Here is a 58,306-nt window from a genome sequence, read left to right on the forward strand (position 1 = left end):
TGCCACATATATAAAATATTCAAAGGGCTAATATCCAAAAGAAATAAAGAGCTACTAAAAATCAATAAAGAAAAGACAATCCTTTAGACAGACCATTAGAAAAAAATAATTGTCCAAGAATACAAAGTTATTTATAGAAATAGCATTAAAAAATGGTTAAGTTAGGGACTTCCCTGGTGGTGCACTGGTTAAGAATCCGCCTGTCAATGCAGGGGACAAGAGTTTGATCCCTGGTCTGGGAAGATCCCACATGTCGCGGAGCAACTAAGCCCATGTGCCACAAGTACTGAGCCTGCCCTCTAGAGCCCTCAAGCCACAACTACTGAGCCCATGTGCCATAACTACTGAAGCCCATGCACCTAGAACCCGTGCTTCACAACAAAGAGCAGCCCTTGCTCGACACAACTAGAGAAAGCCCATGTGCAGAGGAAGACCCAATGCAACCAAAAATAAATAAATGAATGGATAAAAATAAAATAAAACTTCAGAAAAATGGTTAAGTTATATCAAAAAAGATGTGCATCCTCACTGTTAGTCAGGGAAATACAAATAACAGTGAAATATTTTTCACTCATCAGATTAATTAATAAAATTAATAAAACTTAATAAAATTGGAAATATCAAGTATGGATGAGGTTATGAAGAAACTTTCATGCATTGCTGGCAGGAGTATTGATTGGCACCTTCTTTAGGGAAGCAATTTGCCAGTGTCCGTCAATAGTAGAAATGCACATGTCTGTGACCCAACAATTTCACCCCTAGGTATCTATCTTTGAGAAACACAAATGTGTACACAGATACATCTCAGAGGTATTCATTGCATCATTTGTTGATGACAGCAAAAGCTGGAAATAACCAAAGTCCTTACATATGAGGAATGCTTAAATAAATATGGTATATCGACTTAACGGTTAAAAAGGAATGAAAAAGATGTATATCTACTCCATAGGAAGACCTCCATGATGAAGGGCAAAGGTGAGTTTTGGAATAATAATGTAGGAATGATAGGATGTACATCTAACTAATGATCTAGGGGGAGGAGGAATGGGACTGGGCAGTGCACAAGGAAAGATTGTAGATTTTTCTGTAATTCTTGCATTTGTATGTTTTCATGTGCATGTCCATGGCATGTTCATGCTGTTTTTAAAAATAAATGATTAACTTTGGAAAATAGTTCGGCAGTTTCTTAGAAAAGCTAAACATGCATTCACAATATCACCCAGCAATTGGACTCCTGGGCATTTATCCCAGAGAAAGGAAAACATATATCCACACAAAATTCCATACACAATTGCTCATGGCAGTTTTTATCTATAATAGACAAAATCTGGAAATGACCAAAATGCCCCTCATACCTAGGAATACTCCTCAACAAGAAAAGCAACAAAGCAACAATACACAGACAACTTGAATGGATATCAAGGGCATTATGCTGAGTGATAAAAGCCAATCTCAAAGAAAAACTGTTGAGATGGAAAACAGATTTATGGTTAATTACAGTAGTGGTTACCTAAACCTACATGAGTGATAAAATGACATAGATCCATATTCACATACTGCATCAATGTCAGTTTCCTGGTTTTGATATTATACCTTCATTACGTAAGATGTAACCATTGGGGCAAATTAGGTGAAGGGGACCCAGGACCTCTCTGTACTATCTTTGCAACTTCCTGTAAATCTATAGTTATTTCAAAATAAAAATTTTGAAAATAAATGATCAAAAGTACAATATTTAAAAAAATTAAATCCTATGGGGACCCAGAAGAGGTCATTTCTCTATAGCAATGTTTCTTAAAGTTAGTGATCAAAATGCCTTTGAAATCCAAAGAAGACTACAGTTCCTCTGTCCAGAAAAATACATACCCCAAATTTGCATACGCTTTCACAGGTTTTACCAATCCGTCACTCAGTTAAGAACTCCTACTGTAGACACAGGGTTCAGTCCATACGCCAAATCCAGCCCACTGCCTGTTTTTTAAATAAAGTTTTATTGGCACACAGCCACACCCATTCACTTCTGTACCCTCTATGGTGGCTTTGCAGTGACGGCAGCAGAGTGAGCAGTTGCTACAAAGATTCTCTGACCCACAAACCTTAAAAGATTTACTCTCTGGCCCTTTATGGAGAAAGTCTGCTGACCCCTAGGTAGAATTCCACCTCGTGTAAACGGAAAGAAACATTGGAATAAAAACATAATAAGAGCACAGAGAGGGCAATACAATTAACATTCTGAAATCCGCATTCCCTTGTCTGTGTGCCTGGAATGCAACACCATTTTTTTGTAGGCAGGCAAACAGGCAAGAAGTCAGATGAAAAGGTGGCAGTTTGGAAAAAAGAAGAAGAGCTCACATTATGTCAGGGCGCTCGTGGACACGGCCCCCTCTGGATCCCTCCCCATGCCCTGAGGTGGGCTGGGCTGCGACCTCCAGGCTGGACCCAGAGGCCTCGGGGTGTGTTCTGGGGGGTGGTGATCCCCCAAAGCCCCAACACCCTTGAGGAAAAGAAATGGGTTGGCTGTGTAAACTGGGAGAGGCAGCTTGTGAATGGAAGGGCAGGGGACCACTCTATCTGTGTTGGAAGATGTGCTCAGCAGAATCCCCATTACCTAACATCCCAGTCATCAAAGACTATTATTTTAATTTAACCTAAAACAAAAAGAACATATTTCCATTTCTTCAACGACAGATGAAGATCTTTTCTTTTTTTTGTTTGTTTTTTTAGGTGTTGGGGGTAGGAGTTTATTGATTTATTTTATTTATTTTTGCTGTGTTGGGTCTTCGTTTCTGTGCGAGGGCTTTCTCTAGTTGCGGCAAGCAGGGGCCACTCTTCATCGCGGTGTGCGGGCCTCTCACTATCGCGGCCTCTCTTGTTGCGGAGCACAGGCTCCAGACGCGCAGGCTCAGTAGTTGTGGCTCACGGGCCTAGTTGCTCTGTGGCATGTGGGATCTTCCCAGACCAGGGCTCGAACCCGTGTCCCCTGCATTGGCAGGCGGATTCTCAACCACTGCGCCACCAGGGAAGCCCTGAAGATCTTTTCTTTAAGTGTAGGCCTCCTGATAGGAGTTCTACGTGCTCTTTCTTGCATAAACTTAATGCATAGTTTAAGATTTGCAATTTGGGTCTCTTTAAAGTAGAGTCAGAACTCAAAACACTTGGAAACAACCTGAATCCAAAATCCCAGATTCTTACCACAAACTTTTTCTAACTTTTGACTTGCCAACGTTTTTAGGCACTCATTTCACTGAATATCAAGAAGACATTTAATTTACTTTAATCAAATTATAATAAAAATGCATTTTCACCTTCCTATTTCATCAGGTTACATGATGTCATCAAATTAGGTAATTACAATACCAAGTTCAATGAGAAAAAACAGCTTTAGGAACAAATCTAATTGATCCTTCATCAGCCTGTAACTCAACTAGGAGATGCAGATGGGTGGGCACATTAGAATGTGGCCACCTAGCCGAGCTGAGGGGTCATCAGCTGGTTTTGCTACCCAGCACAAGTCGGTGTGCCCAACGCACAGTGAGGCCAAACAAACCGAAACATCAGAGTTTGGAGCAGAGAAAGGTTTTATTGCAGGGCCAAGTAAGGAGAATGAGTGGCCCATGCCCCCCAAGACACCCGCAGCTCCCTGAAGGATTTCAGCAAAGCATTTTTAAAGACAAGGTTGGGGGTGGGGGGCAGTGGCAGGTTTGGTGATCAGCTCGTGCACAATTCTCTGACTGGTTGATGCTGCGGTAACAGGGCAGTGTCATAGGGGTTAGCATTGTCAGTCCTTAGGTGCCAGTAGGTGTGGGGGCTACGTGATCATCAAGTAGTTAATTTCTTCCATGTGGTGGTGGTTTGTAGCATCTGAAAAACTCAGGAAATATGCATGAGATACTATTATCTGGGTACTTCAGAGAGAAGCTACAGCAGAGGATATGGGGGAGGGTGTCTGTCCCAGAAAGGCCCCATAGGGTCCTGCTCAGTTACAGTTTCACAGAGAGGTGGTGTGCCGGTCAGGGTTCCCCAGAGAAAACAGAACCAATGGAAGTTATATACATATACACATACACGAAAGGAAACTTTGGCTTAACACGCTTGTGAAGGTTGAGAAATCCCACGATCTACTGTCAGCAAGCCAGAGACCCAGGAAAGCCAGTGGTGCCATTCAGTCCCAGTCTGAAGGCCTGAGAACCAGGGGAGCCGATGCTGTAACACCCAGTCCCAGTGCAGAAGACAGATGTCCCAGCTCAACAGCAGGCAGGAAGGGAGGATGGCAGGCAGGGGACAACCCTCCCTTCCGCTGCTTCTTTTTTTGCTCAGTCCCTCCGTGGATTGGATGATACCCACCCACGCTGGGGAGAGTCGTCCACTTTACTGAGTCCACCGCTTCCAACACTAATCTCGTCTGGAAACACCCTCACAGACTCACCCAGTTATCATGTTTAATCTGGACACAAAATCGTCACAGAGGGCTAATCCTGTAAACCGGTTTAGTAGAGGCTGGTTTCATGAGCTTCTCCTAAGCCCAATGCTGGTAGTTTAAACAAAACATAGAATTTTCTTTGTTTCTCTCATGCAAGACTCGACGAATAGGACAATGTATATAAAACACTACTACCCGAACTGCACCCAAAGAATAAAACTCTCTTCCCTTTTCCCTTTTGGCAGCTTTTAGTACAAGAGCCACGATTAATAAGGACTCTGAAGCCGTGAGCTGGACTGACCCCCATTAAGTTCTGGAATCAAAGGTGACTTGGCAAAGACTTCTTTTCCAGAAGAGTCTGACTCTACGTTATGTCATCAGACAAATGGGTCTTGGGCTCAAGTTCACGTTCAGATGTCTTTGGCAACAATTTCTTTAAGGCAGGAAGATGTGGAGCGAGAGGTGTGCACATCCGTCACTCTCCAGCTGCTGTCATTTCCAGGTTTGTGTGATATCAATGTGCCTTCACCCTGTGTCTTCCCTGCCTGGAGCCCAACACATCTTGCACCAGGAGAGCTTTTCTTCAAGCATAAATCTCACAAACATACCACCTCTTTCACGACTGGTTCTGGCAAAACTGAGGCATCCATGTTCCGGGTTCCCTTGTCCCTGGGCTGCCTCTCTTCCCTCCCCACACCCACTCTTCCTGGCCCATCCAAGGCCCTTTGACACCAAGCAATCTCCCCTCTGGTGCCTCATCGAAAGAGAGGCACTCTATGACCCAGAATCTTAAGGCTCTCCTGGGGAGCGACCCGTGGGGGCAGAGGGCATTAATCCTGGAAACCAGCCTGGCTGTGTTGTAGAAACTAGTGGTCTCCATCCCAGGGCCATTGGTCCTTCAATCACTTCAGTTCTCGTGTGCCCAGAAACTCGTAAAAAGCAATGACTCCGAACACCAGGTGCTGGCTGGGATTTCCAAGTCATTGGCCCCAGCCCAGAACTCCCTTCCCAGCTCCAGATGTCCTGAGGGTTCCTTGTAGCCAGCATTTCTTTTTGAGATTTTACTGCCAATGACAAAAATGTTTATCATCTTTAGGTTTTGATAAGAAGAAGAATTCTGAAAAGGTCCATATTCATATTTCGCTTGCACAATATATTGGCTTAGAAAATATTTCATATTTTCTAAGCCAACCCTCATCCCCAGGGAAACTTGTGGAATGTTACAGGTGTTTACCCCTGAACAGATGTCCAGTGATGATTTTCATGTCAGGCAGAGCTACAAGGGTCAGAAACCACAGGAGGGGTGAGCCTGCCCAGACGCTGAGCCCTGGAGGTCATAGCCCAGCAGGGGCCCAGTTCAAACACAGCAAACAGGTGCTGTAAGTCAGACCGTGCCTGGAATGTCCCTCATCACTAGAGGGCTAACCATGGACTACTAACCACAGTGCAGTCCAAGTGGGCAGGTCTTCTCTACTTGGCAGTTACGGGCTACTGAACAATGGCGCCAGCGTGACCCCAGGCGTCGGGATGAGATGAACAAAAGGGATGTGGGCTTTGACTTCATGGGCGATGGAGGAAGTGACCCGGTAATGACAGCACAGTGTGGAGAGTGTGCCTGGGGACAGACAGGAAGGAAATGCCTGCGCTCCCAAAGTCAGAGCTGGGCCTGCTTCCTGAATGGGAACAGGTCTCCCTGGGGAGGTGACACTTAGCTACAGTTCTAGGAATCTGCAGACGAAGGAGAAAGTGCGTTCCATGCGGAGATGGCAGCAGGTTTGGGGAAAATACCCTGGGTGGTTGAGGTTCAGTGTGTGCAGCAAGTGGGCAGGCAGCAGAGTGGCCAGGGGTGTTGACCTTGACCTTGTGGGCAGAGAGTCGAGCAGGGAGAGTTGGGGTGGGCAGCAGGAGGCATGTGGAGCCGCCAAGTGCTGGCCCAACAGGGGCTGAGAGAGGGAGGCCGATGAGAGAGAGATTTAGGGAGAAAAGCAAAAGGATGGCTATTAGATATGGGGCCAGAGGCTAAGGAGGCATTTCAGAAGAGGCTAGCAGTGTGACTTATCCCGTAACAATCTAAGAAAACAAACACACTAGAAACTAACTGCACATGCTGGGCAGCCTGGGGACACTTCACAAAGGAGCAAACGGCCAGGAGCTGGTCTAGAGGTCCTGAGACTGTCGGTAGCTCAGAGCACCACACAGTAATTTTTGTCCACAAAACAACCAGAAATTGTAAAAACAGTTTCAAGTATTTTCAAGTACTCTTTCAGAAAGCAAGAAAAAACAGAAAACATTTTAGAAACGCTTCTATCCAAAAATGGTTCAAAGAGAAATAGCATTAAGACTGAGAGTAGAGGGCTTCCCTGGTGGCGCAGTGGTTGAGAGTCCACCTGCCGATGCAGGGGACGCGGGTTCGTGCCCCGGTCTGCGAAGATCCCCCATGCCGCGGAGCGGCTGGGCCCGTGAGCCATGGCCGCTGAGCCCGCACGTCCGGAGCCTGTGCTCTGCAATAGGAGAGGCTGCGGCGGTGAGAGGCCCACGTACCGCAAAAAAAAAAAAAAAAAAAAAAGATTGAGAGTAGGGATAATAATAAATTCTTTCTTCATAATTTTGGCATTTCCTTGATTTTCTGTAATGCATGTATTTTTTAAAAAATATTTGTTAGGGACTTCCCTGGTGGCGCAGTGGTTAAGAATCCTCCTGCCAATGCAGGGGACACAGGTTCGAGCCCTGTTCTGGGAAGATCCCACATGCCGTGGAGCAACTAGGACCATGTGCCACAACTACTGAGCCTGTGCTCTAGAGCCCGCGAGCCACAGCTACTGAGCCCACGAGACACAACTACTGAAGCCTGTGCCCCTAGAGTCTGTGCTCTGCGACAAGAGAAGCCACCGCAATGAGAAGCCTGCACACCGCAACGAAGAGTAAACCCCACTCGCTGCAACTAGAAAAAGCACACGCGCAGCAACAAAGACCCAACACAGCCTAAATAAATAAATAAATAAAGTTAAAAATATATATATTTGTTAGTCAGTATTTGGTGTCTACAAAAGTACATATGTGACAGATGGGTCACTGATAAAAGTTTCCTTCCCGAATCCATTCCTGGTCCAGCCCCCATCACACCAAAGGTAACAACTATTCCAGATTTTGTCTCTCTCATTTCCTTGCTTTTAATGTTTATCACACACACACATGCATACACACACACACACACACTCACATATGTATGCATCCTGTTAGAAAACAAAATTCCCCTGAGTAAATTTTAAAGATCTAATTGGCTTTATTGAACAATTCATGCATCAGGCTGTGTCCCATCCATCGGGTAGAGAGGTGCTCCAAAGGGTGACAGAAAGGGAAAGTTTCTAAAGGCAGGACAAGGAAGTCATAAACAGAAAATAGGATTATTTCAGATTAGGTCAACTTCCTTTGGTGAAAGAGGGGTCTTATTAGGTGAGCTACCTCACCTTCCTTTGGGGGATGGAGAGGGCCCATGGGACAGATCCCCTCACTGGTACTGACCGGAAAATCCCTGATTGACAGGTTAAGGCTTTATTTCTGGGGGAGTTTGAAGCTTCAGTTAAGTTAGGTATTAAGCTCTGGTTTGGTGGCCTGACCTAGCAACAGTGACTCCATTTTGGGTCTGTGGTCTTCTTTTATCAATCTCTACTTTATTTTTTTAAATATATTTTTTAACTGTATTGAAGCATAGTTGATTTCAATCTCTTTCTTTTCATCTCTGTTCTGTATTTCATTACTTTCTGCTTTTATCTTTATCTTCATTTTTCTTACTTTGAGTTTATTCTGTGGTTCTTTTTCTCATTCCCTATTCTGAATAACCACTTAGACTCTGAGCCTCAACCATCATAAATAACTAGGCTATTGGCTGATTCTTGTCTGGGAGGCTGCTCCCACCTGGGAAGCGTTCCCCACGTCCCCACGTCCTGTGCCCCTGTCCCACGTTCCCTGGCTGGGACCCTCACACTCAGAACGTAACTGGGAGACAGTCCCAAAGCTCCATCCCCTCTCACAGGCTCTGTTAAGCCCCTTATCAACATGGGTTGGTACAAAATACACAAAAATATTTTCCCACAGCCGACAATGTGGGTTGCTTTTTTCTTTGAGCCGTGCTGAGCTGGGAGGCCAGGAAAACATCTGTTCCCGGGTCTTCAAAGGAGAACAGCCACTGGTGCTTTCTGGGGACTCCTCCAAAGCCAAGCCCTGCCGTCTAAGTTTCCTATGTGGGAACTGACTGCCCCGGGTGAGACACTGATACATCATTATCTCAGCTCAAACACGTAATGGTTTTCTCTCTTCTAGGGGCAAGAGAACGCTATTCAATGTGAAGTGCAGCGGGGATAGTAATGAATTTAATGAGAGGACAAAGGGAAACTCTACAAAAGAGACTCCCCCGCCCTCCTTTTAAATTTGGCTCCAGAGAGCGCGGCCAAGTTCAACTAGTGAGTGATTCTTTCTAAAGCATCCCAGAGAAGGGGGGATTCGTCAAGTGTCCCTAAGGAAAGGAAGTCCCATTAAACCGATTAAACAGGGTTCTCCAACAGATCAAACTAGCTAAGTCATTGAGATGGGTGAATAGACAGTAGAAGATAAAGAGGGAAGACAGTGTCAGAGAGAAGTGAGGAAGGCCAGAGAGAGAGAGAGGCTTGACTTGTCTTTACTGCTGTGACTTTGTGTCTGCAACTGCAGTAACGCTGAGGCAGTAGAGAGGAGTGCTTAAGAGCTGGGATAGTGTAGAGATGAGAGGTTTCCATTTACCAGCTGCGTGATGGACATTTAAAGACTTTTGCTGCATGTATCAAATTGTCCTTCAGAATGTGTAACAGATTAATCCCACCAACACTGTCCAGGAGAGTGTGCTTTGCCATGTCCGCATCCCCACACACAGTTTCTCTCCTGCTCACTCACTCTTTCTCTCTCACCACCCCCCCACACACACACATGCACCACTGACCCACAGTTTTGTCAAGCTGATCAGCAAAAGATCACACCTCATGGCTGTTTTCCCTGCGTTTCCTTGAGCAGTGAGGTTCAGCATGTTTTCATATTTCTTGGCAATTTTCTTTTTACTGTAACGTGACTATTTTTGTCCTTTGCCCATTTTCCCTTTGGGATCTTCCACTTTTCCTCATTAATAGGCAAGAGCCTTTTATATATTAAGAATATTAACGCTTTGATTGGCATGGAATCCTCAGTTTGTGTCTTGGAGTTGATCATTGGCCTTTTAGTTTCTTATTTGGGATTTTTCACAGATAGAAATGTTTTTAAAATTTCAGTGGACAAATCTATGTGTGGTTTCCTTTATGGTTTCTTGATTGGTATTATATTTAGAAAGTCTTGCCTAAACCAAAATTATATAAATGTTGGCCTATATCATCTTCTAGTATTTTAAATGGTTTTATTTTCCACTTTTAGATAATTCAACCGGAATGTATTTGATGGAAATTGGAGGGCATTGTTGGAATTCCCCACCTTCTAGGGGTGTTCAGGGTTGTCTCCGTGCTTGTGGGGTAACTTTGGTGTGATTAGATTGGAAGGTCTTTGTCTCGATCCGGTAGTTCTGGATATCACCATAACTCTGCCCTGTGGAGGGGGCTCCCTGCTCCACTTCCTCTTCCCACACTGCCAGCTTCGCCCAGATTCCATTCCCGAGCAAAGCACTCCTCTGCTTTCTGTGGAACTGAGACAAAGCCCCAAGCTTAGGGGTAAAACAAAAGGAGATTTCATAACGAATATTCTACATATGCGTATTGCATCAAGGGTTTCTGCTTTCCTTGACTTTTTTTTTTTAACATCTTTATTGGAGTATAATTGCTTTACAATGGGGTGTCAGTTTCTGCTTTATAACAAAGTGAATCAGTTATACATATACATATGTCCCCATATCTCTTCCCTCTTGCTTCTCCCTCCCTCCCACCCTCCCCATCCCACCCCTCTAGGTGGTCACAAAGCACCCGAGCTGATCTCCCTGTGCTATGCGGCTGCTTCCCACTAGCTAACTATATTACATTTGGTAGTGTATATATGTCCATGCCACTCTCTCACTTTGTCCCAGCTTACCCTTCCCCCTCCCTGTATCCTCAAGTTCATTCTCTAGTAGGTCTGCATCTTTACTCCTGTCTTGCCCCTAGGTTCTTCTGACCATTTTCTTTTTCTTTTTCTTTTTTTTTTTTAGATTCCATATATATGTGTTAGCATGTGGTATTTGTTTTTCTCTTTCTGACTTACTTCACTCCATATGACAGTCTCTGGGTCCACCCACCTCACTACAAATAACTCAGTTTCATTCCTTTTTATGGCTGAGTAATATTCCATTGTATATATGTGCCACATCTTCTTTATCCATTCATCTGTTGATGGACACTTAGGTTGCTTCCATGTCTTGGCTATTGTAAATAGAGCTGCAATGAACATTTTGGTACATGACTCTTTTTGAATTATGGTTTTCCCAGGGTATATGCCCAGTAGTGGGATTGCTGGGTCGTATGGTAGTTCTATTTGTAGTTTTTTAAGGAACCTCCATACTGTTCTCCATAGTGGTTGTATCAATTTACATTCCCACCAACCGTGCAAGAGGGTTCCCTTTTCTCCACACCCTCTCCAGCATTTATTGTTTGTAGATTTTTCAATGATGGCCATTCTGACCAGTGTGAGATGATATCTCATTGTAGTTTTGATTTTCATTTCTCTAATGTTAATGATGTTGAGCATTCTTTCATGCGTTTGTTGGCAATCTGTATATCTTCTATGGAGAAATGTCTATTTAGGTCTTCTGCCCATTTTTGGATTGGATTGTTTGTTTTTTGATATTGAGCTGCATGAGTTGCTTGCTCACCGTTGCCACACTTCTCCTCGTTCTAGCAGAATTTCTCAAGCTCATCTCCTAATTCACTAATTTGGTTTTCTGTAGTATTCAGTGTGCTCTTTGTTGCCTCTGTTGGTGTTCCAGATTTTTTTCCTCTAAAAGTAATACAGTAAGTCCCCTACATACAAACAAGTTCCGTTCCGAGAGCACGTTTGAAGTCCAATATGTTCATAAGTCCAACACAGTTAGCCTAGGTACTCAACTAACACAATAGGTTATATAGTTCTATACTGTAATAGGTTTATAATACTTTTCACACAAACAATACATAAAAAACAAATGCAAAAAATAAAGAAAACATTTTTAATCTTACAGTACAGTACCTTGAAAGGTACAGTAGTCCAGTACAACAGCTGGCATCCAGGGGCTGACATCGAGGGAACAGGCAAGAGTTACTGACTGGAGGAGGGAGAGAAGGTGGGAGATGGTAGAGCTGAAGGATCGTCAGCAACAGGAGACGGAGGGCAAGCTGCAATGTCACGCTCGCCTGACTTTGATGGAAGGGACGTTCACATCTTGGAAGGTTCGCAACTTGAAGGTTCATACTTAGGGGACTTACTGTATATCTATTAAAAATTTCTTTTCCTTCTTCATGACTTCATTATCTTCTAGAAACTGGGAGGGGACATGAATTAGAGATTTTCTTGAATTTTCTCCTTTTTGTGGGGGGAACTCTTTTAAAAGGAAACATTCGCTGATAGCTCACTTTTTGTGTTTGTCACTTTGGCTTGAACTCCTAAATCTTTCTAATGTTTGGTTACGTTTTCTCCACTCATTTCTTTTTTGAATATGAAATCTACATTTTTTTCCCCTAGAATTACTAACGAAGGTAGTTTCCTAGAGTGTGTTTCTTGCTATTAAATGGAAATGTCACCACCATAGTCACACAAGCAGAATGTGTGGGTCACTCTTCAAAGTTTGGGGGTACAGACAAGTGGATATTAGAACAGTTTAAATTCGCTGCAAAATGGGTTTGCCCCCCATCTCCAGCCAGACTGCACTTTGATTCTTTGGCTCACAATGAGATGGAAATGTCCTGGCATCAAGAGTCTGATGTTGGAGCTTCCCTGGTGGCGCAGTGGTTGAGAATCCACCTGCCAATGAAGGGGACATGGGTTCGAGCCCTGGTCCGGGAGGATCCCACATGTCACAGAGCAACCAAGCCCGCGCGCCAGAACTACTGAGCCCCTGGGCCTAGAGTCCATGCTCCACAGCAAGAGAAGCCACCGCAGTGAGAAGCCCATGCACCACAACAAAGAGCAGCTCCCACTCGCCGCAACTGGAGAAAGCCCGCATGCAGCAACGAAGACCCAATGCAGCCAAAAGTAAGTAAATAAATAAATTTACTTTTTAAAAAAGTCTGATGTTGGTTAAAGGATTCCACCCATTTTTTCTGATTAAATGTGACACCTAAACAGTATCGCAATATTACTTGAGTTGCCTTCAGCCTTCTGCATGGGGATTGGAAAATTACAAGAGCAGATGGGAGGCCCTGCTCCCAAAATTACATCAATAAAATTACAACAACAGTGGGAGCTGTTGTTCCCACTAGAAGCAGACAAACAAAATAGTGTGCCCACTGCCTAGAGTTGAAATTTGGGAATTGGGGGACCATTCCACTCTAGCAATTGAAAGTTAAGAAGGCAGAATATGTAGCTTCGTAAAGAAATTCACTCACAGCCTCCCAGAGTTTTAATGTCAACAAATCTTACTGGACAAGAACAGTAGACTAAGACACAATTCTCTGTCTAAATAGATTTAGGAAGGGGTGTTACAACCAGGGGGCAGAAAAGAACGTCAAATAAAAGGATTTACATGTATTTTTAATCCTTCCTCAGAAGAGAGAAGGGATATACACTTTTCAGGAACCAAGGTATAAACGTATACATATTCTCTATCTGAGAAAAGAGGAAAACATTTTTTACAGAATTACTTAAACTAAATTAGCCCAGGGGGTGCGGAGGTTACATTGAAGTCTTTCTGCATCCGGTTGTCCTGTGTGACTTCACTTCCTTTGGAAATTACTTAAATCATTTGTTTATTGGTTTAGTTTGTCTCCCCCAACTAGAATTTAAGTTCTGTAAGAGCAAGAGATTTTGTCTTTCTTCTTCTCTAACTGGATCCCCAGTACCTGAACTGTCTGGAACATAATAGATGGTTTGTTAATGACTGCTAAGTGAATTAATGGTGGATGGTTGGATTGATGGATTGATCAATTGATGGAAGCAGTTAAGACACTTCTTGAGGCATAGTATGCCTTGATTTGAGCCTTTATTTATCCAAGACAAAATAAAAGTCTGGGTATATAGGTGAGAGAGGTCCATTTGTGCAGCCTGACAACAATGATTATCGGGTAATGATCCAATTCCTAGGTAAGAGCATTTTTACCTAGGGTCATTAATTCATTCACCGTATTTCTTTGGTGTTGACTTTTTTTGTCATTACCAAGTATGTCATTTTTCTTTAACTTACAATTAATTAGCATCTCTGCATCCTTCTATGCAGTGGCTCTCACACATGCATTGCCAGAAACTATGCTACTTTGACTGAATTAACCAGGATTCCTGCACCAAATGTTAGAATTACCCAGCCTTTCCCCACAGATAGTGGTGGTCCAACACTGCACAACTGTCCTTTAGAGCAAAGCCAGCACAGAACAAGATTTCAAGGGCCACTTGTATGTCTTCCATGAGCCTTTGGGATGGGATGGAAATCCATCTTTCTTGTTAGAGGGCAGCCTTTGGTTTGGGGTCTGGAACTCCAGTGGTCAGATGCAGTGGGTTGTGTCTCCAGCTTTGAACAATCACAACCATGTCAGGAGCAGCGGGTCCACAGGGATCATTCTGGAAAAAGAAAAATCTTCATGACTCTCCCCATTTCAAAGGACAGTGTGTCATCAGTTTTACTTCCCAGATCCCTGGACAATATTTTTCCATGCCCTTGAATTGGGTCATAGGTTTTTCTTTTTTTCTGTGTTTAATTTTTATTGGAGTATAGTTGATTGACAATGTTGTATTAGTTTCAGGTGTACAGCAAAGTGAATCAGTTATACATGTACATATATCCACTCTTCTTTAGATGCTTTTCCCATATAGGTCATTACAGAGGACTGAGTAGAGTTCCCTGTGCTATACAGTAGGTCCTGATTAGTATCTATTTTAGTCATGGGTTTTTCACCTTATTCTCCCTCTCCCCTATTAGCCTTCTGGCTAATTGTTAGTGGATTATCATCAAGTGAGTCCCTAAAATTTTCTGAAAAAAAGAAGAAGAATACATATTGTTTTAAGTGCATATGTCTGATTGTTATCTTCCAATTCAATCATCAAGGCAACAGTTTGGACTTGCTCCTCTGTGGGGTGCCACACCATCCCGTGAAGGCGGGCTTCCCCAGGTCTCCCTGGGCCATGGCCCCTTCACTGTCTTCACCCTCCCTGGTCATGTCCACAGAGCAGGAGGAAGTGGGGAGAGCCCGTGTCTGCAAACATTTCAGAATTTTTCAGGGTGCTGGCCTGGGATTTATAGTGCCCCTTGAAGGTTTGACTCTAATTACTATTAGAGTGTGATAGATAAGGTAGGAAGGAACAGTCTCATAATTTCCATTTTTTCAGGATGAGTTAAGAAATTGTATCATTTTGAAATATTATTATTATTTTTTTAATCTTTGAAGGTGATAATTCCATGACTGTTTCTGCCCAACACACATCTGGCTTGTTGGGCAGCCAGGCCCACAACAGCAGCTACCTGTTGGCATCGTGAGTCATGGTTGGGGCAATGCCCATGAACCTCTGTAGCCCCTCTCCATCTGCCAGCCCTCCATCCTTGCTCGGGTCATCTTTTCCCATGTGGACCAAGCAAGTCTACATGCTCTATTCCTAACCTATCATTCTCAACTTGGAATGAGTCCCTGAAAGATTTGACCTTGGTTTCCAGGTCAGTTTAATTCTGGATGGCCCACATATTTTAATTTAAAATGATCAAAGCATAGACATTATATATTTTAAGCATGTTTTCTTTCCTTCTACATCTGTTTCTGATTTATGATTGTTAACCTTGGCATTAATCTAACCCTGAGTAGTAAATTCATACTAGTTGTGTTGAACAATTAATAGAATGCCTTATCAACTTTATTGGAAACCCATGTGTGCTTTTCCTTGGCTCGTTTCCTATTATTTGCTCCTTTTAAGTATTATCATGGATTGTGACTCTTTTTATAGTCTCAGCTTGTTCCAATAGATTCTAATTACTGTTTTCATGATGTTGAAATTGTCCCTGCTTGGCCATTACGAGCCCTCCATATGTAGGCGTCTTTGTCTTTTTAGCGTGACCTTAGTCATCCCTGACAGTCTTTGCTCTTTGGCAAAAACGTTCCCCCCACTTTTGAATTTTGAATTTTTCTTGTCCCAATAGGCCTAGCCACAGCAACTCTTCCTGGGATCTTAATTTCTTTCAAGCAAGTTGTGTATGGGAGACTAAAATACGGGTGCTGGAGCGCATATGAGATGGTCCCACTGACTCTGTCAGCAGGCAGGGTAGAGGCAGCCTCAACCACGAGTGAAATTACAAGACACTTGGCCACAAGTTCAAAATAAGCTCAAAATGGATTAAAGACCTAAATGTAAGGCCAGAAACTATCAAACTCTTAGAGGAAAACATAGGCAGAACACTCTATGACATAAATCACAGCAAGATCCTTTTTGACCCACCTCCTAGAGGAATGGAAATAAAAACAAAAATAAACAAATGGGACCTAATGAAACTTAAAAGCTTTTGCACAGCAAAGGAAACCATAAACAAGACCAAAAGACAACCCTCAGAATGGGAGAAAATATTTGCAAATGAAGGAACTGACAAAGGATTAATTTCCAAAATTTACAAGCAGCTCGTGCAGCTCAATATCAAAAAAACAAGCAACCCAATCCAAAAATGGGCAGAAGACCTAAACAGACATTTCTCCAAAGAAGATATACAGATTGCCAAAAAACACATGAAAGAATGCTCAACATCATTAACATTAGAGAAATGCAAATCAAAACTACAATGAGATATCATCTCACACCGGTCAGAATGGCCATCATCAAAAAATCTAGAAACAGTAAATGCTGGAGAGGGTGTGGAGAAAAGGGAACCCTCTTGCATGGTTGGTGGGAATGTAAATTGATACAACCACTATGGAGAACAGTATGGAGGTTCCTTAAAAAACTACGAATAGAACTACCATACGACCCAGCAATCCCACTACTGGGCATATACCCTGAGAAAACCATAATTCAAAAAGAGTCATGTACCAAAATGTTCATTGCAGCTCTATTTACACTAGCCAGGACATGGAAACAACCTAAGTGTCCATCATCGGATGAATAGATAAAGAAGATGTGGCACATATATACAATGGAACATTACTCAGCCATAAAAAGAAATGAAATTGAGTTATTTGTAGTGAGGTGGATGGACCTAGAGTCTGTCATACAGAGTGAAGTAAGTCAGAAAGAGAAAAACAAATACCGCATGCTGACACATATATATGGAATCTAAGAAAAAAAAATGTCATGAAGAACCTAGGGGTAAGACAGGAATAAAGACACAGACCTACTAGAGAATGGACTTGAGGATATGGAGTGGGGGAAGGGGAAGGTGTGACAAAGTCAGAGAGTGGCATGGACATATATACACTACCAAACATAAAACAGATAGCTAGTGGGAAGCAGCCGCATAGCACAGGGAGATCAGCTCGGTGCTTTGGGACCGCCTGGAGGGGTGGGATAGGGAGGGTGGGAGGGCGGGAGACGCAAGAAGGAGGAGATATGGGAACATATGTATATGTATAACTGATTCACTTTGTTATAAAGCAGAAACTAACACACCATTGTAAAGCAATTATACGCCAATGAAGATGTAAACAAAACAAAACAAAATAAAAAACCTTTGAAAATATAGAAAAAAAAACACAAAAAAACAAATTCGGACTGAGACTAAGATTAGGCCACGAAAGCTTGCCGTACGCAGGTCAGCTACCAAATGTTTAAAGGGCACTTCTTTTAATGAAGAACTATTCTAGATTTTATTACTAATATTAATGTCTGGGACTATGATAGCAGTGCAGATTAAAAACCAAACATTCTTTGGACAGTTAGAGACATATGGACCTTGGGACTGGACGGTAAATTGCTGAGGGTAGATTATGAGCGCCAGCGTTTGGAGTTGGAGGGGATGTCAGCACATGGAGAAGAAGTCAGAGAGCTGGAGGACGAAGGGCCTGAAATCTAGGCCTGGAAAGGGGAGGAACTTTTTTTTTTTTTTTTTTTTTTTTTGCGCTACGAGGGCCTCTCACTGTTGTGGCCTCTCCCGTTGCGGAGCACAGGCTCCGGAGGCGCAGGCTCAGCGGCCATGGCTCACGGGCCCAGCTGCTCTGCGGCATGTGGGATCTTCCTGGACTGGGGCACGAACCCGTGTCCCCTGCATCGGCAGGCGGACTCTCAACCACTGCACCACCAGGGAAGCCCGGGAGGAACATTTTAATACAGTTAGAGTGTCACTGAGGCATAGATGGACACTGGGAAGGTTTCTCTAAACTAGGGAAACTGAATGACCAAGTGTGATCCTCTAAATAGTCCAGACCCTTCCTCCAGGACTAGATGGAAACAAAACAAGCATCTGACTTGAAGAGGTTAGAAGATGGCCCCATGCATCACCAAGCTCTGTTCTCAAGCTCTTGAAATACCCGCATTCTACCCTCTTGGAACCAGCAGAGAATCCTGACATCACCAGCCAGGGTGCGTGTAAAAAGCAGGCAGTACATCCCTTTTGGAGCACTTAGCAACTGTGATCAGGTCTCCTATTCTCAGGCCACTGGGGGGAAGCACAGTGGACAGGTGTCATGGTTGGGATGAGAGGATGCCTATGAGAGACCTCCTGACCTCTGAGGGGCTGGCCTGCTCAGATGTGTGCCTCATTCCCACATCTTCATTCTAGCTTCCTTCCCTTCTTCTAAAGATCCCCTTTGTCCCTCCATTTTTGATCTAGAAGGCAGCTTTGAGCTTCCAGTTTTATAAATTACAGATGAGCCAGCTCTTTGTTTTCTTACCTCCTTCCCAACCCAGCTTTCATTCCCAAAAGGGCCAAGGGAGGCAGATTTGCAAAACAAAAGGCGATTTGGTCCCTGGGATCTACTATGTCACTCCCCAAGGGGACAGCAGCCTTGGGGACAGTGAGTCCCCTCCCTCCATATTCCTCAAGGGGACGAAGGTGAGAACACGTTCGCTTGCATTTGGGGGGTAAGTATCGTACCTAGTGGGTAGGGAGTTATTTAATTAAGACAGAGCAAGATTTTTAACTGAGATGTTTGGGAAGTGTACCTATTGAGAAACTTCATATGTAGTCATGTACGTTTGGGATGATTTTATATGTAATGTAATAGGAATGTGAAATGTAATAGAGAGAGGGAACAGAATGATTTCATAAGATGAATCAAACCAGATTTGGTTCAGCAAGAACAATACATGTAAGCACACAAAATGCTTAGAAGAGCAGAGATCGATTGTATACTGTTTGGACCTTCTGACAAACACTGGAAAGAGAAGATGTTAAAATGGAGCTTGTGTGGGGCTTCCCTCGTGGCGCAGTGATTGGGAGTCCACCTGCCGATGCAGGGGACACGGGTTCGTGCCCCGGTCTGGGAGGATTCCACATGCCGCGGAGCGGCTGGGCCCGTGAGCCATGGCCGCTGAGCCCGCGCGTCCGGAGCCTGTGCTCCACAATGGGAGAGGCCACAACAGTGAGAGGCCCACGTACCGCCAAAAAAAATAATAATAATAAAATATTGGAGCTTGTGAAGTGTTTGTGGAGGGTGACCGAGCGCAGGGAGTCCTGGAGCCCATTTGCCCCACCTGGGAGGGAAAGCCTGGCCAGAAGGCAGTGTCGGGCTGCTGTCCTGATGGCTCCCTGGCCACCCCAAGGAGAGGCAGGCCAGGCAGAGGGGGTATGGCAAACGAGATGGGTCAGGAAAGCCAACAAAATCCCCGTCATTTAATTTCTAGTGAAGGGGACCAAATTCTAGGAACAGAAATGGTTGAATAACTTCTCTCGCTCAGTGCATCACTGTGCAGTCATTAAAAAGGCTCAGACCCATGTGGCCTGAAGTGGAAGAATATTAACTTGCAGACCAATGTGTGGGGCATGACTCCACGAGCTCTCAGGCCACAAAATTCAAACATGTGAGAAATGTAATCTTGTTTTTCTCAAACTTAGTTTTTAATCTCAATTCCCCACTCTTCCAGGAAGTGTCCTCAAGGGAAGCCTGTCCTCCATGCTGTGGTCCATCCCCTGCAATATGTGTGCATAGGATGGGCGCATCCCAGCAGCCACCTGGGACCTGGGAAGCCCTGCTCAGCAGAGCAATGAGACGGCAGCACTTGGGCTGTCCCCAAGCCACCAACTAGCCCTGGGCAGGCAGCCTCGAACTTCTTGAATATAAGAAAGGAAGAACTTTTATCCAGTTGAAGCCTTTGATAGTTGGGGGATTTCAGTTACAGGCAAAGTTAACCCAGACTAATGTACCCCCTGGGAGCTCCACCAACATCTTGAAGCATCAGACATTGAACCCTCACCTGCAGGGAGGAGGCGGAAGTGGGGTGGGCAATAGGACACACTGCCCTTAGCAACCAGGCACGGGGGGGAGCTGGTGGGACAGCTCGGTTCTTTCTCCAGCGGAAGCTCGTTGGGTCCCCTGCAGGATGCAGATGTGGGGACCAGGTGGCATGGAGGCTGGGACAAACCATAAAATCAGTAGATGGTAGAGGAGGCTTAGGAGTCACATCCAGCTCATTCCAGGGTCGGGTGTCCTCTGTGACATAAGGCTGCTGCTTTATGGCCAGGCAGTGCCCCAGGGAGTGAGGCCGAGAGGGAGCACTTCCTGCCCTGCGGTCACCTGCCCTCTTCAGGTACCGTCCCCACCCCTCCTGTCCCCACTCCACTCGGCTCCTACCTGGCAGGCCACCCCGTCCCCATTGCTCGTTTTCTTCCATCTCAGTGGTTGGCTTTCAAGACCCGCAGAGAGAAATCTCTAAAGGTTGGGTTCCAGGCACTGAAGGAAACGTTGGGGCAGGACTGGGGAGGTGATTTTCGAGACCCTCAAATCCCTCTACCTACTTAAAAGGTCGGCCCTGCTGATCCTGCTCATCTAACAATACGACCAAAATGGCCTCACAAAGGCTTCATTCCTACTGTGAATCCCCATGTGGGCGCTATTCCCAGCCACCCTGCAGCTGCCTTCGGCCTTTCCGAGAGCCCAAGATGACAGAGGCATAGAGCGGGCGCTCAGCACATGCTTGCTGAAGGAACAGGTCTTCACAGCCGCCAGGAAGGAGGGGGCCCCTGGCTGCCACGCCCTTTCCAGGAGCTTCTTCTGTTTTCTGAGGGCTGAGTCACACCTCCCGGGCTCTGCAAGTATTCACAAGCCATCTGTGCCCTCCACCCTCCTCTAATGGGATTCACATTGGCTCGTTGTAGCCACAGCAAGGAAGGCAGGAAGGGAAGAGGCCCAGCATCATCTCTTGACACGTAGGAGCTGCTCCTGGGTCTGCAGACACGCAATCCTTCACTGTTTAGACCACACTGTGATCCAAAACCTTGTGTTGTTCAAGTAAAGCCTGACCCGCTTCTCTTCCAGAAACAGGGCCATCTAATTTGTCCAGACATGTCTTCTGAGCAGAAAGACAGAGGTTTCTCTGTTGTTTTAACGATGAGCCCTCTCTGTCTAAAGCCTTCCTCAGGAATTTTGCCCAAGGATTCTAAAAAAGATTAGAGAGGGCATTTTTAATACACATTTGAAAAACTGATTCAAAGCCTGCAATTTACATATTTGTTACCAGTAAAGAGTATAATTGCAATGGTCAAAAAGATAAGATAGAGTCAGGGCTTTGATTGGGAGAAGCTGAAATGAAGCACTAGGTCCCCTCCATGGGTCCAGATGTGTTTTTGTTTTGGTTATTTATTTATTTATAATTTTTTAATCGAAGTATAGTTGATTTTTAGTTTTTGTGCGGTTTTTTTTGCCAAGGGCACGGTTTCAGATTTCCAAGTAGCCCACGCCCCTTCTCAAGGGAAGGTCAGATGCCATCCAGGACAGAATCCGGAGATCTCATGTCCCTGAGGCCATCCCCTGGCTTAGCCAATCTGGCCGTAAGTGTTTATAAAATGACCACAGGTCTTTGATCGTGCCTCCAATTCACATTAGAATCTCTTTTCCCCCAATGTACTATGAAGGGTGCCCAGTGTGTTGTCTTTGTGGTTTGTCTCACACTTAAAGAAATTTAAGTAAAGATTTTGTGTACTCCAGGAATGAAATCACTTCTTGAACCAGACCTTGAACCAGTTACTACTAACTCACAGTAAACTGAACTCCTCTTTTTGCTATGTTTACTGTGATATTCCATAGTTGGCATGAGTTCACCTTCTAGTATCTCCAACAAGAACTAAAAGCAAGAGTGAAATAGAATAAAGTATTCTTAGAATGTAAGTGGCAGAAACGTCTTCCCTAAAAAAGCTCACAGTCCTCCTGGTCTTTGGATGAGGAGTGTGTTTTATGCCATTATGTGTAAGCAGGACTGGGGTAGAGTTTGCTGGAGGAATCACCATGTTTAAAAACCAAGTGCCCTCCAAGAAATCTACATGTTGAAATACTTTTGCCAACACAGGCACCTACAAATACAGAGACATTTTCTTTCAGAGAGTGAATAAAACAATACTTATTCTAGGAAACGAGTTCCGGAGGGCTTTTTTTTTTTTTTTTTTTCTTTTGCGGTACGCGGGCCTCTGACTGTTGTGGTCTCTCCCGTTGCGGAGCACAGGCTCCGGACGCGCAGGCTCAGTGGCCATGGCTCACGGGCCCAGCCGCTCCGCGGCATGTGGGATCCTCCCGGACCGGGGCACGAACCCGTGTCCCCTGCATCGGCAGGCGGACTCTCAACCACTGTGCCACCAGGGAAGCTCCGGAGGCCTCTTTTATAACAGTATTTAAATTCTATTGGACCTTCCAAATAATTTAGATAATTAAGTACCCAGTAACCACCAACAGCTCTCACTGGAAAGGATAAGTAGATAAAAGACAGCCAGGGCTCTGAGAGACTTAAAACAAAGAAAATAAAACAAAACAAACCACATGTAGTGTTCTTTAGAGCTTATATTGACTTAGGGGCAGGCATGCAGGAGGACAAGCTTAGGGCTTCCGGGCGTTTCTTCAGAGGATGACTCTGTCCTCAGCTCTGGCACGTGGTCCCCAGCGAAGCATCCCTCTCGGGTGCCTGCGAGTTGAATTCTGATGTTTGGATCTGAAGGTAAATCTTGTTTTCTTTGGGCTTTGTTTTCCTGTAGCAATCAAAAATTTTAAATCTAAGTTAAAACACATAATGGGGGACTTTCTTGGTGACGCAGTGGTTAAGAATTTGCCTGCCAGTGCAGGGGACACGGGTTCGAGCCCTGGTCCAGGAAGATTCCACATGCCACGGAGCAACAAAGCCCGAGCGCCACAAGTATTGAGCCCACGTGCCACAACTACCGAAGCCCGTGCGCCTACAGCCCGTGCTCCACAACAAGAGAAGCCACCGCAATGAGAAGCCCGCGTACCGCAACAAAGAGTAGCCCCCGCTCACCGCAACTAGAGAAAGCCTGTGCCCAGCAACAAAGACCTAGTGCAGCCAAAAATAAATAAATTAATTAAAAATTAATTAATTCATTAAAATTAATTAATTAATTCAATACAATACATAGTGGCTTGATTAAGAAACTGTTGCAAAGTTGTACCCAGGAATAAGTCTCAAAAGAAGAGGTGAGAACAAGGACAGCAGGTGACAAAGAAGAGAAGGGTCAGCAGAGACCGCCAGTGACCAGTTCTGGTTCTCTGCCTGTTTTGCTATGGCCTGTGTGCTAAGAACGGTTTCTTACATTTTTAAATAGTTTTCGAAAATCAAAAATATTATTTCTTGACAGTTGGAAATTAGATGAAATCTAAATTTCAACATCCATAAATAAAGTTGTGCTGAAACTCACAAACCCATTCGTTTGTGTACGGTCTGTGGCTGCTTCCGTGCCGAAAGGGCAGAACTTAGCAACAGAGACAATGTCCCCGAAGCCAGAAATATTTACTCCCTGGCCCTTTAACAGAAAGAGTTTGCCAACCCTTCGCATAGAGCACCTGCTGTGTTGCTGCTTCACTCCATCACCTGACAGTCAACATTCCATTTTGAAGCTGGGGACTTTGAGGGTATCTGTCATTATTTCTTTCATCTGTAGAATGGGTATGCTAATGACAGGAGCTGCCTCGCAATGTTTTGAGAGGATGGAGTGAGAAGGCATCTGAAACTCAGTGAAGCTGACGCAACGTGAGCCCTCTGTTAGCTAGAGCTACCACTACTCCCATTCCCTGACCTTGTTTCCTGGAAAGTAGGGAAGAAGGTGTCATTGAAATGATCTCTCCGGCAATAGACTGTGGCCACTATTTATGGAATTAGGATAGCAGAGAAAACAGATAATGAAATAAGTGATGATTATACTTTGTGCAGGGCATTATCAAGAACACAGGGTGAACAGGGAGGTGTTGGGCTCAGAGCAGAAGTCCCTGGCCTCACCTGGCAGGCCAGGAATGGATATGACGATGGAGTGAAGGGATAAACACAACATCTTAAAAGATGACAAAGTGCCTATTAACAAATTATAATGAAACTCTTTTTTTTTTTTTTTTTTGCGGTACACGGGCCTCTCACTGTTGTGGCCTCTCCCATTGTGGAGCACAGGCTCCGGACTCGCAGGCTCAGTGGCCATGGCTCACATGCCCAGCCGCTCTGCGGCATGTGGGATCTTCCCGGACCAGGGCACGAACCCGTGTCCCCTGCATCGGCAGGCGGACTCTCAACCACTGCGCCACCAGGGAAGCCCTATAATGAAATATTTTAAAATCAGGTAGTCAACCTTAGCTATGTATGTCTACAACTTGGGACCAAAAAGAAGCTTATTGCCAGAAATTACAAAATGTGTTTACAGTTAAAATAGAGTGTTTGTCCCTTCTGAGAAATGCAGATTTCCTCGAAGCGAGAAGCACAGAGGGCCTGAACGGGTATCGACTGTCATTAAAAGTTCAGGTTTCTGGGTTCCTCCATTCATTTACCAAGTCAGAAACCTAGAAGGCCCAGGAGTCTGCATTCTTCTGCATACTAAGTTTGAGAGTCACTGAGGAAATCACACCATATGCAAGAAGAATGGAGAGAATCTAAGCTTTATTGAATACCTACTATGTGCCAGGCAATGGATTAGTCGCTATCACCTACTTTATCTGATTGAACTTTCACAGCAACCCTCTCAAGTATTATTGTGGCTATTTTTCAGGTGAGGAAATGAAGGTTATAGGGCTCCATGACGTTCCCAAAGTCACTTGGCCAAGTAGGCGACCACCCCTGGACTTAACCCAGACCTTAATGAGTCCACGGAGTCTATTCTCTACTTCCCAGGAACACCTGTGTCCTTACTGTGGGATCCAGAGAACCGAGCCTGTAACGACCACATCATCAAATGCTTTGTCTTTCTTCCTTTCCTTTTTATGGCTTTAAGGGTAGGACCTGGGACTCCATTGAGCACTTGTCCCCATCATAGGAATGAAAATTTTAAGTCATTCTTCTTTGTGAAGAAAGTCACTAAGGAATCTGAACCAACAATTGCTAAAAAGACAGAAGATTGATTTAAAAATAGCTTCCAACTGTGAGCTGTTAACTCAGGGGGTGACCTGGGGACCTTGGTGCTCCACGTGGCCAGCATCACAGACAAATCATTCTATCTCACAGTTTAGACCAGATGACTGTCTGCCCCAGCGCCCAGGGCTCACCTCCGCAGGTTCTCCGCGTCCTTGATGGTCTCTGGCAAAGCAACCCCCTTGGTCTCCGGAAGAAGCAGCGTCACTCCCCCGGCAAGTAGCCCCAACGCCGCTTCAGATGAGACAGATTTCACATGGAGCCATTAGAGCATGGTCAATACCATTTACATATGATGACAGCTAACTAAAGAGATGCCTAGGTAACACGCGTGTGAGGGTCACTTTTAAAAAGTTGGGAACATCTAGAAAATTAAAGCAATAGGATAACTGGGGAAATAGCAGAGTAAGAAAAGGGAATATTGTCTTTGTTTTACTTCCACATAAGTATATAGTTCTACAGTAACTGATGTTTAAGTATTAGGGGGATTTATTGATTCAGGTACTTCAACAACAATATGGGACTCAATTTTGACTAGTTACTATATATACAAAATACTATATTAATTTAACATAATATAATATAGTATTTGTATATACTAACCATAATTTATATATTATAATTTATATTCAGTAACTATAATATATATTATATACAATAATGTGTTGTAATATATAATAATATATAATTATATAATACTTTATAACATACATTATATATAAACTATAACATTATATTACAGTTACTATATATAAATATTATGTTACCATATATACATTTGATATGGAGCCTAGGTGATATGTGTGTGGGCAGTGTGGGCCTCTCTTGTTACTCATCACTCCCTGTCACCCCTCGTGGGTTCGCCTGGGCCCAGGCATGGCAACTCTCTACATGGGCAGCTGTTTTGCCCTCCACCCAGTGGTAGGTTTGGGAAGAGGTGGGAGAGTCCCCTCCTCCTTCTCTAACCCAATATAATCAGTAACAAAGCTGATACTAAACTTTGATTCCCATTTGTCCCCTTGTGTCTGCTGTCAATTGTTAAGATCTGGAAGCAGAACAGAGATGATAATCTAGCATCTTCAAACCTCTAGCAATTACATGTTAAATGCACAAAAATTGGGAGTCAAATTCGTAAGAAACCAGGAGGCTGTGTCAAACGTTCTCTCCGATTCTATTCCATAAAATGAATTATTGGACCTCAGCCATCGGACATAAACCTCTGGCCCACCTTCTAGGAACAGCATCTTATCTTCCCCGTGAAGCAAGACAGAGTGAACCAGGAGCCAATGAAAGAGCAGGCACCATCCTTCCCTTCTGTACGCTCGCTGGGGATACCATTTGCTCATCAAATAGTTCCCGAGTATTCACACTGAGCTGGAAAGAAGGAATGATAAGTGTTTCATGAAGTCTTACCAAACAAAATGAGTGGTAAGCCGTGCCAAATCTCCATCAGCCTGAAGACCAGGAAGGGGGTGATGACCCCACCCAAGTCACACAGGGAGGAACACACCATCACTCCAAGGTTCCTGATAAAATACAGAGAACAAAAAAGATGACATTTCTGTGCATCAATTTTCCAAATGGTAAACTTGTTTTAAAGCAAACACACCATTCCCGAACCTCCAGGGAGGGAAGAGGGGCTGGTGATGGAGTTAATCACTGATGATTTAAGCAATCACACCTACATAATGTGCCGAGAGGGTGGCACACCCCAACTCCACAGGGATAGAAGCACCTGTGTTCAGGACCCTTCCAGACCTTGCCCTGTGTACCGCTTCATCTGGCTGTTTATATCCTTTATAATAAACCAGTAAACGTAAGTGCTTCCCTGAGTTCTGTGAGCCATTACAGTAAATTACTGAACTCAAGGAGGGAGTCATGGGAATCTGATTTATAGCCAGTGGTCAGAAGTGTAGGTGGACAATACAGGGCTTGCAACTAGCACCTAAAGTAAGGGCAGTCATGTGGGACTAAGCCTTAACCTGTGAAGTCTGCACTAATTCCAGGTAGTTAATGTCAGAGTTGGATTGTAATAATTGTTTAGAGATTGGAGAATTGGTTGGTGTCATTAGAGTTCTTCCTTTCACATAGAGGGACAGGGAAAGATAAAGAGAGGATATTAAGAAATGGACAAAGAAAGCCAGAGGGGAAATGTAAGGAAACTGTCTACTTGAAATGACCTCCCTCTTCATCCCTGACAATAGTCTTTGCTCTGAAATCTACTCTGTCTTTTATGAATATAGCCACCACTCTGGCTTTTTTTTTTATTAGTTTTCACATGGAATATCTTTTTCCATACTTCTACTTTTTGTGTGTGTGTGTGTGTGTTACACGGGCCTCTCACTGTTGTGGCCTCTCCCGTTGCAGAGCACAGGCTCCAGATGCGCAGGCTCAGCGGCCATGGCTCACGGGCCCAGCCGCTCCGCAGTATGTGGGATCTTCCCGGACTGGGGCACGAACCCGTGTCCCCTGCATCGGCAGGCGGACTCTCAACCACTGCGCCACCAGGGAAGCCCCGTACTTCTACTTTTAAACTATCTCTGCCCTTAAATTTAAAGTTAGTTTCTTGTAGCTGGCATACAGTTGGGTCTTTTTTTTTGCCAGTCTGATATCATTTTCCTTATCTCTGAAAGACTTCTACATTTCTTGTAGTACAGGTCTGCTTGTGATGAATTTGTTCAGCTTTTATATATCTGAAAAAGGTTTTATTTTCCATCCATTTTTTGAAAGTTTATTCTTGGATGAGCCAAGAACTCTAGGTTGACAGTTTTTCTTTCAGTGCATCACAGATGTCATTCTACCATCTTCTGGTTTGCGTTGTTTCCAATGAGAAACCTACTGTCCTTATTATCTTTGTTCCTTTTTCTGAAGTCTTTTTTCTCTGACTGCTTTTTAAGATTTTTGTGATGTGCCTTTCTTGATGTTGTGTGTGTGTGTTCTGGGTCAGTTTGTTCTGTTACATGGCATGCCACTTCAAATTATAAATCCAAGCATTCTTTTATTTTCAGACATTTTCTTCAAGTTTTATTTTTTTCTTGAAGTTCTTTTGTTTCATTATTTCAATTATCTTCTTGGGAACATATGTTTAAACATGATCTCTAAGCCTTTTAAACTCTGCTTATTTCAATCTTATTTTGCAATTCTTAGGCCTGTCTTGCCTTTCCTTTACTATATCAGTTCTCCTTTGTACTGCTTTCAAAGTAGTTTTCATTTGTCAAATATTGTAATTTTTCTTTTTGTTTTTTTTTAGCCTGAGCTGACTTCATCTATTATCTTATCACATAGTCTCCCAAGAAGACTTGCATCTTCATCTTGCATCTTGCATCTCTGCTTTACACTCTTTTTTTTTTGTATTTTTTTTGCAGTACGCGGGCCTCTCACTGTTGTGGCCTCTCCCGTTGCAGAGCACAGGTTCTGGACGCACAGGCTCAGCAGCCATGGCTCACGGGCCCAGCCGCTCTGCGGCATGTGGGATCTTCCCAGACCGGGGCGCGAACCCAGGTCCCCTGCATCGGCAGGCAGACTCTCAACCACTGCGCCACCAGGGAAGCCTTACACTCTTATCTTATAGAGATGATTGATTCATTAATATTTTGCATTTAGTTGTAGTATATTTGGCCACACTTTTCATTTGCTTTCTGACAATATTTTTCCCTGTGCATTTTCTTCATTTGCCATTTGCTTTTCCTCTTCCTTTCCCCCTTTCATCTCATGATGTATTTGTATAGCTCCTGGGCAAGTTACTTTTTAATTTATTCTTCTTCTTTCAGTACTATGATTTCTTTCTGTATCAGCTATTTTAGAAGGATTTTCGGGGAGGGGCATGTTCTAGGCTACTAGAAATTTTCTTTCTGACCAGGGTGGTCTGTGATGAGATGGTTTGGCCTCTCTTATCCCTAGTCTACAGGGGCTGACAGTACAGGACTTCTCACCCTGCAGGGTCTTCTCTTCCACCCCACCTCACAGCACACTGCTCCCTCAAAGGTTCCTGAATGTTATCCCACAGCCTTGCCCTCCCTGCCTCATCTCTAGCCACACAACATCCGGGGGAGGAAGCACATGCCCCCAGCCCTGCATCCTCACTCTTATTGCAACAAGGGCTTGTGGGTTAGACCCTTCAATGTACACTTCCTACTTTGGAAAACCACTGGCCTTGTCTCAAGTTTGTTGTCACAGTGAGCTTCCCTGGAGTCTTCCAGACCCTCTTAGACGCACTGCATTAGGCAGCCCTTCATCTTCACTATTGTCTTTCAGGGTCATCCTAGTTTCAAAAATGACACTTGCATTTTTTTTTCTTCTGTTTCTCATTCTTCTAATAGCGTTAGTGTGATTTCCAAGAGGAGGGAAAAAAGACACCATTACTTTTTTACAATTTTAAGAAAATAAGTCTTAAAAAGAGAGAAAAAATTTGATAAGCACACAGAAGCTAGAGGAAGTGAAGAACTATCCCCTTCTTTAAAATTCATATATCTGTGGGCTTCCCTGGTGGCGCAGTGGTTGAGAGTCCGCCTGCCAATGCAGAGGACACAGGTTCGTGCCCCGGTCTGGGAAGATCCCACATGCCGCGGAGCGGCTGGGCCTGTGAGCCATGGCCGCTGAGCCTGCATGTCCGGAGCCTGTGCTCCGCAACAGGAGAGGCCACAACAGTGAAAGGCCTGCATACCGCAAAAATAAATAAATAAAAAATAAAATTCATATATCTGTGATACTTCATTCGTTCATTCTACAAGCACCAGGTGACTGGTTAGTATAGCTATAGAACAGTTTCAGGAGGTACAGAGAGGTATGATATGTAGCTCCTGCTTTCAAGGAGCTCATAATATAGTGATGAGGTAAAAATAGGAGGATGATTTTCAATACAAGGCAGAGCATATTGATGCCAAAAGAATGTTCTTGACAATATATGTTGCAGACAGTCAGAAGGAGGATGCTGTTCAACTCTAAAGCCTCCTGTGAATAAGAAGCAGGGTCAAAATGGTTTAACTAGAACCTGTTTGCACTTGAAGTGTCTGTAAAGTAATAATCCCTTTTTTCCAATTTCAATTTGATTCAATTGATTGAAAATATCGAAACTTTCATGACTGTCTTACTTTTGTGTGTGGTGTGTGTGGATCAAGTGTAAGTTTTTTCTGAACATCTGGCTTCCCTTCCTAATTACTGAGAATCCTCATCAAACTGACTCTCTGCACAAACAGTCAAGGGCTCCTTGAGGACACGTCACTTGGCCTTCCTCCACCCAGGGCCAGGCATTCAGTACCCTTGGCAGTTTACATTCTGAGTCAGTCCCCTGGGTCCGGTGGCCATGACAATGGAATTCTTTGGCCCGGCTATTTTAGACTCGGCTCAGAACTGCCAGATGTAGGTTTTTCTCTTTCATTTGTCTTCGTCTCTTTGTACTCATTCCAAGCAACCTTTTCCAGATGAGAACATGAGAGAGGGCCTTTTCACGAAGGGACGGGCAGGAGAGAGGAAAAAGTGAATCAGCGTCACGTTTGTGTCTTCTGGCTTAGGGAGGGGTTCTGAGAGCTGTCCCACTGTAAGAGGGGGAGGAGCAGCTGGAATATTTCTTAGACTTCACTGGTCTGATGACATGGGGAGAAGAAACAATTTATACGGAGGAAAAACGAGTTTAAGGAAATCTGCCAAATGCTAACAAAGATCAGAATTAAAGGTTTAGATAAAGTGGTTAATTACTTTTACAATAAAAATGCTCTTCATTTGGGGATTCCCTGGTGGCGCAGTGGTTGAGAGTCCGCCTGCCGATGCAGGGGACACGGGTTCGTGCCCCGGTCCGGGAAGATCCCACATGCCACGGAGCGGCTGGGCCCGTGGCCATGGCCACTGAGCCCGCACGTCCGGAGCCTGTGCTCCCCAACGGGAGAAGCCACAACAGTGGGAGGCCCGCGTACCGCAAAAAAAAAAAAAAAAAAAAAAATGCTCTTCATTTAAACCACGTCTTCTAAGATACAGATGACAACAAGTCCATGCAAAGACGCTCAACATTATTAGTAATTAGGACAATGTAATTCAAAGTCACAATAATAGCTGTTTCCATGCCGATAGCGCTCTCGCAAACATGATGAATGTTCCTAAAACGTGCCGGACTTTCTGTAAGAAGTGTGGCAAGCACCAACCCCACAAAGTGACACAGTACAAGAAGGGCAAGGATTCTCCGTATGCCCAGGGAAAGCGGCGGTATGACAGGAAGCAGAGTGGCTATGGTGGGCAGCCTAAGCCGATTTTCCAGAAAAAGGCTAAAACTACAAAGAAGATTGTGCTGAGGCTTGAATGTGTTGAGCTGAACTGCAGATCTAAGAGAATGCTGGCTATTAAGAGACGCAAGCATTCTGAGCTGGGAGGCGATAAGAAGAGAAAGGGCCAAGTGATCCAGTTCTGAGCTTCATATTCTGTTTTGTTATGAAGACAATAAAAATTTGAGATTGTTTACTTCGTTTAGTTTCAATTGTTTATTTATTTTGGAAGGGAAATAAACGAGTGTCATCCATAAAATTCTCCTTGGGGAAAAAAAAGTCACAATAATACCACCATTTCCAAGAATTACTTATTTTTTTAAAAGCTGGCGATACCCAGGACTGATGGGGATGCAGAACGACCCGCTCTCTCACGCGCAGCTGGTGGAACAGAAAATGCTGCGGCCACCTTGAAAAACATTCGACAGTTTCTCATGAATTTAAACTCACATCCACCATGTGACCCACTCCTAAGTTTTTTTTTTGCTATTCTACTTATTTGTTTTTCACACACACACACTGTATTTTATTTTTACAAGAGATAAATAGACTGACACCAAGCATTGTAAATGGATGACCACAACCAAAGCAGCAATGATTGCAATTACCAAACACGAAACACACTCACACTATGTCATAATATTGACGTTCAGTCCAGGAATCCTCCACTGTAACCGCTCCTTTACTTTGCAGTGAAAATTGATTAGTTTATTTTTTGCCTCTGAGTCCTTGTGGGATTTTGTTTTTATTCAAACAGAAAGTCACAAAAATTATAATCATCCTCATCCGTTCACTCAGTCCCATGTAATTAATCACTCCTAAGTTTTTACCTAAGAGAAATGAAGACATATGTCCACTCAAAGACCTGTATGTGAATTCTTATTGGCAGCTGTATCGTAATTACCCCAATCTGGAAAGAGCCCAAAGCTCCATGAGCTGGGAAATGGACAAACACATTGTGGCACGTTTTCCACACACGGGACACTGCTCAGCAATAAGAAGGAATGAAGCACCGATACACGTCACAGCATGGATGGGTCCCATGATGCCAAGTGAAAGAAGCCAAACACAATAGGCTACACGCTATGTTATTTCATTTACGTAACATTCCAGAAGAGGCAAAACCACAGGGAGAGAAACCAGACCAGTGGTTGCCAGGTACTGGAGGTGGGAGGGGAGAAGATGGACCACAAAGGGATATGAGGAAGCATTTGGAGGTGATGGAAATGTCTCTATATTACATTGACTGTGATGGTGATGAAACGAATATAATCAACACTAATCAAACTGTACCTTTTAGGGGGAATTTTGCTCTAAGAAAATTCTACCTCAACAAACCTGACCTTAAACAATGAGTCATCTAGGCCTGTTGCTATGTTTACAGAGTCATCATGGGAAAAGCATCAGCTTCAAGGTCAGAAAGAAGCCGGTTCTTGGTTGCCAAGAGGGTGAGGGGGTGGGGGAAGGATAGACTGGGAGTTTGGGATTAGCAGATGCAAACTATTATACATAGAATGGATAAACAACAAGGTCCTACTGTAGAGCACAGGGAACTCTATTCAATATCCTGGGATAAACTATAATGGAAAAGAATATGAAAAAGAATATATATATATATATTATGCATAACTGAATCACTTGGTTGTACAGCAGAAATTAACACAATGTTGTAAATCAACTATCCTTCAATGAAAGAAAGAGAGAGAGAAAGGAGGGAAGAAAGGGGGGAAGGAAGGAAGGGAGGGAGAGGGAGAGAAAGAAAGGAAGTGGGTTCTTGTCTGGGCCCTGCCACTTTCTAGCTGTGTGACTCTTGGAAGGCCTCTTTCTCTTTGTAAACCTCAGCTTTCTCACATGTAAAATGGGGATCACAGTGATATTATAGGATGACCTGCAGCCCATGTCTGGCAATGCTCTGTATGTCACTGCACAAATATGAACTGCTCTTAAGCAAGTTATGTCCAGTGCTGTCAGTGGAGCTGCAGAAGTTTAGACAGCTGGTCGGCGCTAAGGACAGGGCTGCACCTCAGCCTCCCACACGCCGCCCAGGGCTCTCTCCTCTGTGCCAGACACCTTTCCTCTTGCGCTTGCCCTCCGTACAGGGCACGATGCGACCCTTAGTCCACTGAACCTGTGCATTTCACCTTCTCTACCAGATTAGGAGAGGTCCCTGCCTTTGATGCCCAGCCCCCATCTCAATGTCAAACAATCCACCCTTGGGGCATCTTGGCGGATGGTCCTCACCGAGCCTGGCTGGCCCACAGCTGTGCCAGCGGCCACCCAGCCCGCACCACCGTGCACTCACCTGAGGAACGTAGGGTACAACTCAGCATTCACCAGGCACACCATCTGGAACGCGAGGGTGATTCCCATTCGGCCAACACAAGCTACCACGATATTCAACCAGTGCAGATCTGGAGAAGAAACACACAGAGGGCGTGGAGAGCAAGTGAGGACTGTGACCATGGAGTTGCTGGGAGAAGCCATGATTGGAACCTTGGACTTCAGAGCTGGAAGGGCCGGAAAGACTGTCTTATCTGACCCCTCCATTGTGGATACGTAAACTGAGTCCTGAAAGGTTTCGGGACTTGATGATGACGCATGAGGGGAGGCCCCGCGGGGCAGAGGGACGAATGTGCTTTTCGAATCTCAGCTCGGCCTCCCGTCAGCGGTGGGACCTGGCAAACGCTTTACTTCTTCTTCTTTTTTTAAAAAATTAATTAATTAATTTATATTTTGGCTGTGTTGGGTAGTTGTGGCGCACGGGCTCAGTAGTTGTGGCTCACGGGCTCTAGAGCGCAGGTTCAGCAGTTGTGGCGCACGGGCTTAGTTGCTCCACGGCATGTGGGATCTTCCTGGACCAGGGCTTGAACCCATGTCCCCTGCACTGGCAGGCGGATTCTTAACCACTGCGCCACCCTGTGCCACCAGGGAAGTTCACGATTTACTTCTTCATGCTTCAGTCTCCTCAGTTGTAAAATGGGAATAATTTTACCCAGCTTATAGGTTGTTGTGAGATTTAGAGATAATGCGTGTCAGATGTGCACCGTGCCCACTCCATAAGTGTTGGCTTTTTAATTACCGTGGATAGTGTGGTTGCTGGCACGGTGCCTGAGACGTAATAGGTCCTCAACAGCATGGTTCTCTCGGGCAGAAGTCCTGGAGCTGGTAGAGCAGATTTCTCATCCTCAGTCTAGCGCTCATTTCCCAACACATTTTTTAACCCAAACACCTTTCAGAACAGTCTGAGAATATGAGGAAAGTGAACCCTCGTCTCCTCCCAGCAGACTGCTCTCGGTTCTTGATTAGCTGAAGGTACAGGAAGCCCTCTCCTTCCTGGGGAGCCATCAGAGCATTTGGCACCATCATCCACTTCACCTGGTTGGTAGGTGTTTACCCGAACCCTAAACCACCAGTGACTCCTGAGACAGGCCAGTTCACCAACAAAACCTCTGGGGTCACAGACAGCGTGTCATCTTGACCCTTGTCCCCATGAGCCGGCTACTCATGGAAGGCATGCTTCCTTCACTCCGCCAGCATGAGGCTCCCAGGACAGCAGACCCGGTGGCCCTAGGACCGAGATGGCCCAGGGCCAGCATAGTCTCTCCAGGTTTTGGCTGCCCTCCACCTGGTGGAGAACCCAAGCCAAGCCTTTAGTTAGGGACCACACCTCCCAGCTCCCAAAAGAGAGAAGATAAAGGAATTCACTAAGATATCTAGAGGGGGGCCCTTGTCACAAATTCTGTGGCCTTCGATCGATTTGGCAAGATGCTCTACTGGACATGCACAGCATCCCTGCCCTCAGAGAACTGCCCTGCCTTTGCCAGGGCCCGGGCCACTCTCCTCAGCAGCCAGAGGGCCCAGTTAGAACCACAGTCCTGCCACATGGCTGCCCTTTGCAGAGCCAGGTGGTTTCCTTCCATGATCGGGATAAGATCCACGCTGGCATCTCCTGCTAACCCCTGACCTCACTCTGGCTGTCCTCGCCCCTGCCTGCCCAGCCCTAGTCACAAGGGTCCAGCTGTTCCTCCTCCAATGCCCAGCTCTCCCCATCCATGGGGTCCTCGCTCTTGCTGTTCCCCTGACTGGAAAGCTCCTTCCGAGGATGTTTACATGGCTCGTCCCCACTTCATTCAGGTTTCCTAAGGCCACCTGTGACCACCAGATAAAGAATTATCACCCCGTCCCTCTTCCTCCTTCTCTTTTTCATCTAGAACATAAGCTCCACAAAACAGAAACTTTCTCTGCTTTGCTCACATCTGAGATCCTAGGGCCGAGACGCCTGCTACATCAAGTGCATAGAAGGTAATTGAAATATTTCCTTGTGGGGAGGTCGTGGTGGCAGTGAAGGCTTATCTTCTAATGTGATGGGGACTAAATGGGGGCAAGTGGAGAGGGTGGGCACCGGGAGGAGGGTCCTGGGGGGTGCAGGACAGAGGGGGTGATGCCTGAGCTCCCTCTCCGCTTAGGCATCACCTAAGGTTTATCCCTGAGGTGATAAACAGTCTCAGACCTCAGGCTCCCTCTCAGCACTCCATGCTGTTACTAAAAAATAAAAATACAAATAAAAATCTTCCCATTCATGCCATTTTACCAGGATCCCAGAAAAAGGGAGATGGAGAGAAAATGGGTAAAATCGATTTCAGATGCACTCTACCTCTTTTCGTGTCTTCTTCGTTCTCTCTTCACCAAAGGAGGGAGAAAGAAACTTGAGTTACGTTTTTCCATCTCTTTAAATTTCCAGCCTGATCTATAGAACCTGCTTCTTGAGAATACAGATTTTACAGGATGTTTCCCATAATATCCTATCCAAAATCCTGCCAAAACGACTCAAACCAATGAGCTCAGAGCACAAGCAATAAAAACTGAGAGAATAGCAAATCTGCCTTCGTATTTTTTTTAACATTTCCAAAAGTAACAGATGAGAAAGGCAATTTATGTACTTAAATTAAAACCACCCAAATGATTCTGCTTTGGCTTATCTTGGATTGCTAAGAATTATGGAGTAAAGCACACAGGTACCAAAATGACTGGTGTTAGAAAGACTAGCAATACCAAGCATTGGTGAGGATGTGCAACCATGGGAATGCTCATGCATCGCGGTGGGAGTGTGAATTGGTCCAACCATATGGAAAGCTGTCTGGCTATATCTACTAAAACTAACATACGTCCCCCTCGCAGCAAGGGAAATGACTGTCCACGAAAAGATGTGCCCGAATGTTCACTGCAGCCTTAATCCCAATAGGCAGACACTGGAGGCCACACAGCTGTCAATCAACAGTGGCGTGGATATATAGTGGGGTATTCATACACTGGGATGCTTCACGATAAGGAAAAAGTACAAACTTCACTCTCGTGACAACGTGGACGAACCTTGTGGACGTAAGGATGAGCAAATGAAGTGAGGCCGTACAGAGTACACGTGGTATGGTTCCGTTTGTATGCAGTTCATGAACAGTCAACATTAATCTGCAGTGGCAGAGACCAGGGTAGTGGTGACCCATGCAGGGGTGGTGAATACTGATGGTCAAGGAGGGTGAGGAAACCTTCCGAGATGTTGGCAATGTTCTTTATCTTTTTGTAGGTCGTGGTGCCCAGGGTTACACACATGTAAAAATTCACTAGCTTGAACACTTATAATGGGCTCATTGTACGAATGTTATACCTCAATGTAAATGTTTTAAAAAATGATTCTAGACTCAGGTAATGCCTTGTCTTTGTGTCTGTTCCAGAGGCTTATGAAAGAATTAACACATTATTCCCACAATTCAATGACCCGGAAGATGATGAAAGTGGACCACTCACCGTGTGAGATAAAGATCATGAGGAAGCAGGCTGCCCCCACCACCAGATTGGACCCAGCCAGCGGGTAGAGGCGGCCGAAGCGCTCGATGGTGATGAGGATGATGAAGGCTGCCGGGAATTCGACCAGAGCCGAGTAGAAGAAATCCAGATAGAGGTTCCCGCCGGTGACGCCCATGTGCATGATGAGGCCCTGGTAGAGTACGGAGCTGGTGAACCTGAGCAGGGAGGAGAGGCCGGGTCAAAGGCAAGCTCCTCAGAGGAGGGGAGATTTAGGATTCTGGCTGGGAGGATAAAGGACACTGCGAGCTGGGTGTAGAATGTTCTAGAGCAATATGAGAAGAGGGGGATCAAAATCAAGAAAGGGGCCCTCGATGAGACCCTCCTTTCACAGTTTATGTGAGGGTGTGACTTACAGGATAGGTTCACGTTTTCGAGAAATGGCAAACAATGGTAGCTACTGTTTACTGCGCACCTGGGTGCTGGCCCTGCTCTGACCACTGCATGTGCCCTACCTCATCAGATGCTCCAACGGCCTCCAAGGGGAAGGGCAGGAGAAGCAGTGGTGAGTGAGCCGTTTCAGGAATCAGACTGTTGTATGAGCTGTGTGGTCTTAAGTAAGTGAACTAACCTCTCTGTGCCTCAATTCCTTCAGCTGTGAATTTGGGTTGTCTTGAGAATTCATTGAGGTAGTGGACAAAAAGTGCTCAGTATAGTTCCGGGCACATAGTGGGCACTCAGTGAAGATGAGATTTTACCGCTGTCATTGTTGTCTTTCCAAGGGCAAGGATCCCGAGCACAACCGGGTGGAGAAGCCGGCCGAGTCTTTCCACCTCCACAGTGGGCCTCCCCGCACACATCACACCGTCTTTAACAGGCATTATTCTCTTACTCTTTTTACCTCATATCCCGCTGCACGACCCCTTCATCCATATTCGAGGAAAGAATAGCAGTGTTACAGAAAATGGCACACAGACCGATGGGGACCAGCACAGTCACTCCCACTCAGGGGAAAATTTAGAGAGTCCCATGTGTCACTTTTGGTCAGACTACATAATTTTGGAACATTGAATGATTCTATTGGTACAGTTGTTCCTCACTATCCTTTGGGGATTGGTTCCAGGAGCCCCCAGGATACCAAAATCCAAGGATGCTCAAGACCCTTGTATAAATTGGCGTAGTATTTGCATAGAACTTATGCACATACTCCCGTATACTTGAAATCATCTCTAAATAACTATTATACCTAATATAATGTAAATGCTATGTAAATAGCTGCTAGCATGCAGCAAATTCAAGTTTGGCTTTTGGGGACTTTCTGGAATTTTTTTCAGATATTTTTGATCTGCATTTGGTTGAATCCCCAGATGCAAAACCTGCAGATATGGAGGGCCGACTGTATTTACACTGTGAGAAGAGATTTAGGTGGATAAGAAATTATTTTCTTATAGAAATGCCAATTGCCCATCAGCTCCAAAGCTGAGATCACAGCGTATGTTTCTCATTCCTATACCCCATGGTTTTATAAAGCTGCACCCAGAGTAGTGTGGGATGCTTTTGTTTCTAGTCCTAAGTTATTCCTGGTTGAACCAAAGGGTCAAGAATACAAGAAGAGGACTTCCCTGGTGGTGCAGTGGTTAAGAATCCGGCTTCCAATGCAGAGGACACAGGTTCGATCCCTGATCGGGGAACTGGGATCCCACATGTTGCGGGGCAGCTAAGCCCACGCGCCACAGCTACCGAGCTCACTCATCCTGCATGCTGTAACAGAGATCCTGTGTGCCACAACTAAGACCCGACGCAGCCGAATAAATAAATATTTTTTAAAATGTAAATTAGAAAAAAAAATACAAGAAGGAAGGCACTGGCAGGAACTCAGTGAGTTAAGGTGAGCCCAGTAGGGTCCTCCATGCTGGTTAGCTTAGCCGGTTAAATGGGAACGGTCACCTTTAACCCATAAAGAGACTGATCCAAGAGAAAGGAATGGAGAACCCTGAGTTTTCTGTCCAAAAAGACCCCCAAAAAAACAAACAAAAAACTAGCAACAGTTAACAAATGTGCAGGGCTGCCATCTTTTGGCAGGACCCATGAATTGCATGCACATATTAAAACACAAACAGCAATTTGTAGTGGTCAGGTGTAAGCCCTTTATACATATTATCTCATTAATTCTTCCAACAGGCCTGTGAGTAGGTCCTATCATGACATCCACTGGCTGATGAGGAAACTGAGTCACAGAGATCACGAAGCTTCCTGACAGTCACACAGCCAGGAAGTGATGGGCACGCCTCCCAAGATGCTGTGATGAATGGACTGGATGGGGGGGGCGGTGGACAGCAGGAGAAGGAGTCCAGGGGCCAGAGCGCGTGAGGCCTTGTAGGAGGGAATCTGGTTTCCTTCTCGGTGGACTAGGAAGCCAGTGAGGACGTGGACGAGGGGGTGACCCGGTCCGTGCCCTTTGCCTGCTTTGTGAGCAGTTCCTGGGGGGACAGGAGTGGGGGCAGACCACCAGTGAGGAGGCTGCTGCAACGACACGGACGAGAGATCCGACACTCCAACGGGGACCCGAGAGTGCAGGTGACGAGGAATGGCAGAGTCTCAGTATATTTTCAAGACAGAGCAGAATCTGCCCAAGGATTGCGTGGAGGGGTGTAAGACAGCAGAGGGGACAAAACCGCCACGTTGACAGGAGTGGGAATGGGCCGTGCAGTCATATAGGAGGGGAGTAAGCCTTCCTATCTGCAGAGTCCCGGGCCTCCACACCGAAGAGACATTGCTGAGTCGAATACTGAGCATCTTGAGAAACGCACCAGGCACCTGGGGTGTTTGCAGAGGCCCATCACGTAGCGGGCACAGGACTCCTGGGCCTGCCCAGAGACACAGTGACCAGGGCTGCCAGGACAGGGTCAGGTTAGCCTGGCATCTAAAGAACTTGGGGTGGATTCTGTGGAACAGTGGTCATTCATTCAACCTTCAGCAAATATTTACTGAGGGTGCCAGGGGCTGCCCTCTTAGTTGGAACCCTTATTTCACGGAAGGGCAAACAAGTGCAGGGCAGCAGAGCGACTCCAGTGGAAGGGAAGCCCAGGGTCCAGCTACTCAGCCCAGGTATTCGGGGAGTAACTGAATAACCTCCCTCGTGCTGAGGAGAAAGCCCTGATGTCGGGAACTGACCCAGCACCCCTTGAGGAAAGAGGGTGGGGGCCCCATCTCCAGGTAGCTACCTGGGAGGTGGACGCAGCCCTGGGGGTGTGCCGGGCGTACATGGGTGAATCTGGATGTGGATGTGAGTTTCCTAATGCGGGGGTGAAAAAAAGCACTGATACTCTCATCGGGGTCTATAAAGGTCTTAGATGCGAGGAAGGGCTCTTCCTCCTTGAAAGCACCAAGAGCCACTGACATCTCATCCACCTTCTGACGCTATGTCAAGACTTGGCTACTCCCCAAAGACGAGACGTGCGGGATTTGAGGCAACCTTGAGAACCCTCCGTGCAGCTTACTGTTGACCTTTCTTATGGAAGAATTTCTTCTTACTAAAATGAGGCCCTGCCTCTACTATGCAATCCTCAAGGGAGACATCAGGTGTCTTTTTAAGGGCTCTCTGACCACTGGAAAACCATCTGGAAATTCCTTTTCATGCTTCTCTTTTTCCACCTGAGTTGTTCCACTGTCTTTAACTTGTACCTGGGTATGTAGGTAAGCCCACCAGTTCCATCTGGGGACAGGCGTCAGAAAGGCCCCTTACCACAGGTACATCAGGATGAAGGTGTGCTTCCTCAGGCGTGGCGTGCGGAACAGGTCTACAAACGAGGGGCTCAGCTTTTCAGTGACATCCTCTTTGAGAGTCAGCATCTAGGAAGGAGTCAGGCCATCAGCTGCATCCAAGCTGCCGTGAGCAGGAAACACCATCAGGGCCCCTTTCCCGGCCCCCGCCCCGAGGTCGGTCCTCACATGGCTGGCCCCCACACCCATCACCCCAAATGTCACCAGTGCCCTCTTGCCTCCCAAGGCAGCCCCACAGGCATGCTCTAAGTCATAAATGCAGCCCAAAGTTCAGGGACAGGAGAAACCCTCTGCTAGTTTGTCACCTTTAGATCAGCTGGAGGCAATTTCCCATTCTTTCGGGCTATGTGGTCCATTATCTTTACTGCTTGAGCGTTTCTCTTTTGCGATAACAGCCATCGAGGAGACTCGGGCACAAACCTGTGGACACAGATCATCACTACGTCTCATTTTCTGCAGAGCTCATCTGATGTTAAGCCCCGATCAGAGCGAAGCTGCTGCTCAGACCAGCCTGCCCTCCTCACGCTGGGACTGTAATTCCTCAAGCGTCTGGTGGACGAGGATCTGGGGCCACTGTGTGCTGGCCCAGAGAGCCCACACGGGAGCTCTGTGAGTCACTCGTGCTCTTACTGCCACCTGCTAAGATTTACGGACCAGAAGAGAACCATCGCTTCCTATGTAGCCTTCATCCGGTGGGGCGGGGGTCCCATTCTCTCCTGGAAGCCAGCAGCCCTTCTCCCCACCCCAGGAACTCTCTCACACGTAATAGATGCTCCACACGCCCCACCCCTTGCGATACAGCAGATGCCTCCTTGTAAGACAGGGCCTGTGGAACATGTCTCAAAATATTTCCAAAACAAAATAAACTATAGTCACTTTTCTTTAGCATCAGGTACACCATGGTGTCTATTTCAAATGGGACAAGGATGATATAAAGTCAAAGACTGGGAATCTCTACTTATCTGAAAACACACAGGTATAGTCTCACCCAGCCCGGCCATCGGGACTCAGCCAGGGGGTCCCGTCACTGGAGGGCCCCTTGTTTCACATGACAAGGAGGGCGCAGGCTCTTCCTGAACGGGAGTGTACTTAGAGCCGCAGTCTTGAGAAACTGGGCGGACTCGATGCCTCCCACGGATAAGATCTGCCCTCAGCAAAACAGTGACAAAAGCTGCATGGACGCGACTGTTCTCTCCACAAGCCTCTCTGCTACCACGCACCTCCCCCCCCACCGACCCCCGCTTCCCTCTCCCACAATAAAAACTCAGCTGTCTAGGTGCCCCTCCCTTCACCCTGCCAAGGGCTGACAGCTACTAAGATTAACAGCTCACTTGAACGGGTTTTGTTCATAACGGTTCAATGTGCACACTCCCCAAAGATCACTTCATCCCTTCATCCACTCGACAGACAGCGGATGCCTCCTTTGGGACTCGGTGCCCTCTGTCTGACTCGTAGCATCCCAGCCTCTATCTTGGGGACGCGAGCTGAAAGAAGCTCTGTTTGAGGGCAGCGCCCCGGGGGAATGTGACAGAACTCCCCAAACGGCACAGATGGCTGTAAGCCGCAGGCCTGCGGGTAGGGCCGCCCTGGCCGCCGGGAAGACGGGGTCCCCGCGAGGACGCAGTACCAGTAGCACAGCGGGAGGACGAAGGTGGGCAGAGAGACGGCCAGCTGGAGCCAGCGCCAGTGAGGGACGGCGTAGGCCAGCCCGGAGAGCAGCACGAGCCCCACCGTGAACGCCACCTGGTAGAGGATCGCCACCGTTCTTCTGTAGCCCAAGCCCACGAATTCTGTGACTGAAACAGGAGAAACGTCACTGGTGGGCTCCCCCGAGGAGAGAAGCCAGGGCGGCGCGCCCCCGCCTCCTCCGTGCGCCCCCGCCGCTCGTTCCCCAAACGCCCTTCCGCCTCCCCCCCGCACGAGGCCCAGCCCTTTTGTCCCGGCTCTCCTGCAGCCGCCCCTTTCTGAACCCCCCCCCCCATCTGCCATCTGGAGTTCTCCTTTTCAGTCTGCCGGGCTCTCTTCCCCGGAGCCTTCCTTCCTCCCATCGGCTGCAGGCCGAGCTGGACTATTTTCCACGACCCCCGGGAGCGCTCGTTGATTTCACGACCGTCTTTGAGTGCCCGCCGGGGACCTGGCCCTGTTGTGGGTGTTTGGATGTATCGTGAGCTCAGCCGGCAGAGTCCTGCCCTCCTAAGCCCGCATCCTCGTGAGAGATGGTGGACGACACACACAAGTGAGAAGTCACAGCCGGGTCCTAACGCGCTGCGCGCTGTGCAGAGAGAACAGGTAGATGGCCCGAGGGGATTCGGGAGAGTCCAGGGTGGAGGGGTTGCAGATTTTCAGAGAGCGATGGGGTGGAGCTCGTGCATGACACTTGAGCCAAGACCTGCGAGAGGTGAGGGAGTTTAGCCGAACACAGAAGGGCGAAGCGAGTTCCAGCCAGAGGAAACAGCAGCACGGTGGCCCTGTGGACGAGGACCCCCGTCAGTGGGGCAATGCGCCCTCCTGGGGGGCCTCATAGGCTTGCCGAGGACATGGGCTTCCACTGCGGGAAACGCAGAGCCGCCGCGGCACAGGGGTGACGCGATCCCACGTCTATTAAAGGCTCGCTGTGCTGCTGCCTGTAGGTGCCCCAGGGAGACCACCGTGGAGGTGAGGTGACGCTGGTGTCTGGGAGCCGTGGAAGCAGCAGGGGAGTGAGATGAACGGGGTTCCGGAGGGATTTTGAAAGTAAAGGGCACAGCAGGGCTGGGGAGGGGGGCACAGGTGGAACGGGCTGGGGAGGGGGGAGGACAGTCTCCTGGGTCCTGCCACGTTGAGGCGTCAGGGGGCAGAGGAGGAGTCAATACAGGGGACTGCGCAGGAGCCGCGTGCGCAGGACCAGGGAGCGTGTGGCCCACAGCAAGCGGGGACAGCCGCAGGAAGCACGGCGCCAGGGGTAGCTGTCCGTCCACCACAGGTAAAGGGGGTTCCCGGTGGGCCTCCCTTTCTCTCTAGCCTTTGAGCTCCTTGAGAGAGGACGGGGGCCTTATCTCTCTTGGCACCCCATCTCGCCCCCTGCCAGCCAAATGGCAGCAGGTGCGTGCGCTGCAGGGAGGAGTATGGGGCGGGCATCCCTCTAGGCTACACCTGGGGCACTTCATCTACCTCACAGCCTTGTCATTCCCATGCGGAGGATCCTGAGGCACGGAGAGGTTATGGAACGTGTCTGCAAGACCACACAGCCGGTCAGTGTTGGGTGTAGATTTGACCTCAGAATTAATCCTCTTCACCATGTGCCAAGTAGTGCACGGTCAGCATATAGGTGGCTGGGCTGTCACTAAATATGTGCTGAGCTCACTAAGCCAGGGTGTGCATGGTTTCTCAAGGGAGGAATATGATTTTTCTTGGCTCTAGTGAACTATTTCTCAGGATGCCAAGCCATAGGATGTCGTTTTCAGAGATGGCAAGACATGGCAGAGATGTGGATTACCCTCACTGCTGTCTGATGTGCCCAAAAACCAGCTGAGGGAAGCACAGATGGTTCTCATACTACCTTCTTCTAAGGAAGTATTTTTCATTTTCTATTCTTACCCTTCAGAGAAAATTTGAAAAAAAAAAGTATATAGAATTACATTGCTTTACACTTCATTTTTTAAAATCATTATGTTTATCTCTTCTTTTATTTCCTCTATGTCTTCTCTCCTAACTGTTTCGTGTCCTTCAAACCAGTTGAGTTTGTTGTATTTACTTTGAAAGATGCTGGTTCTTTCATATTTAAAACGTTAAGATACTCTCCCACCTGTCTCCGCTTCCTGCACACCCCCGTCGCTGTAACCACATCACATGTGATCTTCTTTTCCCAAACGGATTAGCTGATACGGAAGCACTGATTTATTTAAGTGTCTCTCAAACAAAAAGAGAGAGCGCGAGCAAGAGAGAGAGAGAAGGCCATCCTGACAGCATGCCCAGCCCTAGTCACGCAGACAACAAATCCAGCTAGAATGACCACACTTTCTCGAGACCCTGCAAACATCCTCTTCCCCCAAAAAACCCAGCTCCACATTCGGCTTCATCCCATTCTACCCCACGACCTGACTTCCGTGGCTCCTTAAAGTGTGTGCAAACCTCAGGCCAGTGGATGCTTACTCAAGGTGTAGCCAGCCGTCCAGCTGCCCTTGCTGACCAGCCCCTGCCCCAGGCGGAAGAGCAGCAGGGACGTGTAGTCTGGAGCAACCGCCGTCAGGACGCCCAAGATGGCGCTGATGAGGGTGGTGGCCAAGAGGCATACTTTACGGCCAAACCTTCAGAGGCAAGGAGACAGCAAGGTGAGGTGAGTACTGAGTATTCACAGGGACGATGGGACAGCAAGTGTCTAGTGGGAGACAAGACAGTTTTTCTGAGGGACCATGCAGTCCGTTGATCACTGCCCCTCCTCAAAGCCTGACCCGGTCCATCCTCAGTGAAGAGCGACCAGCAGCTCTTGCGAGGTTAATTAAGCCACTCTGAAGAGGAATCCTGATCGCTCTCAGCAATATGGCATCTCAGCCAAGGATGAGTGGCCTCCCTCACTGACTCTCCTAGTTCTCAGACTCATCTCCTCTCGTTACCTTTGTATTTAACAGACTGTGTTATTATTAACAGGGTGCACCAGAAACCAGGCTTTCCCCCCCACATAGTCTTATCGATGGTCATACAAGTTTTTCTGGGAAAACCTTCAGTTCTAATAGTATAAATATTTTTTAATAAATTTATTTATTTTATTTTATTTATTTTTGGCTGTGTTGGGTCTTCGTTGCTGCGTGTGGGCTTTCTCTAGGTGCTGTGAGTGAGGGCTACTCTTCGTTGTGGGCCTCGCACTGCGGTGGCTTCTCTTGTTGTGGAGCACGGGCTCTACAGCACAGGCTCAGTAGTTGTGGCTCACGGGCTCAGTTGCTCCGCGGCATGTGGGATCTTCCCAGACCAGGGCTCAAACCCATGTCCCCTGTATTGGCAAGCGGATTCTTAATCACTGCACCACCAGGGAAGCCCCTAATAGTGTAACTATTGAAAAGTGTTTTTCCCTTCCTTTTTCATGAATAAGATGGGCAAATTATTTGCTAAAACTTCATCCCATAATTGTGCTTTATTGATTCGATCTTTTAAATCTTATCCCACATTCTCTGGCAGTAAGGCAAGGAAGGAAGGGACCAACCTCTTATGTGGTTACATTGAACTTGCCCACACCCAGGATCCCTCCCCACCAGGCCCAGCAAGCCCTCTGCCTTTCTCTGTCATCCTCCTTCCTGGATTCCAGCATGTCTACTTCATTTATCTACTCCATGTATTCTTGCCTCAAACTTCTATATAGAGACACTTCTTGTCTGAAGCCCACATCTTCTTACCCAAGAATGTTCAGACATAATAGTACCAGCATCCATTTTCTCCTGTGTCTCCTCCCAAAGGCAGCCTCACCCACTGCACTTGGGTCCAGCCCTTGACTGAGCCCCTTTGGTTCCTTGCTCTCTCCATGATATTGTTCTCATCTTCCTGGACCCTTCACCTCTCCACTTCCCCATTTCCTTCACAGCCATCTTGTTTTAAAGAGTCATCTACGCAATGATCCAAAACCTATAGGATGCAGCAAAAACAGTTTTAAGAGGGAAGTTTATAGTGATACGAGCCTACCTCAGGAAACAAGAAAAATCTCAAATAAACAACCTAACTTTACACCTAAAGGAACTAGAAAAAGAAGAACAGATAAAACCCAAAGTTAGTAGAAGGAAAGAAATTATAAAGAACAGAGCAGAAATCAGTGTAATAGAGACTAAGAAAACAATAGAAAAAGTCAATGAAACTAAGAGCAGTTTCTTTGAAAAGATAAACAAAATTGATAAATCTTTAGCCAGACTCATCAAGAAAAAAAGACAGAGGGCTCAAATTAATAAAATCAGAAATGAAAAAAGAGAAGTTACAACTGACACCACAGAAATACAAAGGATCATAAGAGATTACTACGAACCATTATACACCAATAAAATGAACAACCTAGAAGAAATGGATAAACTTCTAGAAATATACAATCTCTCAAGGCTGAATCAGGAAGAAATAGAAAATATGAACAGACCAATTACCAGTAATGAAATGGACTCAGTAATTTTTAAAAAAATTTCCCAACAAACAAAAACCCAGGACCAGACAGCTTCACAGGTGAATTCTACCAAACATTTAAAGAAGAGTTAACACCTACCCTGTTCAAATTATTCCAGAAAATTGAAGAGGAAGGAATGCTTCCAAGCTCATTCTAAGAGGCCAGCATCACCCTGATACTGAAATCAGACAAAGACACCACAAAAAGAGAAAATTACAGGCCAATATCACTGATGAACATAGATGCAAAAGTTTTCAACAAAATATTAGTAAACCAAATACAACAATACATTTAAAAAAATCATACACCATGATCAAGCAGGATTTATCTCAGGGACACAAGGATGGTTCCATATCTGCAAATCAATCAATGTGATATACCATGTTAACAAATTGAAGAATAAAAACCATATGACAATCTCAATAGATACAGAAAAGACTTTGGACAAAATTCAACCTCTATTTATAATGGAGAACTCTCCAGAAAGTAAGCATAGAGGGAACATACCTCAACATAATAAAGGCCATATATGACAAACACACAGCCAACATCATACTCAGTGGTGAAAAGCTGAAAGAAATTCCTCTAAGATCAGGAACAAGACAAAGATATCTACTCTCACCATTTTCACTCAACATGATATTGGAAGTCCTAGCCACAGCAATCAGACAAAAAAAGAAAGAAAAGAAAAAGAAAGAGAGAGAGAGAGAGAGAGAGAGAGAGAGAGAGAGAAAGAAAGAAAGAAAAGAAAGAAAGAAGAAAGGAATCCAACAGAAGAAGTAAAACAGTCACTGCAGAAGACATACTATATGTAGAAAATCCTAAAGATGCCACCAAAAAAACTATTAGAACTAATCAATGAATTCAGCAGTTACAGGCTACAAAATTAATGTACAGAAATCTGTTGCATTTTTATACAGTACTGAAAAACTATCAGAAAGAGAAATTAAGGAAATAATCACATCTACAATTGCATCAAAAAAAAAATACCTAGGAATAAATCTAACCAAGGAAGTAAAAGATGTGTACTCAGAAAACTATAAGACATTGATGAAAACATTGAAGACAATACAAAAAAATGGAAAGATATACTGTGCTCATGGATTGGAAGAATTAATATTGTTAAAATGACCATACTTCATTCAAGGCAATCTACAGATTCAAAACAATGTGTTGAATTCAATACAATACAATACCATAGAATACCAATGACATTTTTCATGTAAGTAGAACAAATAATTCTAAAATTTGTATGGAAACACAAAAGACTCCAAATAGCCAAAACAATCTTGAGAAAGAAGAACAAATCTGGAGGTATCAGGCTCCCTGTTTTCAAAATATACTACAAAGCCACTGTAATCAAAACACTATGGTACTGGCACAAAAACAGGCACATAGATCAATGGAACAGAATAGAGAGCCCAGAAGTAACCCCACACTTATATGTCAATTAATCTCTGAAAAAGGGGGCAAGAATATACAATAAGAAAAAGACAGCTTCCTCAATATATGATGGTGAGAAAACTGGACAGCTACTTGCAAAAGAATCAAACTAGACTACTTTCTCACACTATATACAAAAAAAAAACTCAAAATGAATTAAAGACTTAAATGTAAGACCTGAAACTACAAAACTCCTGGAAGCAAACATAGGCAGTATGCTCTTTGACATCAGTCTTAGCAATATTTTTTGGATATGTCTCCTCAGGCAAGGAAAACAAAAGCAAAAACAAACAAATGGTACTCCATCAAACTAAAAAGCTTTTGCACAGCAAAAGAAACTATCAACAAAATGAAAAGGCTGTCTACAGAATGGAAGAAGATATTTGCAAACAATATATCTGATAAGAGGTTAATATCCAAAATATATAAAGAGCTCATACAACTCAATATCAAAAAACCAAACAACCAGATTTTAAAATGGTCAGAGGATCTGAATAGACATTGTTCCAATGAAGACATACAGATGGCCAACAAACACATGAAAAGATGCTCAACATCACTAATCATCAGGGAAATGCAAATCAAAACTACAAGATATCACCTCACACCTGTCAGAATGGCTATTATCAAAAAGACAATAAATAACAAGTGTTGACAAGGATGTGGAGAAAAGGGAACCTTAGTACACTGTTGGTGGGAATGTAAATTGATGCAGCCACTATGGAAAACAGTGTGGAGTTTCTTCCAAAAATTTAAAATGGAACTACCATACAATCCAACAGTTCCCCATCTGGGTATTTTTCCAAAGAAAATAAAAACACTAATTCAAAAAGATATCTGCACCTCTATGTTTATTGCTGCATTATTTACAATAGCCAATGTATGGAAGCAACCTAAATGTCCATCAATCAAAGAATGAATAAAGATTTAGTGTGTGTGTGTGTGTGTGTATACATATATATATATATATATATATATATATATATATATATATATATAAAATGCAATATTACTCAGCCATAGAAAAGAATAAATTTGTGACAACATAGATGGACGTAGAGGGTATTATGTTAAGTGAAAGTAGTCAGACAGAGAAAGACATATACCATGTGATCTCACTCATATGTGGAATTTAAGAAACAAAACAAATATATATTTTTTTAAACTCATACATGAAAATTATCTACTCCTGAAAATAAATAAATAAATGCTAAAAGTATTCTCATCTATTGTGACTGAAAAATTCACTCCAACTTCTTCCCACATGTAAAGATGAAATTAACATGCTTTAAGGAAATACGGGGTGGGGGGGTGGTGTGGGGAAGAGTCGTCCACACACAAAAATCCACTCTCTCATCTCTCACTTACCTTCAACCTTCCACTGACACTGCCATTGCCCACCGACTTCTACATGTGGATCTTCTCTCCATATGCCCTCTCCTAGCTTATCTCAGACATGGTTTATAGCTTTAAATACCAATTGCCGGTGACAAATATTTAACTCTAGCCCAAACCTCATAATCCAGCTGCCTACTTGGCATCTCTTCTCTGTCTCACAGCCTATTCTGAACACGTCTCCAATGTTACCACTTCCAAGACAGAACTCTTGCTTGCTCCCACCCCCTTCACCCCAAAGAGCAGCAACCAAGGCTGTTCCTAACCCATTCTGTCCCGTCTCAAACAATGGCCCTGCCCGCCTCCACCCATCCGCTAGAAGCATGAACAGTGGCTTTGTTCCCCTTGCTCTCAGTCCCGCACCCCAGCTGTACGCTCTGCATGCAGTTTCAGCCTCGGAAATCCATCCTGCCCCACGAAGTCCAAAGCACTCGCTGCCATGTCTTGTCTCCCTCAACTTCTGCAAAGATTCCCACTGGCCACATTCTCCCGCCATTGGCCCCTAAAGTCCGTTCTCTCCATGGTGTTGATGCTGTTTAGTCGGATCGGCCTTTACGTACCTGTCTGCAATGTAGCCGACGCCCAGAGAGCCCAGGAAGAAGCCCACATTCACACAGGACTGAAAGAGGTCCACCTTCCAAGAGTCATCGCACACCAGGTTAAACTGCGGGTCACACCGCGGTCGGAGGGGCCGAAAACACAAGACCGTTTGTGAGTCACACTCCACCTTCCATCCTCTCTCCGGACAACGTAAACGTACAACACAAAATGTGGGATGGTGCTTCACATGTTTTTCTCTTTACCACGTTTTCATTAGACAAATTCAAGGTTTCTGGTGAATCTCAGTCAATGTCATTATACGCCTAATACCTTTATCTTGGCTTTACCCTCAATATACACTAAAGAGGCTGTTGTCAAGTGTCACTGACAGTTATCAAACAACTGCATGGCCCAAAGGGAAGGTTTCTAAAGGAAATACAGCAAAGTAATTATCCAAAGACAGAAATGTGGTAAAATAAATGTTTTCCAGAATTGGTCAAGGCCCTTAATTAAGTACATATTAATTATATGTTTAGTTATGTAAATTCTACCAGTAATTATGTAAATCGGTCATGACTGATGGAGCTTTGAGTGTCAACACGAGAATCGCTGAGCAAAGACACAGAGGCCCGGCGCTGGGAGCTTCTAGGGAGCAGCCTGTGTGCTGCCCGGTGTGCAGGGGGTAGGGGGGCACCCAGGGGTGGCAGGAGACTCGGAGGGAGGGAGTGAGGGGGAAAGACCTAGGCAAAGGCAGGAGCGGGTCCCCTGGGGAAGGGCACTGGTGTTCGTGGGGTTCCCTCCATGCCTGGCACACGCCTGGTGATGCCCACACGCCTGCGCAAGCTGGGAGGCCTGAGTGCGGGAGCATCACCGCTTAGAGCTCAGAGGTGCAGAACGCAGGATGGCGCCCCAGGGACGCGAGAGGGGCTGGGGGGCGGCAGCCGGGGCCCTCGCCTCCCCAGTCCTGGCACAGCACCAGCTGGGTGGTGTCCAGGGACACTTTAGGTTCATGGTTCCGCCCCACCAGGCGACACTGTGGGGTGGGATGCAGGGGGGTCACTTAGCAACTTTAGACCTTAGTCTCCCAGTCTGACGGGTGTGTGGTGCCCGTCCTGTCACCGTCACAGACCTAGTGCAGGCACTGCAGGGGCAAATCATGCACAAATGGTTTGGTAGTAATAAACCATTTAACTTCTTCAGTGGGGGCTTTGTTACCCACCACCTTTAAAAATCTAAAGTTGCCTACATGAGCCATGCCCTTTTCCTGGTCCCGGGGATCCATCATGAGCACTGTTAAAAATAAAATATAGGGGGCTTCCCTGGTGGCGCAGTGGTTGAGAGTCCGCCTGCCGACGCAGGGGACGTGGGTTCGTGCCCCGGTCCGGGAAGGTCCCACATGCCGCGGAGCGGCTGGGCCCGTGAGCCATGGCCGCGGAGCCTGCGCGTCTGGAGCCTGTGCTCCGCAACGGGAGAGGCCACAACAGTGAGAGGCCCGCGTACCGCAAAAAAACAAAACAAAACAAAACAATAAAATATAGGTAAAACTCCTTGCTACCACTGGACTTTCAGAAACTAATACTGAGCTCGCGCTACCATCTGTCTCATGCCCAGAGCCCGCTGTCTGCTCACAAGAGCGGCTCAGATCTGAGAGACAGGATGAGATACCAGTCACTCCCATTCTCTGCCGGTCCAGGTGTTTATTCCCTTTAAAAGTCAGCTGAAAACACGCCCTCGCCAGGACGCTTCTCCTGCAGATCTTTGGCTTTCCTGCTGCCTGGTCCCTGTCAGCAGCGCGCGGGGGAGGCCACCCCTGGGTGTTATCTAGCTGTCCCAGGTCTGCAGCTGCAGCTGCCTCTTTGCAGCCTCCGCCCACTTCGCCCAAGACGACTTTCTGTGCATTCTAGATTTCACCAAAGCCACAGGGCACCGGTTTTTTGCCCTGGGTTTGTTCTACTCTTTGCAGTCAGCATCTTTGTAAGGTGTCCCTGCCACCCTTCCTGAAATGCCCTGGGTGCCATCCTTCCCCGGGGACGTGCAGAAGCCAGAGTGCTCACGGAGCTCAAGGAAGGGGCACCTGGCCTTCCCTGAGAACTCTGCCCCCAGCTGCGCTGAGGGTCTCCGTCTGGAGGCAACTGCAAGTCTTGTAAGCCTGCCTGGCCCTGTGATCCCAAACTCTGCCACTGCCCCCAGACACTTTTGTGCCACCAGGAAGACAAGCCTGGCCCCTGGGGAAAGCCTGGAGCTGCACAGAGGGAGTGCAGCATGGGGTGTCCTAGGCCGGGTCACCGTCCCTGCTGGAATTTCACCGGGACCAGGCCGCGTGGTGGGAATACAACCTATAGAGCAGCATGCTATTCACCAAGCTCGCCCGAGCACAGCATCACCCAGTGTCCTCGTTAGAATACAGGTTCCCATGGATCCTGTCTCAGCAGATACGTATCGGAATCCAGGTGATCCCTGGGATCAGGCGAGATTGGAAACGGCACATTCCTGCCCCAGGTGGACCCTGACCTCCGCCCCCAGGACGAGGGGGGGAGCGGAGCCGGGTATTCAAACAGGTCGCCTCATCGTCCTCCCTTAAGCCAGTTCCAATGTCCAAGGCAAGGCCGAGTTAAAGATTATTTCTGCAGAAATGAACAACAAAGGTGAATGCCCCCCAAATTAAGCTTCAGCTTTGGATGAGGAGAGGGGTCAAAAGGGCTGTTGAGGCGGTGGGAAGGGAGAGCTAGAGGGAAGCCCGCTCCTTCCGGGGGAAATTGTTCTCCCTCTGCTGACCTGAAGGCCCGCACTCTCATGGCCCTTCACCGCCTGCAGCCGGGCCCCACCGGCCCTCACACTCCGCGGGTCCCCAGATGAGCTCTACCCTACAGACCCTCACCTCGCCCTCCCAGGCCTCCCCAACGCTGGATCGTAGGGCAACTGGAAGCCCACAGTTGGCCAATCGCTTCTGTGTCCCCTCCTCTCCAAGTCCACTGCCCCGCTCAGGCCACCACCTGGCCAGGCTCCCACACCTGCACAAACTGCTACTGCCCTGTGTTCCAGCCTCAGTTTTCAGGAGCTCGGTTCCCCTTCCTCCACAGCCAGAACCCTCTGGCAAATTGGCCCCCCAGCCCCTGCCGGGCCTGTGTCTCTTAAATCGGTTCGTCTTTTCATTCCTGTGACAACCATGTTGGTTGAGTCCCGCCAGGACTCATGTCTGGGCCTCCTCAAGCTCTCCCCGCCTGACGAAGCCCCCAGCCCCACGCCCACCAGCGCCTGGACCATCCCCAAGGCCCAGCGAGGATGGGCTTCCTCCTCTGCCTGACCAGCAAGCTCCCTTGTTTGGCACGAAGGCAGGGTGGCCAGATTTAGAGAAAAAAATAGTACATGGTGCCCCGCTGAATTGGAATTTCAGATAAACAACTCCTGTTTTAGTATAAGTATGCCCCCTGCAGTATTTGCATTCCCAACCTTGGTTGTATTCCCAGGTATTGCACAACTTTTGTATCAAATGTTGTGCAATGCCTGGGACTTAATTATCCTAAAAAAGCGTTCGTTGTTTACCTGAAATTCAAATTTAACGGGCGTCCTGTATTTTATCTGGTGACCTGCGTAAGGACTCAGTGCTCTGGCCTGAAGGTGAGCTGGCACCACCTTTCTCCCCTGGGACTCCTCCACTGGACCCTGGGTTCCAATCAATTTAACAGCTCGTTGCTGTCCGAATGTAGCACCGGCTCCCTCTCCCCTGAGCTTTGGCTCACGCTTCCCCGCCCACTCTGTTCCCCCTCCTTGCTGCTCAAAATACCACCCGAGGCTCCATTCAAATGCCACCTCTTAAGGACCTACTGTCTAGCACAGGGAACTATACTCAATATTTTGTAATAACCTTAAAGGAAAAAGAATCTGAAAAAAAATAGAACACAACATTGTACATTAACTATACTTCAATTTTCTAAAAAGTGCCACCTCCTTCTGGAAGACCCCCGTGATCACCTCAGTAGCTAAGATCCCCCTCCTTAGAGCCCACTGGCCCCTCCACATCGCCCACACATGGTCTGGGAGGCCGGTCTTATTCTCACCACTGCCATCTGTCCCTCACTCCCTGGAGACTGCAAACTCCTTAAACCTCATAGGTTTCTTCTCTGTCTCCCTCCTGGCATCACACCCAGTACCCGAACAGAGGAAAAGCTCGGAATACGTTTACTGAATGAACAGATGGAGGAGTGAGTGGATGAATTCTTGCATCTGATCCTTTCCCAGCAGAGTATACTGCAGGCACAGAGAACAATACTTCCCCGTCCTAGTCTGTTTCTAGATTCCCAGCGAGAATAGTGGACAGTTCAGTATCCCTGGGAGATGAGTCTTCCAATTGGACATCTATCGTTGGAGGATGCCTTGGAGATCAGATGTTTGTGCACCAGCACCTGCACCTGCTCCCCCCTTGGGGGAAACTCCCTGCTCTGGCCCCCGCCCTCCTCGAGACAGTGAGCTGGTGAGGCCAGAGGAGCAGACACGGCGCTTTTTTCCGGCAACAGCCCAGATGTGTTGATGCTGAGACTACTCAGTTCCCTTGTTTCAGGTGAGTAGCACCCTCACCGAAACCGAGCTTTGCTAACAGACAGACTCTGCGTAGTTCAGGTCTGCGGCTTCACCACGTGACCTTGAGGCCAGTTTCCAAGTGCCCATGCCTGTCACGGTACAACACTTTCCAAAGGGTCCGTGAAGGAAAAAAAACCTGGTGCCTTTTTACTAGAATATTCACAAAGAAAACACTCAGATAACTCATTAAACTGTGCAGGCAAAGGCTTTGCCAGCATCCCCCTCTCCCGTGGGCCGTCAGTGGGACACCCAGCATAGCTCGGCTTGTCTGGTCCGCACCTTCACGCTGACCCCTGTGAAGGCGGGGCATTATCATTGCTGGTTTATTGATGAGGAAACTAAGGCTCAGAGAGGTTGAGTAACTGACTCAGTTTCGCTCAGCCAATCCGGGGCATGGCTGGGATTCTGTCTGACTCCAGGGCAGCTTCCACATAGCTCAGAGGCCAGTGTTTAGCTGTCACGTGTCCATGGCTCTTGAATGCAGTGGGGGTGGGGTGGGGGCGGGGAGGGACGGGGGGCGCTTCACACTTCTCATAGTGGGGAAGCTAGACCCCAGGTGAATTCTGCAGGTCTGCCGAGGGGCCAGCGGGGCAGAGAGAGGAGGAGCCCCGGTCTCCCCAGAGCCCCGCGTCCAAACAACCCAGCTCAGCCCGGCTCCCAGTGGTCTCTCCTCAGTTTCTTCCTTTAACACCCAGAGTCTGTGCAGGATTAAACAAGGGAAGAATCCTGGGTGCCCAGCCTGGAGCCTGCTGACGCTAGAGTTCAGGGAACACAGCCCCGCTCCCTCTTCCCTGGCGTGAAGCTGAAACTTGTAGCCTTTGTCATATATTTCCTCCCTGGCCCTGAAACCCACAGGCTCGGCCCAGCGCAGGGCCTGCTCGTACCTCGGTCACGATGGAGGAGCCGGGCGTGTCGTACACCCAGCCGTGCCGACAGGGGCCCAGAGGCAGGAGGCTGCTGTTGGCGGCCAGGCCGGCCAGCGGGTCCACGCAGCCGAGGGCGCTCTGGTTCCAGTCCACCTCATAGCGGCGGCACTGGCGGGGGAAGGCCTGGCCCTCGGGCCCGGGGCCCGGCACCGTGTAGTTGAGCTCCTCGGCCAGGCTCCAGCCGCATCGCCGGCTCAGCTCGGGCACCCCGGGGCTCCGGCAGCGGTGGTCCGGGGTGAAGGCCAGGAAGACGATGCCCACGTAGATGGGGGCAAAGGCGGCAGAGAGCAGGCATAGGGTCAGGAAGGCTTGCTTCTGGAACCAACCAAACTCCCCGACCTGCTCCAGAGCGTCGTCCACGGTGAGCATGACTGATCCACCACCCTCATAGCTCTGACCAGACCTCTTCGGCCACAGGGCCCAGGGTCAGTGTCTCATGTGGGTTTCTGTGCAATGCGCTGGTCTGAAATCAACTTGCTGTCTAAGCGTAACACCCTTGGAAGCCAACCAACTGGAAATAATCTTTCACCCTGTGGTACGGGTTTCAGACAAGGGCGGGAGGATGACTGGCCAAATTGTTTGCTGGGCCAGGGAGTCCCCCGGGCTGAGGGCCTAATTCTGCCGAGTTGGAGTTCACGGCACAAAAGCAGTGAGCAAGGGCGCCGTGAGCCTCCCCGCACTCTCTTCCAAAGGGATTCCCTACTTGAAAACTCTTTAGCATCCAGATAAACCAAAGACAGTACGCTGGCCACCAGGCACAGCTACAGGACCTACTACTTGTGATTGGCGTCTGGTGCAGGGTGGAGTGAGGGTCTGGCTGGGGTGATGGGAGAGCCAAGCCCTCCAAACGGACCCGCCTCCCTACCTCCTTGTCCCAACGTAGGACGACCACGTTCTCTGGGACCCACGTGGGACTTCACCCAGCTTCACTGAGTCCCCAGGCAGACTCCCGGATGCTGGACTGTGAGGCACCCTGAATCCCCAGGAAAGCAGGCCATGGGGGCCGTCTGGGCACAGACCTCCGTGGGCCCCGGCCAGAGATGCTGATAGAAGACCTCAGACACCCACAGGCAGAAAACACCGCCCGCTCCCCCCACCTCAGCCCGGACATTCAGGCCAGGTCCCTCCCTGTGCACACAGGAGGGCCAGATAACAGATGCGGGGGCTGCCAGTGCACCGGCTCGTTCCTGGGACTCTCGCCTCTTCCCTCCGTGGACAATGGGAGCTGGCCACCAGCTGGCCTGGTAATACAGCCCGCCTCAGGGGGCTGCAGCTCTGCAAACCCCCTCCACCTGGACTGAGCGCTCACTGCTGGGGAGGGAGGGAAGAGGGCTGGGGGCACGCCCAGGCCAGGCGCTGAGTGAGATAATAGAAACTGTATCTTGGTCTCCCCCGACCCGCCCTGTTCCTGGCACGGGGCCCCTGAAAGCCTTGACATTTCCTAGCCATAGGAGTGTCTTCCGTTCAGCTAGGTGGCCCCAGGTGTGCTCCTGGATGGCTCCTGGCCACAGGAAAGACCAAGCCGTGATTAGAGACTTGGAGCTTTCAGCCCTGCCCCTATTCTCTTGAGCAGGGAGAAGGGCTGAAACGGGGGTTCGTGCTGACGACGTGGTGAAGTGTCCATTAGAATCCCAGTAGCCGGGGTTCGGAGCGAACACACCCACACAGCCCAGCCCCACGGGGACAGCAGCTCCTGCCCTGGGACCCTCCCCGACCTCGCCCGTGTATCTCCTCTTCAGGCTGTTCTCTGATCCTCCACCACATCCTCTCATAAACTGGTGAACAAATCAATGTTTCCCTGTCTTCTCTGAGCCGCTCTAGCAAATCACTTGAATCCAAAGGGGGAAGAGGTCATGGGACCCTGATTTACAGTTAAGCCGGACACAACTAAGGGTAACCTGGGGACCTAACGGTGATTGGCCTCTGAGGGGCGGGGGCAGTGTCGTGGGTCCGAGAGCCCTTAACCTGCGGGCTCTGACACTCTCTCCAGGTAGATGGCGGCAGAATTGGGCTACACTGCGGGACACTCAGCTGGTATTGCAGAGAAGTGCTTGGCGTGGGGCAAACACCCCACATTGGTGACCAAAATTAAAGTGTCCCGTTTGAGGAGTGAAGGGACTCCCGGGAGAATGGAGAGCTGGGTTCTCCCTGCCCTGGAGGAAGCTACTGGGTTTTTATAACACAGCCAGCCCCAAATGCATGGGCTCCCCTGACACGAGTCCTTGGCTTGGGAAGCAGCCAGGGTGCAATCCTGCCCCCAACACAACCTGGGGAGGAAGCAGGACCCTCCCTGCCCCCGCCTCCCCGGGCAGGCCGACACCACTGCCCACTTTGCTCCGGGGAGACAGCGCCCTCTGGCTCTCCGTGGCCTGGGAGCTCTGTTTTCCTCTGGGACCGGAGAGCAGGGAGGCCCTCCCCTTGCCCTGCATCCCTCCCTCCCCCC

The 58,306-nt window shown here is 47.0% G+C and overlaps 2 protein-coding genes across 3 annotated transcripts; one reads left to right on the forward strand and one right to left on the reverse strand.

Annotated features, from left to right (window-relative positions):
* Positions 1-22,471: 22,471 nt before the first annotated feature.
* On the reverse strand, positions 22,472-56,293 carry LOC309811034 (solute carrier family 22 member 1). 2 transcript variants are annotated; one of them, XM_082633510.1, is made up of 11 exons: positions 55,822-56,293; positions 50,380-50,483; positions 45,001-45,155; positions 42,497-42,665; positions 41,175-41,289; positions 40,832-40,938; positions 37,090-37,304; positions 33,590-33,698; positions 26,450-26,562; positions 25,171-25,270; positions 22,472-22,664 (listed from the first exon to the last, which is right to left on the reverse strand). In XM_082633510.1, the coding sequence occupies exons 1-11, from the start codon at positions 56,230-56,232 to the stop codon at positions 22,556-22,558; spliced, it is 1,707 nt and encodes a 568-aa protein (XP_082489636.1). In that variant the 5' UTR covers positions 56,233-56,293; the 3' UTR covers positions 22,472-22,555. The 2 variants fall into 2 exon arrangements, with proteins under 2 accessions (XP_082489636.1, XP_082489637.1); XM_082633511.1 differs by lacking the exons at positions 22,472-22,664; positions 25,171-25,270; positions 26,450-26,562 and adding an exon at positions 31,561-32,117.
* On the forward strand, positions 31,088-31,481 carry LOC309811040 (large ribosomal subunit protein eL42-like). Its single transcript, XM_082633524.1, has one exon. It carries the CDS (start codon positions 31,113-31,115, stop codon positions 31,431-31,433), a length of 321 nt encoding a protein of 106 aa, XP_082489650.1. The 5' UTR covers positions 31,088-31,112; the 3' UTR covers positions 31,434-31,481.
* Positions 56,294-58,306: the final 2,013 nt, after the last annotated feature.

This window comes from Mesoplodon mirus (genome assembly GCF_964341445.2).
Source record: "Mesoplodon mirus genome assembly, chromosome: 10".
Taxonomy (NCBI): Eukaryota; Metazoa; Chordata; class Mammalia; order Artiodactyla; family Ziphiidae; genus Mesoplodon; species Mesoplodon mirus.

Coding starts and splice junctions, on each gene's coding strand:
- LOC309811040 (XM_082633524.1), top strand. CDS start 31,113: ATGATGAATGTTCCTAAAACGTGCCGGACTTTCTGTAAGAAGTGTGGC.
- LOC309811034 (XM_082633510.1), bottom strand. CDS start 56,232: ATGCTCACCGTGGACGACGCTCTGGAGCAGGTCGGGGAGTTTGGTTGG. Junction 50,484..55,821: donor GCTCCTCCATCGTGACCGAG/GTACGAGCAGGC, acceptor TGTGACCCGCAG/TTTAACCTGGTGTGCGATGA. Junction 41,290..42,496: donor GTCCTCCCGCTGTGCTACTG/GTACTGCGTCCT, acceptor CTGTGTCCACAG/GTTTGTGCCCGAGTCTCCTC.